Here is a 71,619-nt window from a genome sequence, read left to right on the forward strand (position 1 = left end):
AAGAGCAGTGCTCCAATACTTTGGCCACCTAATGTGAAGAGTTGACTCACTGGAAAAGACTGGGAAAGATTGAGGGCAGAAGGAGAAGAGGCCAGCAGAGGATGAGCTAGTTGGATGGCATCACCAACTCGACAGACATGAGTCTGAGCAAACTCCAGGAGATGGTGAAAGACAGGCAAGGCTAGCGTGCTGCAGTCCACAGGGTCGAAAAGAGTCAGACATGACTTAGCGACTGAACAACAACAAGAGAAGAGCATATCATTTATTAGCACACCTATACGGAGTCTAGGAAAATGGTATAGATTAACTTATTTGCAAAGCAGAAATAGAGACACAGACATGGAAAGCAAACGCTGGTTCTCAAGGGGGTAGGACCTACCCTGGTGACTCAGTGGTAAAGAATCTGCTTGCAATGCAGGAGATGAGGGCTCGAGATGAGGGTTTGATCCCTGGGTCTGGAAGATCCCCTGGAGAAGGAAAGGGTAACCCACTCCAGTATTCTTGCCTAGGAAATCCCATGGGCAGAGAAGCCTTGGAGGCTACAGTCCATGGGGTCGCAAGAGTTGGACACGACTTAGCAACTAACCCACCACCACCAACGCGGGGACAGGTGGAGGGAGGGATTGGGAGGTCCAGATTGGCATGTATACCCTATGTATAAAACAGATAACTAATGAGAACCGACTGTAGAGCTCAGGGGACTCCACTCAATGCTCTGTGGTGACCTGAATGGGAAGGAAATGCAAAAAAAGAAAGGATATATGTATACATACAACTGAGTCACTTTGCTGTACAGAAGAAGCTAAAACAACATTGGAAAGCAACTATACTAAAAAAGAGAGAGAGAGAGAGAACAGAGCAGGGGAATAACATAACCAGACCAACAGGTTAGGAAGCACAGCATGTTGGGCTGCCTGGTGTAGTACTGACTGAGAGGAAGGTGTCAGAAGGAGAGCACCTGACTGGAAATGATCTGGCTGATGCTATGGTGCTCATCCCTGTTAGATCAGTAAGAATCAGAAAAAGAGACTGAGCGTTAGGGAAATTTCAGAGCTAGAATCCACAGTTTCAGTTCCAGATGGATCTGGAGAGAGCAAGAGACAGAAGATGTTGAGGAATATCCCTGAGCAGCTGGAAAATAGCCTGGGGGAGGGACATATCTCAGGAATGGATTTATTGACAGTTAAGCCTAAGTCCCAACATCACTGAGCCATCAAAACCACCTTGGACCATCTTCCCTGAGGGTTTTGCCAGGGGAGAGTACATTGCTATCTCATTTTAACTCCTGTATTTGTTGTATCATGTTTCTGACATATTTAAGTGTCCTCTTATGTGAAAGAGGAGAGTGAAAAAGCTGGCTTAAAACTCAACATTCAAAAAACTTAAGATCATGGCATCTGGTCCCATCATTTCACAGCAAATAGATGGGGAAACAATGGAAACACTGAGAGACTTTATTTTGAGGGGGGCTCCAAAATCACTGCAGATGGTGATTGCAGCCATAAAATTAAAAGACACTTGCTCCCTGGAAGGAAAGCTATGGCAAACCTAGAAAGCATAATAAACAGCAGAGACATTACTTTTCTGACAAAGGTTCATATGGTCAAAGCTATGGCTTTTGCAGTAGTCATGTATGGATGTGAGAGTTGGACCATAAGAAAGGACTGAGCTCTGAAGAATTGATGTTTTCGAACTGTGGTGTTGGAGAAGACTCTTGAGAGTCCCTTCGACAGCAAGGAGATCAAACCAGTCAATCCTAAAGCAAGTCAGTTCTGAATATTCACTGGAAGGACTGATGCTGAAACCGAAGCTCCAATACTTCTGCAACCTGATGTGAAGAGCCGACACATTTGAAAAGACCCTGATGCTGGGAAAGGTTGAAGACAGGAGGAGAAGGGGACGACAGAGGATGAGATGGTTGGATGGCATCATTGACTCAATGATGAGCAAACTCTGGTGGATTCTTTACCACTGAACCACTAGAATTTCTTAAAAGCAGGTTACCTTGGTGGGAACTGATGGGCTTACTCAGTTCAGTTCAGTCGCTCGGTAGTGTCCTACTCTGCAACCCTATGGACTGCAGCACTCCAGGCCTCCCTGTCCATCACCAACTCCCAGAGTCCACCCAAACCCATGTCCATTGAGTCGATGATGCCATCCAACCATCTCATCCTCTGTTGTCCCCTTCTCCTCCCGCCTTCAATCTTTCCGAGCATGAGGGTCTTTTCAAATGCGTCAGTTCTTTACATCAGCTGGCCAAAGTACTGGAGTTTCAGCTTCAACATCAGTCCTTCCAATGAATATTCAGGACTTATTTCCTTTAGGATGGACTGGTTGGATCTCTTTGCAGTCCAAGGGACTCTCAAGAGTCTTCTCCAACACCACAGTTCAAAAGCATCAATTCTTCAGTGCTAGAAAGCTTTCTTTATAGTCCAACTCTCACATCCATACATGACTACTGGAAAAACCATAGCCTCGACTAGATGGACCTTTGTTGGCAAAGTAATGTCTCTGCTTTTGAATATGCTTTCTAGGTTGGTCATAACTTTCCTGCCAAGGAGTAAGTGTCTTTTAATTTCATGGCTGCAGTCACCATCTGCAGTGATTTGGAGCCCCCCAAAAAATAACGTCTGCCACTTTTCCACTGTTTCCCCATCTATTTCCCATGAAGTGATGGGGCCGGATGCCATGATCTTAGTTTTCTGAATGTTGAGCTTTAAGCCAACTTTTTCACTCTCCTCTTTCACTTTCATCAAGAAGCTCGTTAGTTCTTCTTCACTTTCTGTCATAAGGGTGGGGGTCGTCTAAATATCTGAGGTTATTGGTATTTCTCCCAGAAATCTTGATTCCAGCTTGCTGGAAAAGCAGAAAAGGCAAGTGTGACAGATGTTATTTGTTCTTCAGTGGGATATTTCATCCAATGTCTTAGATTTTCCAGGGCAGTTATACAAAAAGAGTTAATCATCCCTAAGTTATTGTCACCCAGAGGGAGAGTCCTAGTGACATACCGACTGAGTCTTAGTCACTATTTGCTCAAGAACTTCCTTATCAAGGTAATAGGTGACTCAAAGTTGTTAGTAATGGAAGATACTTTGGATAGGAAGGCTTGGGAGTCATAAAGTTCTGAGAGACAGGAATGGTGCCCTGAATTCAGCCAGATTCAGTCACTGATTCACACACTGATTTATTCATTCATTCACTGAAGGCATATTCATCGACACGTAGAACACATCAGAGGTTGTCAAAGGTGCTGGGACACAGCAACGGACCAAATGGACAAGGGTTCTGCTCTCCCTCAGCTTATGTTTAGTTTATAGGAGAAGCTCTGTCCTGGAGACCAGAGGTGAAGGGAGGAGGGTCTGGTGCACAGGAGGACAGGGACCAAGGATTTCTCAGGACCCAGCAGTGACCCTAGCCAATCTCCACTGGACCATGGGGCTCCCTCTTGGTGTATCTTTAGCTCCTGTCCAGAAGTCTGAGGGGCCAGAGCAGTTCTCTTCCTGACTCAGGAACAGGGACTGGATCAGATTCCGAAGCTGAGGGGCTCAGAGACCCCAACAAGGAGAAACCAGGAACAGGAGAACTAGAAAACCTTCTCGTTTTCTTCTAATCTTCAGGCCGTTGATCCCTTCACACCATTATCAACTTGTAATTGATCTGAATTCTAAGCTCTTATTCTTTTTATTTTAATGATTTTTTTTTTCACATAAATAGGAGATGGTGACTCACCTCTAAGACTGTTCTTAAGATTTCAACATGTAGTTATCACCATAAATACACATTGGCCCCACTGGCTGGAGTGTTCAAGAAAGCAGTTTCATAAACCTCCTTTTCTCGTCTTCTTGTAGAGAAGGTCAGAGATCCAAGTAACTGCCTAATTCAACTTTTTTACCCTTTATCCTATGTTTTCAACGTACTCAGAACTTTCTTACTCCTACTAAGGCCCTTCACTTTCTTAGAAAGCTTCCCATCCCTTAACTTCATCCCTGGTGGCTTCTTTCTCTCCTTTCAGTATCTTGTCTCAGGAAAAAAGGTTGCATGAGTTTCCTATGGCTTCTGTAACACAAACTCAGTGGCTTGAAAAAGTAGACATTAATTCTCTGACAGGTCTGGTGGTCAGAAGTCCAAGATCAAGGTGTCAGCAACTTCTGTGACTTGGAGCAAGTCATTTAAACTGGAAATAGTACTGCTATCCAAAATAAGTAATTTCATAGAAGGTAAGCCCAGGAAAATCATAAAGTACCATGTAAACACAAGGTCTGCCACAATTCTGGTTTTCATTGTTTCAGCAATGTGCTATAAATGACCACTGAACAGCTAAAATTTGAGCCAACATATGACCCAACATTCAGAAAACGAAGATCACGGCATCCGGGCCCATCACTTTATGGGAAATAGATGGGGAAACAGTGGAAACAGTGTCAGACTTTATTTTTTGGGGCTCCAAAGTTACTGCAGATGGTGACTGCAGCCATGAAATTAAAAGACGCTTACTCCTTGGAAGAAAAGTTATAACCAACCTAGATAGCATATTCAAAAGCAGAGACATTACTTTGCCGACTAAGGCCCGTCTAGTCAAGGCTATGGTTTTTCCTGTGGTCATGTATGGATGTGAGAGTTGGACTGTGAAGAAGGCTGAGCACTGCAGAATTGATGCTTTTGAACTGTGGTGTTGGAGAAGACTCTTGAGAGTTCCTTGGACTGCAAGGAGATCCAACCAGTCCATTCTGAAGGAGATCCACCCTGGGATTTCTTTGGAAGGAATGATGCTAAAGCTGAAGCTCCAGTACTTTTTTGGCCACCTCATGCGAAGAGTTGACTCATTGGAAAAGACTCTGATGCTGGGAGGGATTGGGGGCAGGAGGAGAAGTGGACGACCGAGGATGAGATGGCTGGATGGCATCACTGACTCGATGGACGTGAGTCTGAGTGAACTCCGGGAGTTGGTGATGGATAGGGAGGCCTGGCGTGCTGCGATTCATGGGGTCGCAAAGAGTCGGACACGACTGAGCGACTGAACTGAACTGAATGACCCAACAATCCTGCTCCCAGGCATATACTGGACAAAATTCGAATTCAAAAAATACTTGCACCCTAATGTTCTTTGCAGCACTATTTACAATAGCCAAGACAAGGAAGCAGCCTAAATGTCTATCAGTTCAGGAATGGTTAAAGAAGAGTGGTATATACATACAATGGAATACTACTCAGTCATAAAGAAGAATAAAATAATGCCATTTGCGGCAACATGGATGAACCTAGAGATTACCATACGAAATGAAGTCAGAGAAAGAAATCTATTCACTTTCTATGTGAGATCTTACAAATGATATAAGTGAACTTATTTACATAACAGAAACAGACTTGCAGACTTCGAAAAGAAACTTAGGGTTACCAACATAGGAAAGATGAGGCATGGGAAGGATAAATTAGAAGTTTGGGATTAATGCCTACACGCTACTGCATTTACAACAGATAGCCAACAACAGCCCACTGTATAGCACAGGGAACTCTACTCAATAATCTGTAATGATGTAAATGCTAAAAAAAATTGAAAAAGAACAGACACATGTATATGTATTAATATCAATATAAATGAATCACTTTGCTGTTACACCTGAAACCAGCTCAACACTGTAAATCAACTAAACTCCAATATAAAATAAAATTTTAAAAAATGAGACTTCACATAATGTATTTATCTCTTTTTATTGGTAAAACTTGTAACAAACGCATCCATACGTACAAACTAACATTATACTTGTTCCTCAGAAAGGTGACAAAAATTCCCTGGAATTCATGAGTGTTGTTTACCCAACAAATATTTATTGAGTGCCATGTTAGGAATTGCTCTGCAGAAAAGTAGTGCCTGAAATGGATACAACCCCACCCTGCTGGAATAGAATTCATGCAGGGGAGAAGAAGAGTTGTTCTATCGCTCAGTTGTGCCCCCACAACTGAGCGACCCCATGGACTGTAGCACGCCAGGCCTCCCTGTCCATCACCAACTCTTGGAGTTCACTCAGACTCATGTCCTTCGAGTCGGTGATGCCATCCAACCATCTCATCCTCTGTTGTCCCCTTCTCCTCCTGCCCTCAATCTTTCCCAGCATCAGGGTTTTTTCTAATGAGTCGGCTCTTTGCATCAGGTGGCCAAAGTATTGGAGCTTCAGCTTCAGCATCAGTCCTTCCAGTGAATATTCAGGGAGAGTGAACAGGGTAAAAAAGGAAAATGTCAAAGGAAAATTACATAATGACAAGGGCTTTAGGGAAAAAAAAAAGTCAGGCTGTGTTAGATGAAAAATGGATTAAATTTTAGACGTGGGAAGAGGTTTCCCAGGAGAGAGAGGATCCTGTCTGGTGTTTGGGGGAGGCCAGCTGGTGCCCTGAGGACCAGCAGGACTGGGGCAAGAGGAGAGATCTGAGAGATGGAGGCCTCAGAGTGGGGAGGGGAAACTCAGGGGCCTCGAGCTCTTCCTCTGAGTCACCCTGGGCCACTGGAGGGCTTCAGCTGAGGAGAGAGGGTCTGACAGATGTTTTAACAGGATCCCTCTGGATGCTGTTTTGAGACCAAATACAGTGTTTAGAAGCCTTTAGAAATAAGTATTCAAATGTGCAAGTCACACTGACAAATCATTTTTAAAATGTCAAATTATATTTGCAGCCAATTAAGCCAACTAGGCTCCATTCCCCATGGGGGCTTGGTGTGCAGTGACTGCCAATGTCAGGTGGTATATGCAGCCTGTTGCCTGTGTGGGTTGCCCTAAGGGACCTTGGAAACAGCCCTTTCCAGGGGACATTCATAACTGGCCCGCTGCCCTCAGTCTAGGCTGAAGACTGGTATGTGCAGTGCCTTTGGAAAGGCCTAGGGCACAGTGGCCAGGGTCCACACTGGTCAAGTCATAAAGTCCATCCACACCAAGCTGCAGAACAAGGAGCATCCGACCGAGGCCCTCTGCAAGACCAAGTTCAAGTTCCCTGGCTGACAGAAGGTCCACATCTCCAAGAAACGGGGATTTGCTTAGTTTAACGTGGATGAATCTGAAACATGGTGGCTGAAAAGCGGCTTATCCCGGATGGCTGAGGGGCCAAAGTGAAAAGTGACGTCACTCAGTCGTGTCCGACTCTTTGCGACCCCATGGACTGTAGCATGCCAGGCTCCTCCGTCCATGGGGTTTTCTAGGCAAGAGTACAGGAGTGGGTTGCCATTTCCTTCTGCAGGGGATCTTCCCAAACCAGGGATTGAACCCAAGTCTATGCCCATTATAGGCAGATGCTTTACATCTGAGCCACCGGGGAAGATACGAGGGGTCAAATACATCCCTAATTATGGCCCCCTGGACCAATGGTGGGCCTGCACTCATGACAGCCTTGGTACTTTTCCCTGCTCACTCTCGCTTACCACTAAATCCTACTTCCCTGTCCAAATAAAATGTCAAATTATGCCAATTGTACCTCAATAAAACTGAAACAAATGAAGGAAGGAATGAGTGAGTGAATGAATGAGTAAAATGTCAACTTTTTTTCTAATTAAACCAGATCAGGTGGTTCTTTCAGGGAAATAGTCCACTCGTTTTTCTATATAAACACCAAAGTTAAGGGTGAAAATAAAGGAACAAGAGACAACCAGCTAGTTTCCTCAAGTATTCTTCTCCCTTGTTATTGAGTGCGTTCAAGCTCAGAGAGGGAAGGGCTTCCTTGATCTCCTCCCCTCTTCCCAACGAGGGAGACCCAGCTGTTCCGAGGGTGGCCCACCTCCGGGACAGCCACCGTGGGAGAACAAAGGAGGCCTGAATGCAGCCCTGTGACGGACCGTCTGGCACAGCCCGGGGCACCTCCTACACAACTGGCTTGGCGTCTTCCTCTGCTGCCCAGGCTGGTCCAGGAAAAGAGCATCACTGGTCAGCCCTCTCTAGGCGTTAAAGATGCTATAAGCCTCGATCACGGGCCAGACGTTTCACAGATAGCTGCCAACAGAAACCAAACAATTGGATATAATAAAATATATATTGGCCATAAAGAAAAACGAAATGCTGACACAGGTTACAACCTGGATGATCCTTGAGAAGAGTAGGCTGAGTGAATGAAGCCAGTCACAAAAGACGCTTGCTCCTTGGAAGGAAAGCTATTATGACAAACCCAGACAGTGTATTAAAAAGCAGACGTCATCGCTTTGCTGACAAAGGTCCGTCTAGTCAAAGTTATGGTTTTTCCAGTTGTCATGGACGGATGCGAGAGTTGGACCATAAAGAAAGTGGAGTGGTGAAGAACTGATGCTTTCAAACTGTGGTGTTGGGGAAGCCTCTTGAGAGTCCCTTGGACTGCAAGGAGATCAAACTAGTCAATCCTAAAGGAAATCAACCCTGAATATTCATTGGAAGGACTGATGCTGAAGCTGAAGCTCCAATACTTTGGCCACCTGATGGGAAGAGCTGACTCATTAGTAAAGACCCTGATGCTGGGAAAGATTGAGGGCAGGAGGAGAAGGGGACAATAGAGGATGAGATGGTTGGATGGCATCACTGACTCAATGGACGTGAGTTTTGAACAAGCTCTGGGAGATAGCTAAGGACAGAGAAGCTTTGTGTGCTGCAGTCCATGGGGGTCAGAAAGAGTGACGGAACGACTGATCAACGAAGCAAAAACGGTGCACTGTTGTTCATGGGAAAGCACAGAGCAGGCAGGCAGAAGGCAGATCCGCGATTACACAGGGCTAGCAGGGGAGAGAAGGGCTGACGGGGTGGCGGCTAATGGGAACAGAGCTTCTTTCTGAGGTGATAGAAATGTCCTAAACGTGACTGGGGTGATGGCTGCACAGATTTGTGGATATTCCTAAAACCACTGAACCATATACTTCACATGGGTCAATTGTGCAGTATGTGGATTATATCGCAATACAGGTGTTTAGGTGAGTTTCTGTAGTATATAGCTTGAAAAGACCAAGTCAGACTGATACAGAGGCTCTGACCTGTTGCCTTGGGAGCAGGGGGCTGATGGCCACCTGCCTGCTGGGTGTTCTGTATGATAGAAGTGCCCTCTGGCTCCCTGCACGTGGGGAAAGTCATGGGAGAAATGTCTCACCAGGGACTGACTACATAATTTGCAGAGCTTTCTGCAAAATGGAGGGAGAAGGCAATGGCAGCCCACTCCAGTACTCTTGCCTGGAAAATCCCATGGACGGAGGAGCTTGGTAGGCTGCAGTCCATGGGGTCGCTGAGGGTCGGACACGACTGAGCGACTTCATTTTCACTTTTCACTTTCATGCATTGGAGAAGGAAACGGCAACCCACTCCAGTGTTCTTGCCTGGAGAATCCCAGGGATGGGGGAGCCTGGTGGGCTGCCATCTGTGGGATCGCACAGAGTTGGACATGACTGAAGCAAGTTAGCAGCAGCAGCTACAAAATGGGAAAGAGACTCTTATATATATATATATAAAATTGTTATTAAGGGAATTCCCTGGAAGTCCAGTGGTTAGGACTTTGCACTTTCACATATGAGACCACGGTTCAATCCCTGGTGGGAGAACTAAGATCCCACAATTCTCGGGTCATGACCAAAAAAATAATAAATAAATAAATGAAAATGTAATTTTTTAAAAAATGTAAAACTTTTAAAGTATTAAGAATTTCATGATGGCAACTGGGACCTGGTCCCCTCATTGTCCCTTTTTCCAGGTGTGGAGGTGGGGAAGGGGTGTGTCCCTGTGAGTCATCTCTGCTTTGTTTTAATAAGGGGGCAAATACAAGACTGTTTCTTTGCTCAGAGAGCTGGGGCACCTCCTGTAGAGTTCTGTGAGAACCTTCCAGAAGATGAGTCCTGGGGTTCTTCCCCTTGACAGCTGAGAGTGGTGGGTGGTCTCTCCTCTTCACCCTCAACCAGAATAAAGAGGCAAGTTTGAGGTGACAACTCTGGCATTTAGAGGTAAAGCCAGCATTAGCTGTAATGAGAAGAGGTGATTTACATAATGACTGTAAACCAGAGACACTAACAACTCCTTGAGTCTGAAATAGACATAGACGCTGGAATTCATAAGAGTAAAGAAACAAGGGAAAATGTCTTGCAGCAATTGGAAAGCCATTCCTCAAAAGAACGTGAAACAAGAGGGAGGCAGGACACAACCTTTGAAAGAATGAGATACCAGTTGAGGATATGACATAAACTGGTTAGAATCATCTAGGTCCAAGATGGCAGAAGACTCAACTTCCAGTGGACCCTGAGCCTTAGTATACGCTCATTGCAATACACAGCTGCTGTTTAGTCACCAAGTCGTGTCTGACACTTTGCGACCCCATGGACTGTAGACCACCTGGCTCCTCTGTCCATGGGATTTGCCAAGAAAGAATACTGGAGTGGGTTGCCATTTCCTTCTCCAGGGGATCTTCCCAACCCAGGGATTGAACCCAACTCTCCTGCATTATAGGAGATTCCTTACCATCTGAGCCGCCAGGGACGATAATACATTACCATAAGCTAAATGACACACCCACAGGTGCCCTGACAGTTCCAAGGCTGATCATAAAAGGCCAAAAAGTGGGCGGTGGCCCAATTCCTGGAAATCTCCATTCCTTCTCTAAAGTAGTTGGAACAATCCTCCCGCTCATTAGCCTATGAAATTTCCCAGCCCATAAAACTAACCACCCCATATCTCAGAGCCTCTGGCCTTCTGAGATGGCCCACACTCTGCCTGTGGAATGTGTTTCTCCGGGGGCTATTTTTGCCTTTTAGATGGACCGAATTTTGTCTATGAAATGTGTATCTCTCTCAATAAATTCACTTCTTATCTATCACTTTGGCTTTCACGGAATTCCTTCTGTGCATAAAGAACCTGAAGAACATAAAGAACATAAAAAGAACCTGAGCCTCATTAAGTCCTGGGACCAGGGGTGTGATCTCAACTGAAGGGGTTCAAATCCTAATCTGGGTTTTGACTGGGTTCGAGTCCCAGCCTGAGGGGAGCAGTTTCAAATGGACATAACATACATACCCGGTTTTAATGATTATTCATGTGTTGCTTTTGTCACATTCCTGGGCTTTACAATGTTAATCCAGGTTTTATGTTGTCACCAAAAGTGGCAACGTAAATTAGCCTTCCTTAATCACTGGCTGGACTGGCGGGTGTAGCAGTGACTAACTCTTCGTTTGTGTGAAGACTAGCAGCTCAGTGTCCAGTTTGCAAGACAAATAGTCAGGCTGGTGCTCAAAGCATCATTCAGTCCAGTGTGTACTGTGGGAATCATTTTGTGATTCAGAACACACACACACCTCTGAAATCCTATATCTCCTCAGATCTGACTCACACTGCAGACACATTTATTTAGGGATTATCAATTCTTCAGAATACAACGGGTCCCTCTTACTATTTTTGTTGTTCAGACTTGCCTAAAGCCTGTCATCATGCAGCTTAATATCACAGTGGATTTTGAAGGCGGCTCATATACTCTGAGAGCACTGCCTTATAAGGAAATATGACTGCGTCAGGGAGTCATGGGGGCAGCTGGCCTGGAACGGGGCCCCAGGCCCACCAGTAAATAGTCTTATGACCAACAGCAAGAACTGATGCTCCGTAGGCTTTAGATTCCTTATAAAAACAGAAGTTAGTCTCACTTATTACCTCTCTTTTTTTTTTCCAATTTTAAAATTCAGTGTTTATTCCTTGATATCCTGCCACCAAAGGCCAGAGAATTACAGTGAAATCATGCGCGCCTATGGACGGCATTGGTCTTGATCTTATTCCTTGCTATGAGTCAAGATCCTGCTTAGAGTGTAGAACTGGGTGGTCATTAGAGGTGGCTGAAGGGGATGGTGGGATCAACCCTTGCAGGGTCAAGGGAGCTCTGGCTTATTTGTCACAACCTTGTACATGCCAGGCATTGTTCTAAGAGTTTAAGAAACTTTAACTCACTTAATCATCCAGCGGCCCTAGGAGAAAAGCACAGCTATTATGCAAATGATGGAGAAGGAAACTGAGGCCCAGACAGTTTATGTAGCTTACCAAGGCTGCAGCTGGACAGCTAATGAAAGGCTGAGCTGGGATTGCTCCCCAGGGAGACTGGCCCATCAAAGGATAAGATCACAGGCTTGCTCTATCTAGTTGCCCTGCCTTCCTGCCCACAAGGATCAATCACAAGGGACCAATTTTTGGGCCCCAAAATCACTGCAGATGGTGACTGCAGCCATGATGCTTACTCCTTGGAAGGAAAGTTGTGACCAACCTAGACAGCATATGAAAAAGCAGAGACATTACTTTGGCAACAAAGGTCCATCTAGTCAAGGCTATGGTTTTTCCAGGAGTCATGTATGGATGTGAGAGTTGGACTATAAAGAAAGCTGAGCACTGAAGAATTGATGCTTTTGAACTGTGGTGTTGGAGAAGACTCTTGAGAGTCCCTTCGACTGCAAGGAGATCCAACCAGCCCATCCTAAAGGAGATCAGTCCTGGGTGTTCATTGGAAGGACTGATGTTGAAGCTAAAACTCCAATACTTTGGCCACCTGATGAAAACAGCTGACTCATTTGAAAAGACCCTGATGCTGGGAAAGATTGAGGGCAGGAGGAGAAGGGGACAACAGAGGATGAGATGGCTGGACAGCTTCACTGACTCGATGGACATGAGTTTGAGTAAACTCTGGGAGTTGGCAACGGACAGGGAGGCCTGGTCTGCTGCAGTCCATGAGGTCACAAAGAGTCGAACACAACTGAGCGACTGAGCTGAACTGAATGAGGCTGCCAGAAGCAGATGAAATTAACACAGGACATTAGGGGCAGTTTTTGACCTTCCATAGTCACATGTTGGCTGTTTTGAGGAATCTTAAAGAGAATAGAAGCAAACTACCTGCTCTTGAGTAGTGTGGGACCAGCCTGGGGGGGGTCCAGTGGTGCTGCTAGGGTGCTGAATCACCCCAGGTTGGCCTGGATTCTGGGAACCTCTGCCAGCAGACAGGCATGAGTAGAGGGCAACTGCATGGTGTACACATCGTGTGCCTAACTGCTGTGTGAGGTGAAGGGAGATGGGGGTGCTTTAAAATTTAATTTCATTTGTTCCTTTTTAAAATTATCTTCCATTTATTTTTGGCTGTGCTGAGTCTTCGGTGCTCTTCGCAGGCTTTTTCTCGTTGCAGAGAGCAGGGGCTACCCTAGCTTCAGTTCAGGGACTTCTCATTGCAGTGGCTTCTGTTGCAGAGTGCATGCTCAGTAGTTGAGGTGCATGGGCTTAGTTGCTCCACAGGATATGGAATCTTCCGAGACCAGTGATGGAACCCATGCCCACTCCGTTGGCAGGTGGACTCTTAACCACTGGAACACCAGGAAGTCCTCACCTGTTCCTTGACCCTAACATGTATCAGTAGAATAACTCCTGCCAGACATGACCCAGCGACTGCAAGGTGAATGGTCAGTAAAGGAAACACAGGTGGAAGAATATGAATGAATTTTTTTCAGTCACTCAGTCGTGTCTGACTCTTTGCGACCCCATGGACTATAGCACACCAGGCCTCCCTGTCCTTCACAATCCCCCAGAGTTTGCTCAAACTCATGCCCATTGAGTCAGTGATGCCATCCAACCATCTAATCCTGTGTCATTCCCTTCTCCTCCTGCCCTCAATCTTTCCCAGCATCAGGGTCTTTTCAAATGAGTTGGCTCTTCATATTAGGTGGCCAAAGTATTGGAGCTTCAGCTTCAGTATCAGTCCTTCCAATGAATATTCAGGGTCAATTTCCTTTAGGATGGACCTGGATCTCATTGCAGTCCAAGGGACTCTCAAGAGTTTTCTTCCACACCACAGTTTGAAAGCATCAATTCTTTGATGCTCAGCCTTCTTTATGATCCAACTCTCACATAACTACTGAAAAAACACAGCTTTGACTAGACAGACCTTTATCCACAAGGTGAATGAATGAATTAAATTATATCTAAGTGCATTTCCTCCTCCACTGCCTACCCCCTTCTAGGATTTCCAAAGTCTCACATTTGTGTATGGCATTTGCAGAACTGCAGACTTTATTTTTACTTCTCCAAGAGCAGGGCCTAAGCCTTTACTCATCTGTCTTCTCAGCAGCTGACACTGTTTGCTGAATGAATAAATGATATTCCTCAGACCATATGACGTCTGCTGCAGCTGGAAACTGCTTCAAACTGTATATTGCCTATTGATTAAGATTTCAAGGTAAATACAGACATGTTTCGAAGGAGCCATTTTTGTTGTGGTGGTTTTTACAGGATGACTAGGTAAGCTAATCGTTTTTAATAATTACATCTGGATTCTACAGAACTCTACGTGGATTTTACTCTCTAGAAATTTAGTACTTATAATGCACTCATTCTGCTATAATTCCTCTTTCTTCCTCTCTTCGATGAGCTTCCTTCTTTCTTAAAGGAAGAGTTAAGGCTACTCCTACACTCAGCTTGACATGGTTTATCTGGTCATTTCAGCCCATGCACGTCCCAACTTTTAATTTCCTTCTAACACCTTCGACTTTTGATCTTGAAGCACAAGGGTCATACTTTTATTGGGTTTAATTCACTGGAAAACCCGATGTTCCTTGTGAATCAAGCCATAATAGTCAATGAATAATCACAGGCTGCAGCCATGCCGGGTTTTAGTTCTGCTGAGTAACTAGGAAACCGACTAATAACAGGAAGGTAAAAAATGTTAGGAACCCCGGTACAGCCCCAAAACTAGGATAAGCCGTTTGATTATGGGCCAGTGACCCAGCCAAACATAGAGGGGGTTAGTTACTGAGTAGGACCCAGGGTAAGGGGGCTGCTTGGCTGAGCCCAGGGCTCCTGGGAAGAGGAACAGGGAGTGCCAGAAGTCTGGGTGGGAGTCAAGAGTCCAAGCTGTGGGTAACCTGAGCTTCTTCTCTCTCTCTCAGCTGCTGTACTTTTTCCAGCTCTGCACTTATGCTCCTGGCTAGATTATTTTCTATAAGTTTTCATGCATTTATATCTGAGAGGGTAGGAATGATTTTTTTCATATATTAATGTATATATTTTAAAGGATTTTTCATAAAATGCTCCCAGAGGGGAGCTTGGAAAAATACATGTAATAGCTATATCATTTTGAACCTCTCTCTACCAGGTGATGGACAAATTTGCAAATCTGGCTCTGTGCTGAGCTCCCATCACAGCCTAATGACATGGTGGCATAATCACCCCTTGCTTCTATACAGCTGAGAACCGCCCCAAGGTTTAGCAAGTCAGAGCACAGGGAAAGCTCGTTGTCACCAGTGGACTGTCTTCAAAATCCTGTGACCCTTCTTTTGATGATGTCTTTCTGCTCAGATGTGCTGGAAACGCCCCTCCTCTCTGAGCTCTTCAAGGAAGAAAGATGTCTTCCCAAAGATCACTGGGTCTCAGGGGCCCCCTAGCCCTGATACCCATGGATACGGGAGCAGCTGCTATGAACAAGGCAGCCCCACTCAGGGCAACTGAACTTGACCTAATGGCTGTCTTTTCCAAGTTTCTCAGATGCTTTCAGTAGCCTAGGGGGAAAGTCCCTCTGTTAGCTGAAACTGCAGCCCGAATGAGTCAGTATTTTCCGGTACAGTTAAAAAAAAATAAAAAGGTAGCATACTCTTCATGTCTCCATGGTAACTTACTATGGATCTGTATCCCACTTATGAAATTCCTTCCTGATCTATCTATCTATGATTTCTGATCCAGGCCTGAATGTACACAGAGAAGCCATTAAAATCCGTTCAATCTGCTGGAACTATCAACCGTTTCTGCTCCTGGTGATTTGAGCTGTATAGACCCAGCCTCTGACCTATGCAATGGTGAGTCCTGGAGACCCTCAGGTACCTGAAAACATTAAGGTGCAATACTATCTCAGTTATCTGAACAACTCCTGGGTTCAGGGTTGCCATGGAAACCGGGAACGTTGGCAAGAGAGAAATGAAGGCTGTCTCCCTCTCCCTTCACAGCACTGCGGTTTCTGAGATGCACCAACTTCCAGTCCCTGGCCTTGCCTAAGCTGAGCTATTTCATTCTACACCCACCTTTGGGAAACTAAATCTTCCACCAAAATACTGAGAATCTGATCTGAATCTGAATAGGAAATGTGCACATTTCTAGCCAGAGACTCAAGTATTTCCTGCTAAAAATGGAAACGGGAGGTACCGGTCACAGTTTTGACCATAGTTGGAAGTCAGATAAACTGGAGTTTCAACCCTGAATCTCCCATTTGTATGTCTTCTGACTGGGCAAGTTATTTGCCCTAAGGGTCAGTTCTCTCATATATAAAGCGAGGACAATGAGGCCTTGGAGAATTATCACGGAGGACTAGCCCAGGCGCTAGAGGTAAAGAACCCGCTTGCCAATGCAAGAGATGAAAGAGATGCGGGTTCAATCCCTGGGTTCAAAGATCCCCTGGAGGAGGAAATGGCTATGCTCTCCAGCGTTCTTGCCTGGAGTATTCCATGGACAGAGGAGCCTGGCGGGCTACAGTCCAGGGAGTCGCAAAGAGTCTGCACGACTGAAGCCACTTGGCACAACCCAGGGAAGCCCAGCCAAGGCTGGTTATCACCAAGGCACCGCTCAACTCTAGGGGCGCCTCTCACACGGAGGCTGCAGGATCGGGGCGAGGGGGGTGCTTCCCGGGGCAGGGGGACTTCGTGACCGACCGAGGGTCCACTTCGTACCTTTGTCATCTCAGCGTGTTTCCCGACAGAACGCTCGGAATAAAAACTATCGGAAATCATAAGTCTATAAGCATGTCCAAGAATGGGGCCACAGTGAGTCCTCCAGTGGACCAAACCCCGCGGCCACTCGGTGGCACCAGCGCTAGCTAGCTACTCCGGTCCTGCCAAGGCACCTTTGGGGGTTAAAGCGGCGGACCCGGGAGAGAAAGAAAGAAAGATTCGTCCTGAGCTCCCGGGACACACACGGCCCGGGGCGCCAGACTTTCGGAGGCCCAGGCCCGCAGCGGCCCTGGGTGAGCGGCCGCCGAGCGACAGCAGGCGCCGGGCGAGGTCCGACTGGGCAGGTCCGGCTCCGCCTCCGGCTCCGCCTCCGGCTCCGTGCTCCTCCCCTCCCCTCGGCCCCTCCTCTCCGCACGCAGGCTCCCCGCCTGGCCCCTCCGCCGCCCCTCCTCCTCTCTCCCCTCCCCCTCCGCCCCGCCTCCTTGTCCCTAAGTCCCCTCCCTCCTCCCTCCTCCCTCCTCCCCCCGATACCCCGGCTCCAGAAGAGCGCGCGGCAGAGGGAACCGGCCAGTTACTTCCTCCGGCGGCGGCGCGGAGCGCGGTGCAGCCACAGCCCGGATCGCCCCGATCGCCCCGAGCCGGCCCGCCGAGGCCTCCCGGATCTCCCGGAGCCCGCCCGCCGTCCCCGGTCCGCCCCGGCCTCCCCGAGCGCCCCGAGCCCGTCCGCCGCCGCCGGCCTCCCCGAGCACCCTACTCGCGCGCCCGCGCCCGCGCCCGCGCTCTCGCCGGCGCGCACCGAGGAAGCCCGGGCTTCGAGCCCCGGGCGGCCCTGCCCGAAGCGGCGCGGTAAGAGCGGGGTCGGGCCGGGTGGGGTGGCCAGGGTCCGGCGGGGGTCGGCGGGCGGGGAGCGCCCTGCGGCGCGCGCTTCTCTCCCGGGGAACCCAGGAACCGAGTTCGGACGCGGGTGGCGCCCCAGATCCCCGGGGCGCAGCTGGTGTCCAGGCAGGGTGGCGACTATTCGTGGGATTCTGGGGTCGCGCGTCCAGGATCGGTCCGCTTGGGGCTCTTGTTCCCTGGGTGGCCGAGTGGCTTTGGGGGTAGGTGGGTGGGCGGCGAGCAGGGTTCGAGGTGGGCCCGGCCGTGACGCGCGGACCCGGCTCCGAACTTGGGCCGCGGGGCCTGGGGTCGCCGAGGCGGCTGGGGCGGGCAGGGCGCGCCGGCTCGTTTCACTTGCTTTTGTTTTAAAAGGAAACGCAGGCGTGAAGGCGCGGGTGGCTCCTGCCGGTGGGCGCCCGGCGAACCTGGTTTCGCCTGGGGGCTTGGGGGACGCGCGAGAAGGTGTCTGAGGGGCCCTGGCGCGCCCCGGTTTGCCGGTGACTTACCGGAGGGCGCCGGGCCCGGCAAGATCCGGGGCGCCTGAAACACCTGAGGAACTGCGGCTCCCACCCCCGCTCCCGGTCACCTGCGCTGTCGCGTCCGGGGCCCGGCCAGGGCGGCAGGCGACGGGGGCCCGGGGAGGGTCCGGCGGCTCTACCGAGACCCCCGCGGGCTCCCCAAGACCTCTGCATTCGGGCCCCTTGATGCCGGGAGGTGAACGTGGGGACAGTGTCGGAAATGGGGTTATGGGTGCGCAAGGCTGCCTCCAATTTCGGGATCTTACAGCATTTTGGACGAAGGGGTAACAGCGTTTGTGCGTATATGGCCTTTTTTTTTTTTTTTTTTAAAGCACTCGAGACTTTTATATTGGCCTGTATTCAATTGTAGGGTATCCTAAAATAGTATTTGACCTGCAGTTTATTTAGGGAATAAAGAAATGAGCAGCCCCCTTTGGAGATAGGGGTAATTAATTTTAATTTACCGGTAAGAGATTCATCTTGTTCCGTGCAGTGGAAGCGCCTGTGTGCTGTCTGCCATCTCACACCGCCACCAATCAGGGAGATAAATCTCTAAGTTAAGGTTTATTAAAATTCTGAATAATATCACAGTACAGTAAACTAGAGCACTGTGTGTCCTGCAGGGAAATAGTCTAACGCTCATTTCTGGGATTAGTCTTTCCTCTCCCTAAATTGATAGCTTTCAAAGGAAAAAGAAAACCAATCTTCCAAAGTGCGCTTAAGGTTTGATTTTTTTTTTTTCCTTTTTCAATTTGCCTAAATGCAAACCTGTGCTGTAATCTCGCAGAAGCAATCACTTGTTCCCATAAGGGTCCTGTTGTTGAGCAAGTTCTACTTGTTTTAAAATTGAACATGTCTGCCATTTACCCAATTTTTTTTCTGTTGCTGCTCAAGAGCAGCGAGCAGCGATCAATAGGGCAATGGCAAAAAGACCTGAATGTGAAATTGATTTATGTGGACTGAGTTGGCCTGTCTGCTATCTTCACAAGCCATGTTGAGTAGAACTGTTGTTTAGACGCTGTCACGTCTCACTCTCTGCAACCCCATGAACCCCGCCAGGCTCCTCTGTCCATGGGATTCTCCAAGCAAGAATACTGGAGTAGGTTGCTGTTCGCTTCTCCAGGGGATCTTCCCAACCCAGGGGCTGAATCTGTGTCTCCTGCGTTGGCAAACAGATTCTTTACCACTGAGCCATCTGTGAACCTGTTGAGTAAAACGGGAACTTAAATTTGATTAGCTGCGTGTTTGCCAGCAACGATTGGTAGAGCACTCTGATTCTACATGGTTTTTACAAAACAAATTAAAAGCCGGACAACAAAAGAATTCTATTCCACAGCTGGTAATTAGAGCTCTTTACATGGGAGTGGTAGACTGCCTTTCCTCGCAGAATTTGTACACAAAAACCAGGCGAGGCTGCTCCATGGCCTTCCACGTCTATTCTCGGTCCATCTCCGTGGAGCTCAAGAATGTGGAATAAAGTCTGCACATCCGGAGAAAGAGATGGGTAACTGATGACACCCCAGATGTCCTTTCATTTTGGTCTCCTGTTTTGAGGCTTGCTGGTGTCATCAACAGGTGACAGGGCTTCTTTCATGCAGATCGGTGGCATAAAGCTCTCCATTAAGGAGCATTTTGCATCTGTGCAAAGTCTGCAAGCAGGAGTCTAGTCTTGTGGTATCTGTGTGTGATCTCTGCTCTTTACTGCTGGGAGGAGGGTCCAGGCCTCACCAGTCAGGGGATCCTGGCTCAAGGCGGAGCTCATTTCGCACCATACCCCCAATGGGATTTGGTCTGCTCTGTGCTCCTGAGGGTCCCCCCGCCCCCAGCAGTAGCCCTGTGATCCTGGGCAAAGTCCTGGGACAGGGGGGGTCTCTGTAGACTCTCAGTCAGATGGCATAACATCTACCTCTCAGGGATGTCAGACTGTTGAGTAAGGTGGCAAGGTGTGGTCCCTCAGCTCAGGCTTAGGTCTTTGAAAGGAGGAACCTACTAGGGCAGTGATCATCCATAGTGTATAGTGATATTTGATTGGCCACCCTGATGATGACCTGCCCTCAGAGGTTTTTAACAACTCCCCCACCCCCCAGGTGGCTCGGTGGTAAAGCATCTGCCTGCCAGTGCAGGAGACACAGGTTCCATCCCTGGGTCAGGAAGATCCCCTGGAGGAGGAAATGGCAACCCACTCCAGGATTCTTGCCTGGAAAATTCCATGGACAGAGGAGCCTGGCGGGCTCCACTGCATGGGGTCATGGAGTCTGACACGACTGAGCGTGCACACCACCCCCACCCACCCCCACCCACAGACACCCAGTGCCTCTGGCCTCCCCTGTGGCAGGGACTCTCCTCCCACACTGCCTTTCTAGCCAAGGAGGTGTGTCTGTGTCTGTATGCTGAGTCCTTAGGAGGTCTGGTTTAGCCATAATGTTGACCAAAAAGGGAAAACAAGAAAGGACAAACTCGAATTAAGTAGTTACAGGAAAATATGCTGTTTGCCTCTGCTAGTCAGCCTTATCCATTGCACAATATTTTAATTACTCAAAGTTTTGGTTGAAACAGGTAGCAGCACCCAGTGGAGACCTCAGAATGGGCAGTGAGAGATACCCATGAAGTTTCCTGTTCTAGACCTCCAGTTCCTGGTCCTGAAGCCAGGAGGGTGGGTTGCTGTCGTGGGGGCTTTCCCAGGGTACTTGAAAATCAGCTTCAGTTGCTCTGTTTTTTTTCATCTAATGCTCTGGCAGGATTATCTAAGTACTTTTCTCATGTACTAATATTTAACTTACCCTGGCAAACAGTAACGTTTTAGGGCCCCAGATAAGTTTTCAGTTGATTACAGCAAATCACAGGTCACTTAGGGAACTGTTCAATTGCAGGTCATACATGTAGCTCTTAAGTTTTCTAAGGGCCGCAGTTAAATACAGTGAAGTAGATGAAATTAATTTCAGTTAACCTAACACATTCAGAATATTACATAAACACGCAGTAAACAAAGAGTCAATACAGAGATAGTTGACTTTTCGCTGCGAAATCTTTGAAATCGAGGGCAAGCACATCTGAGTCCGCCCTCGTCCAGGACCAAGTGCTCAGGAGTCACACGTGGTTACCACACGGGTCAGCGCAGATCCAGGGTAAAAGCCCAGGGCATCCGAGCAAGTCAGGCAGGTCTGCAGTCGGAGTTACTTCCTCTTAAAGAAACGAACAACTGAGCAGCCCGCAAAGACAGGATTTTGAGCTTGTGTGCTCAACGCTGGAGAATCTGAGATAATGCAGGAGGGTTTGATCTCAAGCCGCGGTTCTTCCTTACTCTATGCTTCCTGAGCTTGGAGAGGAAAGGGCGCCTCCTAGGCAGGTCTTCCAGTGGGCTTTCCAGGATTTGGATCTGCCCAGGAGTGGCGGTGGCGGCTGGCTCTGGAGCTCCCAGATTGAGCTGACTGCCCCTTGCATGCAGGAGGTGGTCCACGGCCGCGCAGCCCACCCGCCCACAGCCCCCAACAGCTCCTACACCCTGAGCTGACCTTGAAATTGACGATGAAAAACAGGTCTTCTCCACTCCAGTCCTGTGCTATCCCAGCCAGCCGGAAGGCAGCTTTATCTGAGCAGCTCAGATCCTGAGGGAATTCTGCAGGTGGCATTATTATTTAATTCCTTGAGTAGCATCACCTTTGTGAGAAGAATTCCTGGCATTCAGTTCTGAACGACCTGTTAGGGCTGGAGCACTTTAACTGAGGTGTGGATGCGGGTTTAACAATCACCTTGTTTGTTGCCTCTTTCAGCTCTTAATTTTTCTTTCTTCTTTGTTAAAGATGAATGATTTTGGAATCAAGAACATGGACCAGGTGGCCCCTGTGGCCAGCAGTTACAGAGGGACACTCAAGGTGAGTGAACGAGTCTTAATAAAAACTTACAAAAATTGGAAAGCTCAGTTTCTTGAAGTGAAAAAACAACTGGCTCCCAGGAGACTGGTTCTAGCTGTGAGACTGGTTGTGTGACTCTGGACTGTTTGCTTAATCTCTGGGTCTCAGCGTTTTCATCTGTTAAATGGTTTTCCTGGTGTTTGTTTGACTTATCCTCCAAGATATGAAGGAAACCATTCAATTTGTAGAAGGTGAGGCCTTGGTAGTTGATTTCTGAGGCTCCTACCAGGTGGAACGTTCTATAAATTCTCAAGAGAACAGAACTGCAGGAGCTATCTGTTCTATCCACCCAGGAAGTTTCCTCAACTGATGGCAAAGAGCTGAAAGAGCTTAGAGGAGGCAGGCAGGCCCAATTATTGGCTGCTGGTCCTACTCTGATCAGAGGGGTCAGTGCCCATGGGGTTCAGGCAGTCTGTCCTTCCTGGGACAACTGCGGCTGTTTAAAAACAAAGAAAAACAGATTAAACAGACTCCTCCCTTGTAATAAACATTTCATGTAGCTTCTATCTCACTCCCTTTTGGGAACATTCTTTAGCAACATAAGTTGATAATTTCCCATTTGCCTTCTCCAAGTGTGACAGCGAGATTTGATTTTTTTTTTTTTTACTGTTCTGTGGTAAACATGTCTCAGAGGCAGTGGTTTTAGATCGGTAGTGTTTTGTATAATATTGTGTCTCTAGCATGTTCTGCTTTTCTCTATCGGTACGAGGCGGTTTGTGTGATCAAACCCCAGGAGGCAAAAACTGACACAGGTCCTTCCAGAGGATCATGAAACTGATCAGATTTCAAGCCAGTGAGGTTTTTGTTTGTTTTTCAGTCTGGTCAGACGTTTTCACTGTGGCCTGGCAGAAACCATACAAGAAATTACAGTAATATTAAGTTTGAAACGACACCTCTAGAGAGAAAATTTCTCCTACAAACTCAAAGAGCTTAGGCCTGTGTGATTTCTGGGCTTGGAGAAGAAATCGTTTTTGCTGAAACTGATGTGTTGAAATACACAGTGGGAATTTATCTTGTCTTTTGGCTTCTTGGTTTTAAAAACAGAATAGAAGCACAGTCAGGAAAAGAAAGGCATTTCTTAGTCACCTGGGCCGCACTTTGTTGTTCGGTTGCTTAGTCCTGTACGACTCTTTGCAACCCCTTGGACTGCAGCATGCCAGGCTTCCATGCCAGGAATTTTAAAAATCTATCTGATATGTCACCAAAATTATCATTGCTATAAGCCATTTTATAAGTTGAGATGAGCATTTCACATATGCATGACTGGCCTCTCCCCATCCCCCACTCCCCCCGACCCCGTGAGTCTTGGGCAGTTGGTAACCCTGCTTTGGGTTTTTTGGGGGGCTGGGCGCCAACATCATTGGGCAAAGCTCCAACTTCTGCCTACTCTCTTACGCCATGCATCATTCACTGTTCTGTATTTCTAAACAGAAAGCACACCAACCATTGGACCTGTGAATGTGTTACACACTTTTTAATTGATGACTCAATGAATGGGTCACTGTATTACACATGACATGGGATTTCCAGCTTATGTTGGAAAAATATAGCCGTTCTTCACGTTTTTCTTCCACAAGTTAGGCAATGATGAATCAGGCCTTTGTCTGTTACTTACAAATGAGTCTTACAGTACAGGCTCTTCCATTTGTATTTGAAATTCTCACAGCTCCAAGCTTATCTTTCTGTGTGTGTCTCTTCCCCTAAATTGTAGGTAGTTTAACTTTAAATCTGTTTTCTTTGGAAATCTTTCCCCTTCATAGATGATGGGAGGCAGTGACGGAGTGACCTTTTCAATACACTACATTTTCACAAAATTAAATCTTAAGGAATGTTCTCATAAGTATTTTGTTTGATTTTTGTCATTTGATTTTTTTCTTTCCCTGCCTTTCATCTTAATTGCAGTGAGCTGAAGCTGTTTTGCCAAGGATCTTTTTTTTTGTTTCTTCCCTCCCCCCCTTATTTATTTTCCTTATATATTGAAGTATAAATATAGTAGGGCTTCCTAGGGGGTACGGTGGAAAAGAATCTGCCTGCTAAGGCATGAGAGGCAGGAAACACAGGTTTGATCCCTGGTTCTGGAAGACCCTTTGAAGGGGGAAATGGCAACCCACTCCAGTATTCTTGCTTGGAAAATTCCATGGACAGAGGTGCCTGGAGGGCTACAGTCCATAGGGTTGCAAAAAGTCAGACACAATTACCTGTACACACACATAGTTGATTTACGTTGTTGTTAATTCCTGTCATATAGCAAAGTGATTTGGTTATACATATATATATTTACACGTATGTACATAGATGTACATTTTAAAAATATTATTTTCCATTATGATTTCCCATAGGATTTTTTCTTTTTAATTAGGGGATAATGTTACATTGTTGCTTTCCTTGTGCACACGGCCTGCCTGTCTCACCCATTTAGCTGAGAAGGGCCAGGTGTTTCGATTGAGGTGGTTTCTGAGTCCCTCCAGGCACTGTTCTAAGACTCTTGGTTTTAGGTTTGTTTGCTTAACCTATACATTTAACTTGATTAGGCCATTAAAAGTAAATTCCCAGTCATTCTGATTCTGTGGTTGATGACAGGCAGACCTTGATAGACTGCACTTTGCTATACTGAGGTGTTTTTTTTGTTTTGTTTTGTTTTTTTACAAATTGAAGGCTTGTGCTAACGCTGCAGTCTAGCATTGATTGGCACCATTTTTCCAACAGCATTTGATCACTTCGTGTCTCTGTGTCACATTTTGGTAATCCTCGACATATTTTAAACCCTCTGCTACCAAAAAGATTACAAAGTAAGGCTCAGATGATGGTTAGCATTTTTTAGCAATAAAGTATTTTTTAATTAAGGTATGTGCACAGTTAATTTTTTAAGTGTATGTGCACACTTAATTTTTTAATTAAGGTATGTGCACAGTTTTTAGACAGCATGCTGTTGCATACTTAATAGTGTAAGAGTAACTTTTATATGTATTGGGAAGCCAAGAAATTTCTGTGACTCGCTTTACTGTGATAGTTACTGTATTTTGGTGGTCTGGAACCAAGCCTGCAGCGTCTCCAAGGTGTGCCTGTAAGTGACCCAGAGTAAAGAGATCCTTTGGGTCACTTGGATCTTCTCAGAAGTCTGCTCAGAGTACCAACTGGTCGATTCCATGCGTGGCTTTATAACTGGCAAATTGAATTTTAGGGTGTCTTGGTGAGGCTGCCCATGGACCACTTTTAAAACAGGTCATTAACTAAGTGTAAATGCCAACGTTTGCGTTTTCTTTCCCTCTTGCCTTTGCAGCGCCAGGCCGCCTTTGACACCTTTGATGGGTCCCTGCTTGCGGTTTTCCCCTCCCTAAATGAAGAGCAAACACTCCAGGAAGTGCCCACTGGCTTGGATTCGATTTCTCATGGTAATTGGTTACTCAGACCTGATGAATTGAGCGTGATGTCCCTAAGGATCTCAGTTCATAGATGACTGTTCGTAAGGGATGCACGTTGATGTCTTGAATCTGTATGAAAAGTCAGACAGAGGCTGGGATCTGGGAGAAAACAGTTCTTTTTATGCAGCTGGTGACTGTGAAGTCCTTACCCGCCAGACGCACCCCAGGGAGAGGAGGTGCCCTGCGGGGGGCAAACCGCAGGGGGCCCTGAGCGGCTCCTTAGGCTGCTCCAACTCTGCAGCCAGCCCAGGCCCCAGCTCCCAGTCCCCTCTGTGACGCAGACCAGTGGACCTCACAGTGCACCCCACCTTTGCATCCTGGGTTCACATCCTTAGCTTAGATTTTCCCCCCACTACCGCCGGTTTTGGGGCAGCAAAGTATTTCTGCTCATCTTTAACTATCTGCCTTTGTGCCTATAGCTCTTCACATCAGTGTTCATTCTTTTGAAAGGAATAGCCCATCAGGTGATGCCTCTGTGATTACTATGATAGAGTTATTAGGGGGAGACATTCCAGAGGTGACTTTGTCACATGAAGTCAGTGCTAAAAAATACAGCCCAGAAAATTAATTAAAACGCATATGCTTGCGTAAGTGCGCTGTCACGTGACAGCCATTCATCATTCTTGAAATTGCTGAGGGAATGCAGAGAACGTTGTTTTCCAAAAAACTGACGTCACAGGTGGTAAGTACTATGTGTTCCTGTGACATCTGCTGTCCCTTTGCCTGCAGCTTAGTTTAATGGATGGAAGTCGCTTTCAAATTAGTCATTTACAACCCCTTAAGGCTTTTGGTGAGAAACCACGCAACTTCCTCCGTTGTCAAAAACGTAAGACTGGCTGGCCTGCAAGAGAAACCTTACCTAGGCGTCGATCGCTGCTTTCTGAAGTTTGGCAAAAATTCAACTCGAGTGTTGCTTTACATTTTTTTTTCCAAATAAGGGTAGTTATTAAATTGTAAGAAGTATAGTTACATAATGATTAAAATAATACGTGTTTTATTAAATTATAACGTATTTTCTCAGTTTCGTTCAGAAACCGTTTTGGTTCATATTAATATTTACGCTCCTCTGGGGAATGATGCTGAAGACTGAGGATGCTCATTGTTCTTCCATAGGAGCTAAGACTCCTTCCCTCCTCCCCTATCCGCTCGCCCTGTGTTGTGGCCAGCTGGAACTCTTTAACGTCCCCGTGGGGTTTGTTTTCCAGACTCAGCCAACTGTGAGTTGCCTCTGCTGACCCCATGCAGCAAGGCTGTGATGAGTCAAGCCTTAAAAGCCACCTTCAGTGGCTTCAAAAAGGAGCAGCGCCGGCTGGGGATCCCGAAGAGTAAGTGCTGCTTCTTGGCACTGCGTTGTGCCCTGCGCCGCGCCAGACCAGGGAGGGAGTCGGGCCGCCGTAGCTTGAGATGGCGTCATTTCAAGCATGTACCTAGGGTGTCTTGCAAAGAGAGACAGAAATCTCATGAAGCTGAGCCAGTTTTTATTTCAAAACCCACCCCTCTGAACACTTCTTCCAGCACTGCTGTTAGCACCTCAGCATCTTCCTGGGTATCTGCTGGCTCATCACCCTGAGCCCTGGTGCCCATCGGGGCTCTGCAGGTAAATCAGGAGTGCGTCTGGCCTCACCGCCTTTTCTCCCCTCCCTGCTAGGTCCATGGCTGTGGACTGAGCAGCAGGTGTGCCAGTGGCTTCTCTGGGCCACCAACGAGTTCAGTCTCGTGGATGTGAACCTGCAGAGGTTTGGCATGACAGGGCAGGTGCTGTGTAACCTCGGCAAAGAGCGCTTTTTGGAGCTGGCGCCCGACTTTGTGGGCGATATTCTCTGGGAGCATCTGGAGCAGATGATCAAAGGTACCTGTGAGCAACGGGGCGATTGTGGTGGGAAAGAGTGAAGAGGGGAGTTGTGCATGCTAACTGTAGGGTCGGTGATTCAGTGAAAATGGCATTGCCACGAGTCAGCTCTGTGGTGGTGATTATAGATTTCAGTTCCACTTAAGTACGTGTGTGGGGAGCATTAGCCACAAGGTGGGAGCCTTAGTCACCAAGGTGTTCAGTGTCGCCAGACCTCATGAGTCGGAGGCATACATGTGGCTCTGATGTCAAGGCAACTGGGATGCCTGTGTTTGGGGGCTCACTTTACAGAGCCTTAAGAAATCATTTGGTCCCAACAAAAGCATGCCTTTGATAAACTGGGAATTTTATAGTTATTTTCCCTAAGACCAGATGGGATCCCACAAAGACTTTTTGTTTTATGTTTATAAACAAATGTAGAAGTAATTGAAGTATATTTTGTACACTGAAATATTGTACAGAAACTGCCCTTCAAGCAAAAGAACTCTCATGTAGAAAATGTTGATTTAGACCTAAAAAGAGCATTGAGACTAGTGTTAAAAATACATTGAGCCTTACTGGCAGTGACACCCTCCCCATGAGCACGTGCCTCTCGCAAAGTATCTCCTTCATCCCTCTCCAGAAGAGAAGAGGAAGCAGGAACAAGCGCCTTGTGCAGAGCCCCAGTTCCTGTTTCATGGGTGTGAAATGCCCAGGATGCTAGAGAATCACCCTGTCTTTACCCGTGCACAGGCAGTAGTTATGTGTGTTCACTGCTGTGCTGTCCTTGGCCAGCCTTCAGGAGGAAGAGCAAGGCTTACAGAAGGCTGCTTCTTCAGACCGAAGCAGTGCTCGACGTACCCTGTATCAAGATGAATGGGAAACCTTCCCAATACACATTTTGGATAAAAGAAAAAAAAAAAACACTGAGTTAAAAAAGCAAAACATAGGAATCCTTCAAGTTAAAAATATAAGAAAATAAGCTCGTTGGTAGAGGTCAGAGAAATATTTCTCATTCAATTGATTTTAAACTCTGAGTTTCAACATCTATTACAGACTCAGCATCTTAAAAACATCTCAGGGCCCCCCACCAGCTCTTTGTATTTATGACTTCTGATAGCCAGGGAAACCTAAAGACCCTTAAATTTTCCCTGAACCTGGACAAGTCTGATCTGACAAGTTTCTGTTTGAATCTGTTTGTTGGCATGTTGGACCCATTTTGCGATTTCTCAGTGTGTGTGTCTGGATTATATGTGTGTGTGTGTGTGTGTGTGTGTGTGTGTGTGTGTGTGTGTGTGTGGTTGTGTGTTTGTAGAAATAAGTTCACACAGAAAATGCCAACCTTTTCCTTTTTAAAGTTCCTGGACACATGTGTCCCATTTGGACACCCATGGCACTCTTTTGACCTCTCTGTAGCTCTTCCCACCCGTGGACACACCTTAGGGTTTGAGGTGATGGATCTGAAGTATCACCAGGGCAGAGAACCTGCCCAGGTCCCTAATTTGCTGTGTTCCCAGCCCCTGGTGGAGGGGGTACTTCATAAGCATTTAACCCTTTGTGGACTGCATGGGTGAATTCAATATATCATCTAGATCGCTTAAATTATACAATAGAAAATTTAACTTTGCCAGTGGCAGCACTAATTTTAGAAGTCTTTTTCTAGTTATTAGGAAAATACATTGCTGTCTCTAGTACTTTTAAAAGACATAATGGCGCAGAACACCATCGGATTAAGTATGCAGCTGAAATGCATTTCTTTATGCTGGAATAACCGTAGAACAGTAATTCAGAAAGGAACTTTTCTTCCTTGTGTCATTTAAAACCTCTCAATTTGTAATTTTCTATCTCCTCTGTCAATTTTTCAGAAAACCAAGAAAAGAACGAAGATCAGTATGAAGAAAATTCGCACCTCAACTCAGTTCCTCATTGGATTAATAGCAATTCGTTAGGTCAGTGCAATGAATTCTGCCCTTAAGAGCTTGGTTCTAAGACTTCCTGTGAGATTCGCGAAGGGTTCGAAGCCAGGGTCTAGACCGGCACTGTCCCACACAATGGGCACACTCACGAATCCAGGCCACTGGGCACTTGAAGTGTTGCTGGTCCACACTGAGATGTGCAGTGAGATAACACTCATGCCCACCAATCTGAAAGTCTTAATATAAATGTCTCCTTAATAATTTTTATAATTATGATTACATGTTGAAATGGTAGTGGATTTCTTGCATACATTCTAATCAGCTGTATCTCTCTGTGACGCTATAGACTGTAGCTCACTAGACTTGGAGAAGGCAATGGCACCCCACTCTAGTACTCTTGCCTGGAAAATCCCATGGGCAGAGGAGCCTGGTGGGCTGCAGTCCATGAGGTCACACAGAGTCAGACACAACTGAGCGACTTCACTTTCACTTTTCACTTTCATGCATTGGAGAAGGAAATGGCAACCCACTCCAGTGTTCTTGCCTGGAGAATCCCATGGACGGAGGAGCCTGGTAGGCTGCAGTCCATGGGGTCGCACAGAGTCGGACACAACTGAAGTGACTTAGCAGCAGCAGCAGCACCAGACTCCTCTGTCCATGGGATTCTCCAGGCAAGAATACTGGAGTGGGTTGCCATTTCCTCCTCCAGGGGATCTTTCCAACCCAGGGGTAGAACCCACGTCTCTTGCATCTCCTGCATTGGCAGGTGGGTTCTTAACCGTCTCCTGGGTCAAGTAAAATGTTCAAACTTGTTTTGCGAGCGTCTTCTTAGTTTTCCAGTGGGGCTGTTAGAAAATCTAACATTGCATTCTGGTGGCTTGTGTTACCCTTCGCATTGGCCAGCGTTGGTTGAGGCAATTTATAACGCAAGGGGCAGAATGGAGTGATCCGATCGCTGGGGTCAGATCAGGGTAATAGATAAAGGTAGCAGGCGCAGGAGGTGTGTGAACAGCAGTACCCCATTTGCTCTGAACTTGGGATGTTACGGAATTCGGGTCGGTGTTTCTGGTGGTTGACGCTGGTGAGCGCAGCTTATGGTGGTCCCCTTAGGCGTGGGCAGGGTGACTGGACAGGCTCACTTACGGGTCACAGGGTGGATGGCAGATCGCTTAGTTGGTCTGGACCTCAGTTTCCTCAGGAGGCGAAAGAGCCAGTGACCCTATCATCCTGAGGCTCCCGTGGAAGCATTAGGAATATCCACCTGCAGCATTGCCCCCAGGGTCCGGAGGCCGTGAGCCTTTTGGGAAAGGGCCCTGGACTAAGAAGATGGACAGTTAGGTCAGAGGAGGACTCGGTGGAAAAGCTGCCCGTCAAGCCTCAGCATGTCCACTGAGGTCTTGCAGAGGGAGGGCTGGAGTGGGTGGGTCTGCTCTCATTCCCTCTGTTTGGAGGCGTGTAGGGCCTCTGGTCCTCACGCTGATGTTGCCTGACAGCTGTGTGGTCTGCGGTCCTGTGTTGTAGGTTTTGGCGTGGAGCAGGCACCGTACGGCGTGCAGACACAGAACTACTCTAAAGGCGGCCTCCTGGACAGCCTGTGTCCAGCGTCCTCAGCGCCCAGCACTCTTGGGCCAGAGCAGGACTTCCAGATGTTTCCCAAGGCCCGACTCAGCACCGTCAGCGTCAACTACTGCTCGGTCAGCCAGGACTTCCCAGCCGGCAGCTTGAACCTGCTCTCCAGCACTTCTGGTGAGGCCCAGGCTCCCGAGTGCGCCTCTCGGTGGGACTGCGGGTGTAATTTCCCGTGGCCACCGTCAGACCGTGACCTGAGTTTCTTAATCAGTCGGCCCGTGCTCTGCTCCTGGAGGAGCTCAAGGACTGGGCTGCCGGGACACGGCCACAGCAGCGATGCTCAGCGAGCTTGTTCCTCACGTGCCTCCAGCTCTGGTCCGGGGCCCGGGAGGGTTTCGAAGAACCAGCAGAGTTCCTGCTCCCGTAGCCGGAATCCTCCACCCACCCAGTGGGCTGTTGGAGGAGGCAGTGTAGGCAGGTGATGGGATGACTTTGTGGAGATGAAAATGCATATTTCCAGGTGTCATAAAGAACCCGCCTGCAGTGCAGAGACATAGGTTCGATCCTTGGGGTGGGAAGATCCCCTGGAGGAGGGCATGGCAACCCACTCCAGTATTCTTGCCTGGAGACTCCCATGGACCGAGGAGCCTGGCGAGCTATGGTCCACGGGGTTGCAAAGAGACACGACTGAGAGACTGAACACACTCGCAAGTGTGCAGTAGACAAAACTCAGGTTGGATTTTTTTTTCATATGCCCCTGGGTGACCACCATGCAGATTGAGATGGAGAGGGTGCCAGCATCCCACACGGCTCCCTCATACCCTCTCCCACTCAGTAGCACTCCCCCTGCCCCCAAAAGATGCTGTTGTCCTGACTTTGCTCATCACCGTCTTTCGCGTTCTTGAACTGGATACAAAGTGTTCTCGTGTTGGGCTTTTGCTCACGTTGTGTCTGAGATCCATCCGCGTGGCTGCTCCTTCTGGTGCAGTGTAGCCCTCCGCTCGGAGCTACACAGTCTCTGTCCTGCCTTTGATGGAAGAGGCGCTTGAGTAGCGTGTTTATTCATAAGAAACAGACGCCTCAGTGAGAAACCTGAGTTGCTGTGCTCCGGTGGGGCGAACGCCTGGAGGGGCTGGTGGTCGTCCCTGACCTTGCGTCGTCCTGGAGGGGTCAGAGCCTGTGCTTGTCTCTCCCAGGGAAGCCCAGGGACCACGACTCGCCGGAGACGGGCGGCGACAGCTTCGAGAGCTCGGAGTCGCTGCTGCAGTCCTGGAACAGCCAGTCGTCTCTGCTGGACGTGCAGCGGGTGCCCTCCTTTGAGAGCTTTGAGGACGACTGCAGCCAGTCCCTGGTCCTCAGCAAGCCGACCATGTCCTTCAAGGACTACATCCAGGACCGGAGCGACCCGGTGGAACAGGGCAAACCAGTTATACCCGCGGCCGTGCTGGCCGGCTTCACAGGTGCGTGCAGCCACCTTGTTTATCAAGGGCGTTTCTCGCTGGATGCCTCGCGTTGGCGCTCCAGGTTTTATGCGTGCGGTGTCATCCTTAAGCCGGTGTCATCCTTAAGCCGAGCGAGCTGTCTCCCTGCATCCAAAGAGGCCACATGGACAGGGATGTTCATGGTCGCTGAGCTCAGCACAGTGGGTGAGAATCCCCAGGCTGCTCCCTCACCTGGTCAGTCCTGGCTGGTCCCCAAAAGGAGAGAACAGTGAGGGACACGGACCCTGGAGGAGGCTGAAGCTCTGACTCAGCCACGCCCGGAATTTCAGAAACTGTAGCCTGGTGGGGGAAGGGGCACAGAGCGGCCTCCAATAACAAAGGGACTGTTTACCTTCTTCTGCTTCTCAAACCCATCTTATTTTGAAGGTTTGGGTAACAGCTGTTCTAGGCAGGGACAAATATTAAAGCTGTTTTTAGAACCAGTTATTTCCAGTTTTTGTTTTTTGGATTGCTTTCTGTGTCCTTAAATGTGCTTTTTTTTTTCTTTTATGCCCCCCACCTCCATAGTTTGACCATATGGAGCCACTGGGGATTTAAAAAATACCTGCTTTAAAAATCCAATAGGTTAAAATAAAAATACGCAGGCATCCCATTTCTTTTCTGTCCTGTAAAACAAACAGCTGTGAAAATTACTTGGAGAGCGAAAATAGCTATCGTTTTCATACATGGGCGTTAGGGCCTGATCAGAAGGGAAACAGCCACAGTGTGGGTGGTTTTTCATTTTAACATTAGTGACCATCCGTTGCCTTGCCAGCTCTGTGGTTGACTAGGACAGTACTGGGACCCTAGGGCAGCCTAGCATGGCTGGTATTAACCCATTTCACAGACGGGGAAGTGGGCTTGGAGGGTGCTAGCTGTGGTCACTCAGGTCACAGCTGTATCCACAATGTGCTCACTGTGCTTTGGGGAACAGCTCTTGGATGAGCTTGTGATCCAGGGCAAGCCACCTGGCCGCTGGGCCCATCTTATCCTTCATCTTTGAAATATCGATACTTTCAAGGTGGTGGCGGTTCCAAATATTAATCGAGAAAAGATATACGGAGAGCACTTTGCAAAGCTGATACCTCACCGAACACATGTTGAAGCCCTGGCTACTCCCCTAGGTGCCCCAGTGACCACTCAGTAAACCAAGTCTTGGATCAAGCAATTTAGCCACTGTCATCTGGTTAGAAAGCTACGGGTGGGGTTCCGAGAATGACATGCCTCACTCTGCTGAAAGGCCCCTTCTAACGCCCCCACCCCTGTCCCACGAGGTGTTTCTAGAAATAAACCTTGAAAGTTATTACATAAGGAACAGTTAAACAGAGGGAAGGATTTTGATGCCAGGAGATGGTGGCCCAGAATTTGTTTTTGCTTTTTTCCTTTTCTCCAAAAGACCAAGCCCAGAGATCAAGGGCCCAGTGATCTCTTTCCCAAGAGCAGGAGGTGTGGGGGAAGAAGCCCTCACCTTGGGGTCTGGCCTCCTGCCATTAACACATCCAAGGCTGGCACCAGCACCCAGTGCCACGCCTTCCCCTTGATACCCACTTGACCACTTGATCTCACAGTTCTTGTCTCAGGAGGGTGACTCTAAAGCCTTGCTGTGTTTAAAAACGTCTAACCCACCCCCTTCTCCCCTGCAGGAAGCGGGCCTATCCAGCTGTGGCAGTTTCTTCTAGAATTGCTCTCCGACAAGTCCTGCCAATCATTCATCAGCTGGACAGGGGACGGGTGGGAGTTTAAGCTTGCTGACCCCGACGAGGTACGTCCAGACTCAAGCCTCCAGGTTCTCAAACCCGATTCCATCACATGGGCTTTGCATAACCAATTCCCCACGTGCAAGAAACGGGTCCCAAGTATATACAAATGAGAGCACTTCTGCAGGAGACATTTCTGGCCCTTTAAGAGTCTTATTGTGGTGATACACAGTTTAATACACTGTACTCAGCGGCCCAGTCGTGTCCGACTCTCTGCAACCCCATGCCCTGTAGCCTACCAGGCTCCTCTGTCCATGGGGTTCTTGAGGCAAGAACGCCGGCGTGGATTGTGCAGGCGGCACTGTCGGGCTTCCCCATCTTGCTCTCATCGAGCCGAAAGGCGCAGGCTGTAAACTGAGGCTCTTGCCTGACCATCAGAACATGTCGTAGGAAATTTGCCTTTTTCCCTTGTTGGGGGGCGGGGGGGAAGTGGATACTGAGCCCCACTCCTCAGTTGAGGTGGACGGAGCTGTGCCAGCCTGTCTGGATGAGAAAGCTGAGGACGGGTCCCATACCAGCCCTTCAAGGACAGCACAAGGGGCGCCCCTGGTCTCTGGCACCTGTGGGGTGTGGCGCGTCACCTCCCCAATAAGCCAGGGCAGCAGAGGCCCTGAGGAATGCAGACGTCCACATGACCTCGGGCCCACTGCAGCAGCTGCGGACGTGGGGGCCTTGGAGTGTAAACCCAGGAGATGGGGGCACATAGCATTTCCTTTGTCTCAGGACCGACCCCGTGATTCTGAACCCTTGGCTCCCGAAGGTGTTACTGAGGGAGAAGCCTCAGCAGACGAAGCTGTGGGTCGGGGGACCCGTCTCCCTCATCTGCCTGTCCCTCCATCCCCAGATAAATAGCCAGGGATTCAGAGCAGGAAAGCAGACGGCATCTCTCCGCCCCTTTGTGGTGGTCCAATAAGCATGCATCCAAATTGTCATCAGGGCAAAAGCGGTGCTTTTTCTTTCTTTCTTTTTAAAAAATTAATTTATTTTGATGGGAGGATAGTTTTCTTTACAGTATTGTGAGGGTTTTTGCCAGGACGAGGGAGACACGGGTGCTTTTTTCAGTCGCGGAATTCAATGACACCCTTTCCCGTCCCCGCCACAGGTGGCGCGCCGGTGGGGAAAGAGGAAAAACAAGCCCAAGATGAACTACGAGAAGCTCAGCCGCGGTTTGCGCTATTACTACGACAAGAATATCATCCACAAGACGTCAGGGAAGCGCTACGTGTACCGCTTCGTGTGCGACCTGCAGAACTTGCTGGGCTTCACGCCCGAGGAACTGCACGCCATCCTGGGCGTCCAGCCGGACACGGAGGACTGAGCCCGCCCGGGCCGGGAGCGGGGCTGTCAAAGCGACCCGTCCCAGGACCCTGAAAGGCCGGACCGGCGCATCCAGCACGCCTCTCGGAAGCAGTGGCCTTAACTCCATCGGACACCGCCGGAAGCAGCTCGGTTTCTCGCTTCTGAAAGCCTGCTGCCGGAACCGCTGCTTAACGATGCTATTCCATTCGATCGGCCCAGGAAGAAGCTTGGGGCCCCCCCGCCTAGCCCTGGGCGGGCTGTGTGGTGACAGGATCGATCAGGCAGTTGGGTCTTCTCAAAGGAGCGAACGTGTCACGGACGCACACTTCTTGGATTTTTCTTTTGCCTTTTTGCAGCCAGGAATCCCACAAGAGCTCTCTTTGGTTCTGAGGGGGAGGAGGGGGCAAAGACACATGCTGTTTCTGAAGTTAGTTTGTATATATGACTGTAACCTTGTAATTGTTATTAGAGTCCCCTAACAGACCTATTTAACAGAAATTGTATATTGTAATTTAAAATAATTATATAACTATGTGAAAATAGGAATGCAGATGGCATTTTGCAATGTTCGCTGGTTTTCAAGAGCACTGGCGTCCTTTTGCAAACATTTAATCTGCCGGTGCAGTTGAGAGAAGTTGTAAAGTGTATATTATTTACATTTAATATGCCTACAGGAATAAGGTCTAAGAAGGTTCATTCCTGTTTTGTTTTGTTTTGCCTGGGTTATTATCTATGGCAAGGACTTTGTACATTTGGGAATTTTTATAAGAAACTTAATGTTATTATCTGGGGGCCTCTCCTGGCCTCTCTGCTTCTCCTTTAATTGTAATGTAAAAGCTATAAAGCAGTATTTTTCTTGACAGATGGCATATGTTTTCCATTTCTATGCATGCCTTGAAATAAGTTTATATACAAAATTTACTTTATTTTTTAGTTCAACTGTGTTTTCCCCAGCGACTCACCTCCCCTGACCAGGCATTTCCTTCCCCAGCCCCATCCCCACACCCCAAATTATGCTGTATGATTAAAATAGGAATACTATTTTTGGAACTATGCGACTCCTTTTCAGAGATCAGGAGGGATTTATGTAGCAGCTATTTTTACTGCAAAAGTAATTCACTGGAAAAAAATGTAATTTGTAAGAAAGTTTTACTTTTACTGCAGCGCTGTGGAAAGTGAACCAACCGTACAGAGCTGAAGGTGCAGGGCCAGGGGAGGTTTAATTAATAAACCTCTCGAGCATGAGTGGAGCCTGATTTTGTCCCGTCTTGCTTGCCTGTGGAGTCTCAGGCGTTCCGGACACCAAGCTGCTCCTTTCTGTTGAGTGTCCACAGTTTTTATTTTCTTGCACACAGAATGATGCCCAGAGGCAAATAGAGGGTCAGCAAGATGGGAAAGAGAAGGCATTGGGGTCGTTCATGTGAAGAAGACGTCTTCATCGTGATGGAGACTTTCATAGTCCTTTCGAAGGAACCCCTGGTTCAGCCTGTGTTCCTGGCTTTTGTAAACGGATTGAGTTGGTTTCCAAGTCAGACTTCACTAGCGTCGTAGGGGGACCAGTGGTGACGTCTCTGAAGACAGATCCTCCATGTGATGAGATGGGGGAATTGGTTGGTAGGGTGAGCAGAGGAGAGCCGGAAGGGGGACCACTGAGTCTAGTACCCAGACAAGACTGTTTGGACTATGGCTAAGCACAGGATGTTCTTCTCAAGCAAGACCTGTTTATCTGCTGGACAGCTGTTTATAACATCAACAGACATGCGGCTGGGAACACCTTGCTGCTGAAAGAAATCGGCCATCCGCTCGCTCGTTTTATTTGGGCTTTGACCGCATGAATTTGCCAGTATTTGTCTGTTTTTATCTACAGAGTTGGCAATTTTATATGGCTCGACCCAAGAGTCATGGAAAATCAAATCCATGGTAAACCTTTGGCATGATAATAAACAGGACTTACATATCACAGTTTTGTAATCTGGCCTTTTCTTTCTCAAATAATAAAGTATTTTGTTTACATCAATTCCTCCTTGTAAGAGTCTTCATGCTTCAACCCTATGCCTACCTCCCCCAGCGTGGAGGCAGTGGATCCAGAATGCTGGGCCAGCCCCTCGGTGGCTGTCACTCCAGGTCACAGCCCCTTTGAACTGACTTTACACACCTCTCCCCCAGCAAATCAGGACCAAGCTGGAACCAACTGTGAACCTTCCTGAAGCAATTCCTAAAAAGTGTTCCTTAAAGAGAAGGTTTTTCAAGGAGAGATTAGAAAGAATTGGGCATCTTGTCTTCACCTGGGCTTTGGCAGAGATCACAGAAGAGACTTCAGGATATTTTTGTTAAGAATACGAGGGTAGCAACATCCGTGGTGGTCCAGTGATTAAGTCTCTGCTTCCATGCAGTGGGTGCAGGTTTGATCCCTAGTCAGGGAACTAACATCCCACATACTGTGTGGAATGACCAAAAACCTAAATAGGTTTTTAAAGATCCAATTAAAGAAAGAACCTAGGGTTGGAAGCTCAAAGACTTGTAATTGAGGCCTCGACTCCCCTGGAGTGCTGACGTAACCGAGACGAGGGTGGTGGTCCTAGGATGCCTGAGTGCAAACTCATTCTTGGACCTCTTTTCCACTCTCCAGAATTAGTGAGGATTCCAGAACCTTCAGTTCAGTTCAGTCACTCAGTCGTGTCCGACTCTTTGCGACCCCATGAACCGCAGCACACCAGGCCTCCCTGTCCATCACCATCTCCCGGAGTTCACTCAGATTCACGCCCATCAAGTCAGTGTTGCCATCCAGCCATCTCATCCTCGGTCATCCCCTTCTCCTGCCCCCAATCCCTCCCAGCATCAGAGTCTTTTCCAATGAGTCAACGCTTCGCATGAGGTGGCCAAAGTACTGGAGCTTCAGCTTTAGCATCATTCCTTCCAAAGAAATCCCAGGGCTGATCTTCAGAATGGACTTGTTGGATCTCCTTGCAGTCCAAGAAACTCTCAAGAGTCTTCTCGAACACCACAGTTCAAAAGAATCAATTCTTCGGCACTCAGCCTTCTTCACAGTCCAACTCTCACATCCATACATGACCACAGGAAAAACCATAGCCTTGACTAGACGGACCTTAGTTGGGAAAGTAATGTCTCTGCTTTTGAATATACTATCTAGGTTGGTCATAACGTTTCTTCCAAGGAGTAAGAGTCTTAATTTCATGGCTGCAGTCACCATCTGCAGTGATTTTGGAGCCCAAAAAGATAAAGTCTGACACTGTTTCCACTGTTTCCCCATTTATTTCCCATGAAGTGATGGGACCAGATGCCATGATCTTCGTTTTCTGAATGTTGAGCTTTAAGCCAACTTTTTCACTCTCCTCTTTCACTTTCATCAAGAGGCTTTTTAGCTCCTCTTCACTTTCGGCCATAAGGGTGGTGTCATCTGCATATCTGAGGTTATTGAGATTTCTCTTGGCAATCTTGATTCCAGCTTGTGTTTCTTCCAGTCCAGTGTTTCTCATGATGTACTCTGCATAGAAGTTAAATAAGCGAGGTGACAATATACAGCCTTGACGTACTCCTTTTCCTATTTGGAACCAGTCTGTTGTTCCATGTCCAGTTCTAATTGTTGCTTCCTGACCTGCATACAGATTTCTCAAGAGGCAGGTTAGGTGGTCTGGTATTCCCATCTCTTTCAGAATTTTCCACAGTTTCTTGTGATCCACACAGTCAAAGGCTTTGGCATAGTCAATAAAGCAGAAATACATGTTTTTCTGGAACTCTCTTGCTTTTTCCATGATCCAGCGGATGTTGGCAATTTGATCTCTGGTTCCTCTGCCTTTTCTAAAACCAGTTTGAACATCAGGGAGTTCACGGTTCATGTATTGCTGAAGCCTGGCTTGGAGAATTTTGAGCATTACTTTACTAGCATGTGAGGTGAGTTCAATTGTGTGGTAGTTTGAGCATTTTTTGGTATTGCCTTTCTTTGGAATTGGAATGAACACTGAGCTTTTCCAGTCCTGTGGCCACTGCTGAGTTTTCCAAATTTGCTGGCATATTGAGTGCAGCACTTTCACAGCATCATCTTTCAGGATTTGAAACAGCTCAGCTGGAATTCCATCACCTCCACTAGCTTTGTTCGCAGTGATGCTTTCTAAGGCCCACTTGACTTCAGATTCCAAGATGTCTCGCTCTAGATTAGTGATCACACCATCATGATTATCTGGGTCATGAAGATCTTTTTTGTACAGTTCTTCCTTGTATTCTTGCCACCTCTTCTTAATATCTTCTGCTTCTGTTAGGTCCATACCATTTCTGTCCTTTATCAAGCCCATCTTTGCATGAACTGTTCCCTCGGTATCTCTAATTTTCTTGAAGAGATCTCTAGTCATTCCCATTCTGTTGTTTTCCTCTATTTCTTTGCATTGATCACTGAAGAAGGCTTTATTATCTCTTCTTGCTATTCTTTGGAACTCTGCATTCAGATGCTTATATCTTTCCTTTTCTCCTTTGCTTTTTGCCTCTCTTCTTTTCACAGCTATTTGTAAGGCCTCCCCAGACAGCCATTTTGATTTTTTGCATTTCTTTTCCATGGGGATGGTCTTGATCCCTGTCTCCTGTACAATGTCACGAACCAATCTACTTCTAACTTCCACTGTATAATCTCGTTTCCAAGGCAAACCATTCAATATCATAGTAATCCAAGTCTATGCCCCAACCAGTAACACTGAAGAAGCTGAAGTTGAATGGTTCTATGAAGACCTACAAGACCTTTTAGAACTAACACCCAAAAAAGATGTCCTTTTCATTATAAGGGAATGGAATGCAAAAGTAGGAAGTCAAGAAACACTTGGGTAACAGGCAAATTTGGCCTTGGAATGCGGAATGAAGCAGGGAGAAGACTAATAGAGTTTTGCCAAGAAAATGCACTGGTCATAGCAAACACCCTCTTCCAACAACACAAGAGAAGACGCTACACATGGACATCACCAGATGGTCAACACTGAAATCAGACTGATTATATTCTTTGCAGCCAAAGATAGAGAAGCTCTATACAGTCAACAAAAACAAGACCAGGAGCTGACTGTGGCTCAGATCATGAACTGCTTATAACCAAATTCAGCTACAGTCCATGGGGTTGCAGAGTCAGACACGACTGAGCGACTTCTCTCTCTTCCTTTCAGATAACTGGATATTGTTATATTCTACACCTAAGCTGACACATGGTAGTTTCTTAAACATTAATTGCAGTTGGAAGATGAAGCTATATCAATAAACTTGTCAATAGTGAAATTCCGTGGGTCCATCTTGCACTTTGAATGAATCTTTTTACCCAAGTGTGATTTTGTAACATGCATTAGTCATTGGAAAATACTGCCTCAAAATGTTGACTCATTTCAACATACACTGTAAAATGATCACATTAGTTACTCTCCCCACGAATTTCACCAGAAAAGTCCTAAGAAGCTATCAAGCGCCCAGTGGCAGACACAAATTTTCAAACTTTCAGATTTTTCACCTGCAGGCTCAAATTTTATCATCAGCAACAAACAATCTGTTGTTCTTTTGGCACTGGCTGACAGGCTCACTTAATTTTCCTTTGGGGAAATGCTTGTCAAACACGCAAATCTGAATAAACATTGTTTGCCAGTTGTTCTTTCAAACAGCTGATGGTGCTTGTGTATCAAGTGGTTAGTTTAGCTTGCAACTCAAGTGCACTCCTCAACTGCATTTCCCAGGACAATGAAACTACCTCAGTAGCCCCAGATCTTCAGTATATTCCCCATGTTGTTAGCCAGGAACTAAAAAGATGTATCTTTACTTATTAAGAAAATTAATTTTTACTGCTTATTCAAGAACATTTTTAAAGGAAACTGGTGCTTTTTCCCTGTAAGTGCATGATGAAAACCTCTGGTATGGTTTAGTGCCAAGGCTTCAAGGGTTTTAAGGCTTTAAGGGTTTAAGTCATGGTGCAAGTGTCAACACAGTAAAAAAAAAAAAAAAAGAAAGAAAGAAAGAAAAATGAATGTCTTAATGTTATTATAAATATCATTTTGATCCTGAGGATCCCCCGAGAGGGTGTTGTCTGCAGACCTCACTTTGAGAACTATTCCAGAAAGTGGAGAAGCTCACCCAGAACAAAAGAGCTGGAACTGGGGCAGTGAGGATGTACAGGGAGGAAATATTTTTCTTTTGTCTCTGTGTCCATGCTTACAATCTTACCCTTCCATAGCCAGTTTAGATGAAGCATATTCCATTTAAAGCAAAAAGAATAGTCTTATATCTCCATGACAAGGAAAAAGTTCATTCATGCAGGCTGAACTGGATCTTTTCAAAGTCTTCCTATCAGCAGCACTCTTCTTTTCCTTGTTCCACTCAAATCCCAAACCTTTTTTAAAATGTTTATTTTATCATGATTAAAAAAAAAATATATTCCTTTTCCCTAACATGGTCAGACCTGAGATCATAAAGAGATGAGTTGTGTGTGGTCCATATTCCAGCTTTCCCACAAGGTGGAGAAGAAGCAGAACGAGGAGCTGCCCTTAGGGCCCCCACTCCCTGAGTCCTGGCTGCTCCTCGTATGAGGGGCCAGAGAGCCCCACGTGGTGAGTGCTCAGGGGCTGGGGACAGGAGCTTGGTGGCTGTGGGAGGCACAGGATGTGGTGCCAGAGGAGGTGGGCAGGGCCCAAATGTGGGGCAGGGTGGGCTGTTTTATCACCTCTTTGGAAATATCGAGCAAGCTGGCCATAGGCTTTCTGTGCTTAGGAGCTACACCTCTAGTTACCACTCTCGTCCAGCTTTTGGGGCACTGGTATGTGATCCTGGCCGCCTGACTTACTCCACGTCTCAGTTTCCCCTCCGTAAAGTGGGGAGCAGGTGGATGATCCGCCATTGGTTTAGGGCTGAGGGAAGTCAGTGGCCTGGATGTTCCACTGAAGTCATGGCCAAAGCCTTCCAGCAGGAGTTCTGCAAAGAACAGATGGCTTCTTACAGCCACGCTCTGTTTCCAGAAGCAGCGTAGGTTCAGAGTTCAGTGATAAAGCTGACACTGAGCAGAACCGGGACTCAAACCCAAGTCTTCTCTTTCCTGACGCTGCTCCCTTGCCAAGATAACCAGACCGAGTTTTGTTGATGTCGTTGAAACTGCTACCCAGGACTCCCCCAGGCTTCTGTGACTGCCCTTGGCTTTGAATTTTAAATGACCTAGGAGCCTCCAACCAGAGCATACAGAGTCCTCGGACACACAGCAGCTGGCAGCAGCTCAGTCCTCTGAGCGGATGAGAGAGTCCCATAGCCTGGGCCAGATGTTAATATGTCTTTTCTGTAAGAACGCAACAGAAGGGTGAGACTCAAGCAGGGAAGGAGGAAACCGAGGAAACCCCTTATTGTGTAAACCCTTTTGCAATTCCTGGGCAAGGTTAGAACATGTGATGATGCTTGAAATCTAACTTTAGGGGAGAGAACATTTTTGGTCATAGCTGATGTGTTGACACCTTTGCAACTGGAAATGGCATGGCCTTTGTCCACGTGCTATGAGTAACTGACCCCTCCTGCTTGCCAAATTCGTGTTCAGATGGCAAAACAGCCTGAGATTGCCACATTGGATCCCTACTGGTTGTTTCTGTGCCTATGGCTTTCTATGCTATGTACATATAAACATGGCTTAGCATGCCACCTGTGTGTTTGCCTGGCAGCAAGCCAGTTAGGCTGATTCAAGGTGGACCCAATGGCCTTGGCAGGCTGGAAGGACAGAGACAGTAATGGAGGGAAAAGGGTGAATAGAAAATGGACAAAAATATTGTGTATCAGCCATGATTCATCTCCATGTAAAGCCCTTCAGAAACAATTTTATCATTTGCTGGTAAACTCCACCAAATAAAGTCTGGAAGAGGTCATTCATCATCACAATGCAAATAGGACTGGGTCCCACCACTTTGCATGGAGTTGCTCTTGTGCTCTGACCCCCTAGGTCTGCTGTAGGGCAGGTGCGCCTAGAGGGCCCAGCTCCCAAGCTGAGATCAGCTGTTTCCACCTCCCTCAGGGCCTGTGGAGGGGATTAGCTCACTCACCATCTCAGAGCACTTAGGGAGAACTATTTCCTAGAACCTGGCTGGCCTCCCCTCCCCCAGCCTAGCTGATCAGCCCTGATTGTCAGGCACCTGTTTACCTTGGAGACGAACAGTTCGCAGGGCTCTGAGCGGTCAGTTGAGGCCCCCGGGACACTGGCTCTCAGAGACAGAGCAGTGGGGCCCTGGCAGACATGGGGGGCCTGCTGCCTGCCCTAGGATCCACCTTCCAGCTGATGCTGGGGCATTTAGGGGGCACTCTGCTGGTGGTTTGTGAGAGCTGAACACACGACTCAGGTCTCCCTGAATTTCCCTGGGAGATCCTGATATGTGCTATGCTGCTGGTTCTCACGGTAAAGAGATGGCACAATTTAAGAACTGTGAAGTCGCTAAGGAAAAAGTCTTCTGCCCATGAGGAAATCTGCGGAAAATGTAGTGAGAATGTTGGACCACGGGCTCAGGCTGATGCAGCCCTCAAGCCGCCTCGGGTGGACGCCAGTCCTCCCACGTTACTAACCTTGTGCTTGTCGGCCATGAACGCAAACCTGAGCGGGTCTTTGCTTCAGGACATGGTAGACTTCCTGGAGAATGCATGGAACGGCCAGTCTTCTTCCCTTTCCCAAGTTACTGATGCAAAACACACCTTCAAAACATCAGAGGATGGTGGAGAACGACCTCAGAAGAAAGAAATGAGTGATTTGAACAGCAATGTTGATTTTCCAGAAAGTCCAGAACCATCTGACCAAGAAATCGAGAGAGAAAAGCAGCGAGTCCAGGAAAAGGAGGGGCTGGGAGGCGGTCCGGAGCCGTCCATGGCCTGCAAGGAGCCGGTCCTGGAAGACAGGGTCAACCGACGAAGATCCAGAGAAAACCTGTGGACCATCTTCCCCTTCCCTGAGCTCCTCGGAGACTGGGGGGATGAAGGGAACCCAGACGTCCAGGAGCCCAAGAAGGAAGCAGCAAACGGCCATCCCCCGGTCCAGGGCTTGGAGGGTGACCTGAAGGGCACCCCTGACGATGCTGACTGCAGTGTTTCCTTGGCACGAACCGAAGAGGAGCAGCAAGCGACAGCCACACACCCGAGGGGAGATCAGCAGAGGAGGGAAGAGCTCCCAAGACGAATCACAAGTCTCCACACTGAGGAAGCGTCCCTGCGGTGTGAAAATTCACAGCTCGACAGTGAGATCCAGCTGCAGAGGCGGAAACGCCAAAGCCTGCCTGATCTCCATGACAGCCACGTGATGCAAATTCACAGAAGACTGTTGAAGAAGGAAGCGCGCTGCTTGGAGTCCAAGAAGAAGCTGCTCAGCGGAGAATCTGCGGAGAGCTGAACTCCGTGTGTCAGATCCGCAACCTCTCCAAGAAGAGAGCTGGAGACGTGAGCAAAGAATTGGAGACAACCGCTGCCTGCCATCGCCAGGAGGTGCGCCTGTGCGAGGAAAGAGCTCAGGAAGCTGGGTGGCGGCCCTGCGGATGGAGAGAGCGCTCAGCGAGCTGACCCGAGAGAACGCCGCCTCAGGCAGCTGCTGGCCCAGGTCGAGTTCAACTCCCAGCTCTCCCCGAGGGGCCTTCATGTTCCTGCTGCTCCACCCACAGCCCACAGGGGCCCGCAGGGGTCAGGGGAGCCCCTGGGTCACGAGGCCCCCCCGGCGAGGGGGAGGGTCCAGCCCTGAGGACTCAGGGGCCCGCGGTCTGCAGGCGCGACTCAGCTCAGTGCAGCCGGGTCCCCACTCTCATGACCAGGACACAACGTCAGCCTGTGTTTTCCCTGTTTAAAGTAATTTTGCTGTTTTATCTTTTTAGTTTAGCTTCTGTTACATAATTGATTTTTATTCATATAGATGGTTTATTATAATTTGTAAGATTTTTTTCTGAACAAAGTTTTATTTAATATATTTCTGAGGAATAACTTATTTGTATGTCTTGCACCCTCTAGAATAAGTTAGTATAAATTCTAGAATAAGGTAGTTTAAATAATGTATTTTAATTTAAATCAAAATATGATTCCTTAAGCCGTCACTGAAGTTTAACATAGAGATGTTTGAAATAATAAAGACCATGTCTGTATGCTATGAACGGTTATTAGAAATGGATACAGTTAATCTGAAATTTGTCCCCAATAAACTGAATTGGTTTTAAAACACAACGCAAAAAAAAAAAAAAAACACGAAAACACTATCCCTGAAACTTCATAATTTTTATCAAATAGTCTAAATTCATTAAATAATTTAGAGGAGTTGACATTTTACACTCATTTTCGGTAGGTTTTATTGTATTTCCAGGCTTCCCCCAGTGGTTCAGCAGTAAAGCATCTACCTACAATGTAGGAGACACAGGAGATATGGGTTTGATCCCTGGGTTGGGAAGATCCCCTGGAGAAGGAAAAGGCAACCCACTCCAGTACTGAAGAATCCCACGGTCAGAGAAGACTGGCAGGCTACACAGTCCATGGGGTCGCAAAAGAGATACCGCTGAAGTGGCTGAGCACGCACACATGAACTTCTTGCTGTTTAGACATTTTTCTACTTTATGAAGTGAAAAGTTTCTATACACACATGTACACACACATACACAGATATACACACACACACCGAGACTACAATGCAGGTTTAAGACAATTTTGTTATTCTAATACCTAGGGGAAAGTGTACGTGAAAAGGAAAAAATTTAGTTATACAAGGAAAAATTAAAATCACACTTTCTTGTGAACCTAGCTCAAGGATGCATCAGCTTTGGGTCTGACACCTGCCACCTCACTGGGCCAGAGCGTGATCGTCACCTCTGAGCCAACGCGCCAAGGCAGGCTCCCCACCAGACTTTCTAAATTTGAGTTCCAACTCTGCCACTTACTGGCTTTGGGTCCTGGGGAAACTTATCCACTTGGTGAACCTCAATCTTTTCATCTGTAAATGGGGGGGGAGGGGCTTCTTCATACCTACCTCACAGAGTAGCTGTGGGGAGTCTCTTAACTCTTGTGGAACTCACCGTGCAGGGCTGGCACTTAGGACACGCTGTGACTCCCAGGGGCTGGTGGAGATCAGGGGCCCCCTCTCAGAATCCTGTGTTTAGACAGACGAAATTCAGAGGATGACAAATGAAACCAACGGCTGTACCCTGGATTACAGCTGTGGAAAAGTGATCTACACTTCTTTCTTAGCATTTTGTAGAATAAGATCAGTGTCGGGTCTCATAACTATTACAATTTCGAAGCAGTATTTCAAGATTTCGCAACCGCGTCCGTGTGGGATGAAATATGTGTTGTTTAGATTGATAAACCCATCAGAGGTGCGGCTAATCCTGCTGTAATGTGTGGCCTCCATTCAATTAATGAAGGAAATGCTGCATTTTATGGAATTCTCCAGGCCAGAATACTGGAGTGGGTAGCCATTCCCTTCTCCCAGGGACCTTCCCAACCCAGGATTCAAACCCAGGTCTCCTGCATTGCAGGCAGATTCTTTACCAGCTGAGCTACAAGGGAAGCCCAGTTGGAAGCCAGTGAACATTAAAAATTTTGTGAGTTTTTTTTTCTTAATGTTCACTGGCTTCCAACTAAAATGCAGCATTTCCTTCATTAATTGAATTCAAGTTCAAGTTCATCCAACTTCAACTTCATTCAAGTTCATTAATGAACCCTGAAAACTCAAATCTCTGGGTTCTCTGTGGCTCCATCCCAGGATCCCAGACTGTCAAGGGAGAAGCAGAGGTTGCTGGCCACCCACAGAGGTGGGTGTGTGCAGGGTGGGTGGACTGTGGGTGATCTATGAGGAAGGGGACCCCCGGGAACTAGGGGGACCATGGTAGGTGTGAGACAGTTACCATGGCAACCTTCTCACCAGCCCGTGTCCTCCCCTCCTATGCTCACCAGACACTTCTTCCAGAACCCGTGTCCTGAGATGCCCTTCCCTCAGGACGTGGTCACAGGCTGGTTTTCCTGCCTGTCCACAGAGTGACAAAATTGATAGAGACACTCGGTGCTCCTGCTAAGTTGAAGAGCATCTCCCCAAATTCATGTCCACCTGGAACCTCAGGAGACCTTATTGGAAATGGGATCTTTGGAGATGTCATTAGTCAAGATGAGGCGGCACTGAGTTAGGGCTGGTGCCTCATCCTGGGTAACCGAGGTTCGTAAAGAAGGGCAAACAGACAGACTCGTGGGGAAGAAGCCACATGAAGACAGAAGCAGAGCTTGGGAGGGTGTGGCCACCAGGGGCTGGGAGAGAGGCCTGGAAGGACCTTTGCTCAGGACTTCAGAAGGAACCAGCCTGGCCGGACACCTTGATTTAGACTTCCGGTCTCCTGAATTTGGGGGAGAATACATTTCTGTCCTTTTCAGCCTTTCAGTTTGTGGCAGCAACCACTGTAAACCGATACAGTGTGGCTGGATACTTCAAAATACATAGCTTGCAAAAACTTGAAGCTGGGATTCAGCTAGCCGGAACCTGCGGTAATATTAAAAATGTATGTATGTCTGATATCCATACCTCATACTTTTAACAGAAAAATAACATACACATACATCCTTAAATATTTCAAAAATAACCTTCCAGGCAATGTGCTGGGATTGACACTGATTCATCATGAATTCCGCCAGGGACCTTGAGTTCACAGTTCGCACCTACATGTAATCCTGCAAAGGCTCCATGAAAACAAACTCCATTCTGTTTTCTGTGCCGGCTCCTGGGGGTGGGGGTGGGGGGCGTCTCTGTGGCAAGAATGGCGGGAATGAAAGGTGCCGAGAGACAGGCCCGCCACACCTGCGACCCCCATCATGTGGTCATGTTTTCACAAAGGATGCCTTGTCGACTGGGGCTCACAGTCTGTCCCACTGAGTTTCCTGCGTGGCCCTTCACCTCCCTCGGGGGTGAACGCAGAGGCGGTGCTAAGTCAAACCCCCAGGAGTAGGCGTTCAGGGGCCCACCGAGCCTCGCACCCCGTTACCTGAGCGGCTGCGAGGTGCTCCACCTGTGCAGTGATGGGGGAGGTCCCTGGGCGGGCCCCGGGTGAGTCCACCCCTCTGCCCTCCTCAACCCATGAAACCTGGGGAAATTTCCGAGCCTTTCCTGGGGACTGTCAGAGAGCAGCACAAGTCCCAGCCGCTAACGGGAGATGTTCACCTGCTTGGAGACCCAAAGTAGCTGCCTTAGCTTTCCCTCCTTCTCATGTCCTGCGTCTGCCCACCTCCTGTGCACCACGCGGGCAAGGACACTTTATTTGGCTGAAATATGACGGGGATCCCGTGTTTGTGCCTTAAGGTGGGGCTTGGCTTCACCTAGAAAGACCGCTGGGACCCCGATGGGACCAGCTCACCCTGGGGAGGCATCTCTGCCTTCTGGTGAACAGGATGGGTCTCCATCACCACCAGTGCAGACCTGGCATCAGCCCGCATCCCCGGTCTCCGCAGGAGGACTCACACACACACACACACACACACACACACACATCCCCAATGGGTGTCACCTTAAAACACACCTACATCAGGGATTAGGCTGGGCCAGGTGAGCCCACACTTAGTGTCCTGGGCTTTGGTGAGTGTCCTGGGCTTTGGTGAGAGGGGATGAGGAGAAAAATGAGTTTCTGGGAAGGACTTCAGTACATTCTGGAATGTTAACCCTCTTCAGGGCCAAGTTTAGAAGGTGTTATGGTTTCACCTCACTGGGCAGCGGACTGCTGCTGGCGTTAAGGTTCAAGTCCAAAGGCTTCCCAGTCTTTCTTCTTTCTATTATTCTTTTTTTATTGAAATATAACACTTCCAATGCAGGTGCTTGAATCTTTGGGGTCCCATTCAGAGACCTTCAACATACATCTCCAGCATGTGACACCTTCCCCAGCAACATGCAGAACATTCTAGGTCCCAGCGGGCCCTCGTGGTCAACAACCAACCCCCTTCAATAATCCCCAACCTGGAGATGACTGCTGTATGAAGCCCCCAACCCATATGTTGCTAAACTCCCTGAGGGTGGGTTCACACAGTGCACACCCTGGCACCTGCCTTCTTGAATCTGCACTGCATCTGTGATGCGTCCTTGCCTTTGTGATAGTTTTTTATTGCCATGCACCATCCATCCCATTACGTGAATAAACTACATTGATTCACCTCGGGCCCACAGCTGATGACCATTTGGCTGGTTCCTGTTTAGGGCTATGGTACCTAAAGGTATCATGAGCATTCTCACAAGTGTCTCTTGGTGCCCTGAGTCTTCATCTCTCTTGAGTCGCAGGAATCACTGGTCATGGAGCCACGTGTGTTTATCTGTATTGGATGCAGTACAACCGTTTCCAAGATGGTGCCAGTCTGCACTTCAGCCATGAGTGCTAAAACCAGGAGCCCCAGTTACCCCATCATTGTCACAATGGTCAGGCTCTGGGGCTTTTGCCATTCTAATGGGTGCATAAGGGTGTCTTACTGTGGGTTTGGTTTAACATGTTCCTCTTGGCTAATAACATTGGGCACCTTTTCATATGCTTATAGGACTCAGAGTTCTTGCATCAGTCCCCAACCTTTTGGCACCAGGGACTGGTTTTGTGGAAGATGGTTTTCCCCCAGACTAGGGTGAGGGTTGGTGGTTTGGGGGTGATTCAAGGGCATTGCATTATTGTGCGTTTATTTCTATTGTCATTACATCAGCTCCACCTCAGGTCATCAGGCATTCAATCCCGGAGATTGGGGATCCCTATATTACAGGATCTTCAGATTTTTCTGAAAGGGGCTTATATGTTCCTAGCAGCACTATCTACAATAGCCAGGACATGGAAACAACCGAGATGACCGTCAACAGATGAATGGATAAAGAAGTGGTGCAGATATACAATGGAATATTACTCAGCCATAAAAAAGAATGGATTTGAGTCAGTGCTAGTTAGGTAGGATGGCTCAGATGGTGAAGCATCTGCCTGCAATGAGGGAGACCTGGGTTGGATCTCTAGGTTGGGAAGATCTCCTGGAGAAGGAAATGGCAACCCACTCCAGTACCCTTACCTGGAAAATCCCGTGGACAGTGGAGCCTGGTGGGCTATATAGTCCATGGGGTCACAAAGAGTCGGACACGACTGAGTGACTTCACTTTCACTGTTAGTTAGGTAGATGAACCCAGAGCCTGTGATACAGAGTGAAGTTAGCCAGAAAGAGAAAAACGAATATCATATATTAATGCATATACATACAACCTAGAAAAATGGTATTGATGAACCCATTTTTAAAGAAGGAACAGAGATGAAGATGTAGAGAATTGTGGACACAGTGTGGGAAGGGGAAGGTGGGATGGATGGAGAAAGTGGCATCGACATATATGCACTGTCATATGTAAGACAGATAGCCTGTTCAGTTCAGTCACTCAGCCATATCCGACTTTTGTGATCCCATGAACCGCAGCATGCCAGGCCTCCCTGTCCATCACCAACTCTTAGAATTTACCCAGACCCATGTCCATTGAGTCGGTGATGCATCTCATCCTCTGTCGTCCCCTTCTCCTCCTGCCCCCAATCTTTCCCAGCATCAGGGTCTTTTCCAATGAATGAGTCAGCTCTTCGCATGAGATGGCCAAAGTATTGGAGTTTCAGCTTCAGCATCAGTCCTTCCAATGAACACACAGGACTGATCTCCTTTAGGATGGACTGGTTGGATCTCCTTGCAGTCCAAGGGGCTCTCAAGAGTCTTTTCCAACACCACTGTTCAAAAGCATCAGTTCTTCTGCACTCTGCTTTCTTTATAGTCCAACTCTCACATCCATACATGACCACTGGAAAAACCATGGCCTTGACTAGACAGACCTTTGTTGGCAAAGTAATATCTCTGCTTTTTAATATGCTGTCTAGGTTGGTCATAGCTTTTCTTCTAAGGAGCAAACATCTTTTAAATTCATGGCTGCAGTCACCATCTGCAGTGATTTTGAAGCCCCCAAAAATAAAGTCTGCCACTGTTTCCACTGTTTCCCCATCTATTTGCCATGAAGTGATTGGACCAGATGCCATGATCTTAGTTTTCTGAATGCTGAGCTTAAAGCCAACTTTTCCACTCTCCTCTTTCACTTTGAAGTTGCTATGTAGCACAAGGAACCCAGTCTGGTGCTCTGTGATGATCCAGAGGGGTAGTATAGGGGGACGGGAGGGAAGGTCAAGAGGGGAGGGGATATTTGTATAATTATGGCTGACTTGCCTTGTTTTATGGCAGAAAACAACACAACATTTTAAAGCAGTTTCCCTCCAATTTAAAAATAAATAAAAACTAAAGTAAAATAAAATAAAGTAGAGAAAGTAAAAAAAAGGAGTTGAGGGGGCACTGAGAGTAAAATCTTTGGTTTACAGGCCACATAGTCTCTGCTCCAACGATGTCAGCCTCACCGCCGGAGAGAAAAGCACCGCTTACTTACCATGTGGGAGTGAAGTGGGTGCGGGGGAGGGGGCCTTCTTCCAATAAAGCTATTAATAAACCAGGCTGGGGAGGGGTGGGATTTGGCCTGTGGGGCCTTCCTTTGCGGACCTCTGCTCTATGAGAAAGCACTTGCTCAGGACTTGGACGCAATTTTTAATTGGTTCATTTGTCTTTCTCTTAGCAGTTTGTGCAGGTTCTCTGTGGGCTCTGGATCCCAGTCTTGTGTTGTTAATTATCTACCATGGTCTGGAAATTGGAAGCAATGATGGTATTATAATGGAACGCTGCTCCAGCCTTGCTTTGGAAGTTTCTACCCCAACGCCCCTGAGGGATAGACATGGGTGGTCACAGGGAGCTGCCCCCCAACACATGGACCCGGGAGGGCTGTCCCCCGCTACATGCACTATGAGGGGCACGCCTGCACACAGCAGCTAGAGCCCGAGTCCCTCTGCTCCTCTTATTGCGTGTCTTGGAGCCAGGATAGGCCACGTGATAGATGTCCCTGACTTGTTCCGCTGCTGCTGCTAAGTCGCTTCAGTCGTGTCCGACTCTGCGATCCCATAGACGGCAGCCCAGCAGACTCTGCTGTCCCTGGGATTCTCCAGGCAAGAACACTGGAGTGGGTTGCCATTTCCTTCTCCAATGCATGAAAGTGAAAACTGAAAGTGAAGTCGCTCAGTCGTGTCTGACTCCTAGCAACCCCATGGACTGCAGCCCACCAGGCTCCTCTGTTCATGGGATTTTCCAGGCAAGAGTACTGGAGTGGGGTGCCATTGTCTTCTCCACCTGACTTGTTCAGATGGACCCATTTCCCGAAAGGAATGTCAGCTCCGTGTGGATTTGCAGCTCTTCCCACTACGGACGATCAGAAGGAGGCAGGGAAGTGGGACGCCTTCTCCGTTGTGAGCCACACCTTTTAGGCTGGGCCTTGGCTGAGAGGGCGTTCGGAGGAAATTGCCCACTTTCCTGGTTGCTTCACAAGCGAAACGATTACCGTCTTTGCACTGCAAAACTTTTTCCACAGTTAAGCGCCCCCGGGGTAGCCACAGTCAGGTCAGTAGTGGAGTGGCCGTTTTGCTTGCGGGGTCTCATTTGAGCAAGTGTGATCATCTCATTTTACAGCAAGAAAACGGAGGCTTAGAGAGAAGCTAAATGACTTGATCAAGATCAGAGATTCAATACTGAGCAACCCAAATACTTTACCTCAAAACCCGGGCCCTTCCCCACTGGACTGTACTTAGATATCCCCTTACAAAGATTGGACCGGAAGGACTGTAACTGGAAATCTGGTGAAGTTTTCACACCCAGTGTATGAGACCTCTAGGTCTGGGGTGGGGGTGGGGGGTGTCAAAAGACTCATTACTCAGGGCCCCCTAAAAGCTAGCTGCAAAGCTGAGATAAGAACCCAGATTTTCTGGGTCCAAAGCTTTCCTCACAGCTTTTTTTCCTATTTAAAAACTTTGATTGTATGATATCAACCAGGATGTAAGCTGCTTAAAACAGGAATTCATTCTATCTTTGTCTTGTACCTAGTGGTGTCTATAGGGCATTCATGATGGAGCCGCTCCATTTCTTGAACAAATGGATCATAAAAAAATAAGTAGTATGCTGTAAGTGAATTTCGACTTCCCTGTAGCTCAATCAGTAAAGAATCTGCCTGCTGTGTAGCAGACCTAGGTTCAATCCTGGGTTGGGAAGATCCTCTGGAGAAGGGAATGGCAGTCCACTCCAGGACTCTTGCCTAGAGAATCCTGTGGACAGAGGAGCCTGGCGGGCTACAGTTCGTGGGGTTGCAAAGAGTTGGACGTGACTGAGCAACTAACCCCTTGTGTAAGTGGATTGATTTCATCCTGCAAGAACGTTTTCTTCTAATATTTTGGGGGAGCGGTTCTGAGTCTTTGTTGCTGCACATGGGCTTTCTCTAGTTTTGGAGAACAGGAGCTACTGGAGTGGGTAACCTTTCCCTTCTCCAAGGGATCTTCACAACCCAGGGATCAAACCCAGGTCTCCTGAATTGCAGGTGGATTCTTTACTGTCTGAGCACCAGGGAAGCCCAAGAATACTAGAGTGGGTAGCCATCCCTCCTCCAGGGGATCTTCCTGACCCAGGAATCGACTGTTGCAGTTCTGGGGTTTCTCATTGTGGTGGCTTCTCTCATTGCAGAACAGGGGCTCTAGGGAAGAGAGAGTGGGCTTCAGTAGTCAGGGGGCATGGGCTTGGGCTTCCCTGGTAGCTCACTGGGAAAGGATCTATCTCCAGTGCAGGAGACTTGGGTTTGATTCCTGGGTTGGGAAGATTCCCTGGAGGAGGGCATGGCAACCCACTCCAGTATTCTTGCCTGGAGAATCCCCATAGACAGAGGAGCCTGGTGGGCTGCAGTCCATGGGGTCGCAGAGAGTCGGACCCGACTGAGTGACTAAGCACAGCACAGCACGTGGGCTTACTTGCCCCACAGCATGTGGGATCTCCCTGGACCAGGGATCGAACTCATGCCCCCTGCATTGGCAGGCGGATTTTAACCTCTAGACCACTAGGGAAGTCCCACCATCCTGCAAGACAGTTTTGATGCTGTTCCTCTCTCTGGCTCCCTCGCAGGTCTCCACTCAGAGAGGGTGGCTGGATGCCCAGACGTCAGCCAGGACCAAAGGCCAAAAGGAAAGTCATGTTACCAGGCCTCTTTTCCTTATAGCTTACTAAAATCATAAGCACGAAATAGTTTGTCTCCTTGACAGAGCCTCTCATCACAAAGAGATATATAGAAATATGGGAAATTCTGCTTGTCTCATCCCAAGTGGCTTTAGATGGTCAACTGTTTTTTGTTTGCAATTCTACCCATTTAGAACACTCAGCTCCTCAGGAATGAAGGAAAGCTGTTCTCAGTCCCTGCATGTGGGGTTTATCAACTCAGTGTGTTGCTTATTCCTGTGTGATTAGCAACATGATTTCTGTAAAGAAAAAAAAAAAAAAGGACTTTCAAGACTGAAAACCCTATCTGTGTCATTTTCCTAGCAGCTATTATGTGTCTTTCTGCCTGCTCTCATTTCATACCAAACTTGGTTTACGGGAAGTTTGGGTAAACAAAGCTCTTATGAGTAATTAGTATTTAATTAGGCTGAGTTTCATGTCTGTGTGAGTCAAGGCCTCTTTTTCCAACCTCTGGGAAGAATTAAGTATGTCAGGGCTCTGTTTACAGAGCAAGGCCCAAAGCAGACTGCCCTGGGCATTTTACAAGTTGTTTAGTGCCTGGACCCCTGGATTAAGCTACTCGGTATTTTTGTTGGCTTTTGCTGCTGGTGAAAGGCTGAAGACTAGTCACCCAGTAATCTAGGTCCTTCTTTTCTGTGTTTGTCTTATAGGAGGTTCCACAACCCACCAGCGTCTCCACCAAGAAGCTTCACCCTGACACAGAGGGAAAGTCACAACACTGCCTTCTGGGCAAAAAGGTTCATGACCCTGCCTTTCCCACCATCAGCTTATTTCAAAATGAGAATTTGGAATGAGAGCTTCTTGGCTGACAAGCATTTGTGCCTGATCAATTTTTCCCAACTTTGAATTATGAACACATTCAAAGATACAGAAAGGCTAAAGGAGGAAACACAGCGGGACTTCCCGGGAGGTCCAGTGGTTAAGACTTGGCTTCCAAAGCAGGGAGCTGGAGCAGGATGGCAGTTCCATCCCTGGCCATAGAGCTCAGTTCCCACATGCCTCGCAGCCAAAACACCAAGACATAAAAAAGAGAAGCAATATCATAACAAATTCAATAAAGACTTTTAAAATGGTCCACATCAGAAAAATCTGGAAAAAAAAAGGAAAGAAATACACTCACCAATTAGAGTCAAAATTTCAGCCCACCAATTGTCAAAATTGTCCCAAACTGTTTGAAAGTGAGCTGTGCTTCACATATTTCTGCCTGTATATCCTAAAAATAAGGATAATCTTTAATACACTAAGTAATACCATGAAAAAAATTATCATTTCATTTACATTATTGAAGTAATTGGTATAATATTGCTCATAGTTTCTATTATCCTTTTAAATCTTTTAGTATGCAGATGCTTTTATTTCGTTCCTGAAGTGGTCATTTGTGTTTTCTTTCTTTTTGCCTGAACAAGTCTAGTTAAAGGTATCAGTTTCATCGTGTATTTTTTTTCAAAGATACAACTGTGGGTTTCATCCATATTGTTATTTTCTTGTTTTTCATTTTGTTGGTTTCTACTTTTATGTTCATTATTTCCTTTTTCCTATTTTTGAATTTAATTTGCACTTTCTCTTTACTAGAATTTTAAGGTGGAAGTTCAACTCATTTTTAAAAACTGTACCTCACAAATTTTGCTTGCATTTTTATTCTTAGTCAGCTCAAAATATTCTTAATCTCCCTTGTGGTTTCTCGTTTGGGCCATGGGTTATTTAGAAGTATGCTGTTTAATTTCCAAATATTTGAAGATTTTCCAGATACTCTTCTGTCGCTGATTTCTTATTAAATTCTGCTATTATGCAAAGCATAAACTTTGTATGATTTCAGTCCATTTAGAGTTTGTTGAGGCTTGTTCTGTGACACAGCACATAGCCTGTCTTGTTGTATGTTCCATTAGCACTTGAAAAGAATGCTTTATTCTGCTGGTGTGGGGAGACTTTTTTTGTCAATTACGTCAAGTTATGAATAATATCCTTACTGAGTTTCTGTTTGCTTCTTCTATAAATTGTGAAGAAAGGAATGCTAAAACTTCCAACTAAAGTGGTTGGTTTGCCTAGTCTATCAGGCCTGTTCGCTTTTGCTTTATTTACTGTCTGTATACACACATTTAGGATTGTTATGTTTTTGTGGTAAATTGACCTCTGTCAGTATGAAATATTTTTCTTTATCCATGTTCATAATTCTTTTTCCAAAATCTATTTGCTTTTATGTTAATGAAGTGAAGTGAAATGAAGTGGAAGCTGCTCAGTCGTGTCCGACTCTTTGAGACCCCATGGACTATACAGTCTATGGAATTCTCCAGGCCAGAATACTGGAATAGGCAGCCTTTCCCTTGTCCAGGGAATCTTCCCAAGCCAGGGATCGAACCCAGGTCTCCTGCATTGCAAGCGGATTCTCTATCAGCTGAGCCTCAAGGGAAACCCAAGAATACTATAGTGGGTAGCCTATCCCTTCTCCAGGGGATCTTCTGGACCCAGGAATGGAACCGGGGTCTCCTGCATTGCAGGCAGATTCTTTATCAACTGAGCTATAATAAAGCTGCTCAATTTATTTTGTTTACTATTTTCGTTATCTATCTATTTCCATTTTTTTACTTGTACATATCTTTGTCATCACATTTAAAGTAGGTTTCTTGACTATCATAATTTTGTCTTTCTTTTTTTATCTTAGAAGCTCTATCTTTGGAGTGTAGACTATTACATTGTTGAATTTAAATTTATTATCTTATTTATATTTATTTTAATCTTATTATCTGTTGCATTTTCTGTTTGTCCCATCCCTTCTATATTTCTTTATTCTCTTTCCTTTCTTTCTTTTGGATTATGTGTATCTTTTTTGCTATTCTATTTACATGCATTATTGCCAATAAGCTAGTCTTTTCATGTTTTATTATTTTTAAAGTGATTACTCTCAAAGTTTATAATATTCAGCTTTAATATATCACAATCCACATAGAAATAATATTGTGCCACTTCATGTATAATGTACAATTATTAAAACATTATACTTCTATTTTTCCCCTGCTATTTGTTATTGTCACATTTTATGTTTCATATATTAAATACACAATACATTTTAACATTTTTTAAAAATATTCAATTATCTTTCAAAAGAATTTTTAAATGAGGCAAAAAATATATATTAACCACATATTTGCCAATTTTTTTAACTCTCCATTTCTTTATCTAGATCCAAGCTCTCGTGTGATTCCAAGTTTCATATTCCTTTGAAACAAAGAACTTGGCTTTAATTTATTGAAAAGCAGATATCCTGGAAGTGAGCTATTGCAGCGTATGTTTGTCTGAAAAAGATTTTATTTTACTTCCATTTTCAAAAAGATTTTATTGTACTTCGACTTTCAAATTCCTGAGTATAGAATTATAGGTTGACAAGGTTTACCATCTATTTTTCTACCATCACTTTATCTCTTTTCCTTTAATGTATCGTTCCTTTGACTGCAGCCATCTTACCTTTGCTCCTTTGAATGTATGCCCATCTTTTCCCTCTACTTTTAGAGTTTTTCTATCACTGGTTTTCAGCTATTTTATTGGGGTGTTTTCTGGTGTAGAGTCTGTAGGTGTTGGTTTTTTTTTTTAATTGGAGGTCAATTGCTGTACAATATTGTGTTGGTTTCTGCCGTACATCAGCATGAATCAGCCACAAGGGTATGTATGTCCCCTCTTTCCCGAACCCCCCTCCCACCTCCCTCCCCATCCACCCCTGCGTGTGCCTTTGTGCTTTTATCCTGCTCTGGATTCATTGAGCTTCTCTGACTGTACAATTTTCATCAAATTTGGAGGCATTATTTCTGCAAATACTTTTCTGCTTTCTTCTCTTTCAGAGATTTCAACTACCATCATGTTCAGTTCAGCTCAGTTGCTCAGTCATGTCTGACTCTTTGCGACCCCATAAACCGCAGCACGCCAGGCCTCCCTGTCCATCACCAACTCCCGGAGTCTACCCAAAGCCATGTCCATTGAGTCGGTGATGCCATCCAGCCATCTCATCCTCTGTCATCCCCTTCTCCTCCTGCCTTCAATCTTTCCCAGCATCAGGGTCTTTTCCAATGAGTCAGCTCTTCACATCAGGTGGCCAAAGTATTGGTGTTTCAGGTTCAACATCAGTCCTTCGAATGAATAGTCAGGACTGATTTCCTTTAGGATGGACTGGAACTAAATTTCCATTTAGTTCTTTTAAATGTATCTCATGTCTCTCCTCATTATGTTTTCCTTTAAATATTAAAATCGATGTGTAATTCCTGATTGAATGTCCTCATCTACTAATTCCATCATCTGTACCTTCTGCTTTGCTTCTAAAGATTGGAATTTCTCCTAGCCACAGGAATTTATTTTGTAATTTTTTTCAGGCTGCTGTAAATGTTGTGTTTTAATGTCTAGATTTTCTTGTTTTCCGTATAGAGTGATGGACTTTGTTTCGGAAGGAGAAAAGTTACTTGAAGGTCAGATTGATCCTCGTGAGCCTTGGTTTGCTAGGGAAGGGCTAGGATAAGTTGACTCCACAGAAAGTTCAGTCCCACCGGTACGGTGTGGCTGCTCTGGGCTCTTCAATGAGTGCCCCAGGTTGTAACTGAGGACTCTCCACACTGACTGGTCAGAATTAACATTACACTTCCTTCCCTGTGTGACTCCGGTACTCGGTCAGTCTTTGCCTGTATCCACAGTATCCAGAAGCAACCCAGGACTTAGCAAACACCCAAGGAGCCTCGATGCTCATTCCTGCAGCTTTTTTTCTGAGCAGCTCTCTCCTGTTTGGGAACCTGCCCTATGACGTCATCTAGCCCCCAGTCTCCCTGAATTTTGACCTCTGTCTCTTCAAGTGACTGGGCTCTGTCTTGGTTGCCTCTCTGTCATCTATGGTCAGAAAAATGTCTGGAGTTAGAAAGCTGGAGCGATCGACAGGCTTATCTCTTTTGTTTCTCTGTGAGTAGGGAGGATGCGAATGTGAAGTCGCTTCAGTTGAGTCTGACTCTTCTTCTGTCGAGTGCGACCCTACAGACTGTAGCCCGCCAGGCTCCTCTGTCTGTGGGATTCTTCGGGCAAGAATACTGGAGTGGGTTGTCATGCCCTCCTCCAGGGGCTCTCCCTGACCCCTGGGAGGGAACCCGCATCTCTTGCACCTCCTGCATTGGCTGGCAAGTTCTTTACCACTAGCGCCACTGGAGAAGCCCACTAGGGGCTGTAGATCTGTGCTATCTATTGCCTAATGTCCAGAAACAGTTGTCTAATCAATTTTGTCCAGTTTTCAAATTGTTTACAGTGAGAGGGTAAACAGAGCTTTGTCTCCTCTAGTGGCCAGAGGTGGCTCTCATTACATTTTAGCTTCCTCTGCTTTGTTCCTTACTTCCTTTGCCATCTATGTGATCATAGTTGTGTCTCTCCCACTTTTCCTAAGCAAAGTTGTCTAAGTTCTTCGTTGTGTTTTTTTTCCCATGAACTACATTTGAATTTATTATGTATGCTATGGTTTTAAAATTTCTATCTGATTACTTATTGCTTTTATCTTTTTTATTTTCTTTCTTCTGCTCGCTTTTGGCTTGCTTTCAAACACTTCTTTAATTGGGAAGTTCAATTTCTTATTTTCTTTTTTAGTTAATTCTTTTAGCTGGAGCTAAGACTGTACTTCATGCCATGAACTTGAAATTCAAATCTCATACATTACTTTTTAAATAAAATTTTGTTGAGATATAACTCACATCCCCCCAAATTCATCTTTCAATAATGTATAATTCAGTGGCTTTTCATGTACAGTTGACCCTTGAACAATCCAATGATTAGGGGAGTTGACCTACTGCATCTGAAAATACTTGTATAACTTCATAGTCAGCCCTCTGTGCCTGCCGTTCGGCATCTGTGGATTCAGTCAACCACGGATCATGTAGTTCTATACCACTAAAAAAAAAATCCATGTATAAGTAGACCCACACAATTCAATCCTGTTTTATTCTAGGGTCAACTGTACTTACAAATGTGCGTGACCAACACTGTTATTTTGAAACATTTCCAGCACCCCCAACATTAACACTGTACTCACTACCAGTCTCTCTTTTCTCCCCTCTTTCAAGCCTTTGGTGACCACTAATCTGCCCTCTGTCTCAACGAATTTGCCTCATACGAACTTCTAGTACCAGTAGTACCACGCAGTATCTGGTATTCTGTGACGAGTCCCTTTCACACAGCCTAATGCTTTCGAGTCACCCATATTCGTCAAGTGGCAGTACTTCATCCCTTTTTTATCGTTGCTGAGTAATATTCCAACCAGTAATTGTTTATCTATTCACCAGTTAGTGGATATTTGGGCTTTTCTAGTCCTTAACTAGCACAGAGAATGATTATATAAGTATTAGTGTATAGATTTTTGTGTAGATATATGTTTTAAATATGAAATAGGTCCTTGAATTGCTGGGTCATATGGTAACTTTATGTTTAAATTTTTGAAAACTGCCAAACTGTTTTCCAAAGTCACTGCCACTGCACTATTTTAAAATGCTAACAACTAAATCATACTTTAATTAAAAACAAAAGACAATCAATAAATGCAATTCACTATTTAAAAAATAAAATAGTACCATGTATGAATGAGAGGTCTAATTTCTCCAAATGCTTGCCAAATTTTGTCTTTAAAAAATTTTAATCTTCCTACTGGGTGTTCAGTTCAGTTCAGTTCAGTTGCTCAGTCATGTCCAACTCTGCAACCCCATGGACTGCAGCACACCAGGATTCCCTGTCCATCACCAACTCTTGGAGCTTGCTCAAATTCATGTACATTGAGTCAGTGATACCATCCAACCATCTCATCTTCTGTTGTCCCCTTCTCTTCCTGCCCTCAATCTTTCCCAGCATCAGGTTCTTTTCCAGTAAGTCAGTTCTTCACATCAGGTGGCCAAAGTATTGGAGTTTCAGCTTCAGCATCAGTCCTTCCAATGAATATTCAGGACTGATTTCCTTTGGGATTGACTGGCAGTCCAGGGAACTCTCAAGAGTCTTCTCCAACACAGTTCAAAAGCATCAGTTCTTTGGCACTCAGCTTACTTTATAGTCAAGCTCTCATATCCATACATGACTACTGGAAAAACCATAGCTTTGACTAGACAGAGCTTGGTTGGCAAGTAAGTCTCTGCTTTTTAATATGCTATCTAGGTTGGTCATAGCTTTTCTTTCAAGGATCAAGTGTCTTTTAATTTCATGGCTGCAGTCACCATCTGCAGTGATTTTGGAGCCCCCCAAATTAAAGTGTCACTATTTACATTGTTTCCCCATCTATTTGTCATGAAGTGATGGGACCAAATGCCATGATCTTAGTTTCCTGAATATTGAGTATTAAGCCAACTTTTTCACTCTCCTCTTTCACTTATATCAAGAGGCTCTTTAGTTCTTCTTCACTTTCTGCCATAAGGGTGGTGCCATCTGCATATTTGAGGTTATTGATATTTCTCCCGGCAATCTTGATTCCAGCTTGTGCTTCATCTAGCCCAGCATTTCTCATGATGTACTCTGCATATAAGTTAAATAAGAAGGGTGACAATATACAACCTTGACATACTCCTTTTCCTATTTGGAACCAGTCTGTTGTTCCATGTCCAGTTTTAACTGTTGCTTCCTGAACTGCACATAGATTTCTCAGGAGGCAATTCAGGTGGTCTGGTATTCCCATCTCTTGAAGAATGTTCCACAGTTTATTGTGATCCACACAGTCAAAGACTTTGGCATAGTCAATAAAGCAGAAGTAGATGTTTTTCTGGAATTGTCTCATTTTTTTCAATGATCCAATGGATGTTGGCAATTTGATCTCTGGTTCCTCTGCCTTTTATAAAACCAGCTTGAACAACTGGAAGTTCACATTTCATGTACTGTTGAAGCCTGGCTTGGAGAATTTTGACCATTACTTTGCTAGCATGTGAGAAGAGTGCAATTATGCAGTCGTTTGAATATTCTTCAGCATCGCCTTTCTTTGGGACTGGAATGAAACTGAGCTTTTCCAGTCCTGTGGCCACTGCTGAGTTTTCCAAATTTGCTGGCATGTTGAGTGTAGCGTTTTCACAACATCATCTTTTAGGATTTGAAATAGCTCAACTGGAATGCCATCACCTCCACTAGCTTTGTTTGTAGTGATGCTTCCTAAAGCCCACTTGACTTCACATTCCAGGGTGTCTGGCTCTAGGTGAGTGGTCACACCATCGGGATTATCCGGGTGTGAAATGTATCAAATTTTCATTTAGATTCACATCTCTTAACTGATGATATTAATCATCTTTTGGCCTTTTGTATATTTTCTTTGCAGAAATGTCTATTTAAATGCTTTGCTCATTTTAAAATCGGATTATTTGTCTTTCTGTCGTTAAGTTGCTAGTGTCCTGTATGTATCCCTAGATATGTGTATTATCAGATATGTGATTGACAAATATCTTCTCTCAGTCTGTGTATTTTGTGCTTTGAAGCACATTTTTAAAAAATTTTGTTTGATGAAGCCCAATTTAGATATGTATTCTTTTGTCATTTGTGTTTTTGGTATTGTAGCTAAAAATTATTGCCGATTCAAAGTAACAAAGATTTATTCCTGTGTTTTCTTTTTAAAAGTTTTGTAGTGTTAGCTCTTACATCTGAGTCTGTGGTCCATTTTGAGTTCATTTGTGTGTGTGTTGTGAGATAGGGTTTCAGTTTTATTCTTTTGCATGTAAATATTCAGTTGTTCTAGCATCATTTTTGAAAAGTCTTGAATCATTTTTGTCAAGAAAGAAAAAGCACTCTTCTAATATGTAAATGAATGACTTTCAAGTTTCATAAAGTCATAGGACATTGTCTCTAGTAACATGCTAAGAGGTAACTTGGCCCGAGTGTCTTCAAACAAGTCAATTGATTTACTCAAGGCCCTCCTTGTCCTCATCCTATTTCCCACTGATGCATCCAGGATCTGCACCAAGCCCGGAATGGTGCAGCTGGTCGACTACTCTGTTACCATCAGAACTGGTTTCTCCTTTTTATCCCCACATATTTATATTTCCACCCAGAAACTGAAAGTCTCAAAACACTAGTGGGTGTAGAGGTTTGTGGCATGGAGGGTTGGGGACAGATTGCTTGTAAGACATTTCATTACAGAAAATAAAGTTCAGAACAAGCAGATTCAAGCAGAAGAAGCCTTAGAGTTAGTGTGAGAAGGAACTGTGGTTTGCTTTTTTAAAAACACCCTTCTTTGGTAGAGAGTTCCAGAAAATCACTATGTTGTAAAGACCAGTACTTAAGCAGCAAAGTCACCAGTGATGAAGACCTCTTGGATCTGGGATTGTGGACAGACATGTTCCATCTATCACTGAACTTTCTGGGGCAGTAAACTTTTCATAGGCTCACTCAGATGACATTGCTACTGCCTTTTAGTGAGGTAGATAAGTTTAGTTGCCAAGTCATGTCTGGCTCTTGCGATCCCATGGACTGTAGCCACTCCACCTCCCCCCCGCCAGGCTCCTCTGTCCATGGGATTTTCCAGGCAATAATACTGGAACAGATTGCCATTTCCTTCTCCAGAGAGTCCTCCCAGGCCAAAGATCTAACCTGGGTCTCCTGCATTGCAGGCAGACTCTTTACCAACTAAACCGCCAGGGAAGTTCAACCTCTAGTGAGTCTCCAGAATAACAGATGCTGGGAAACCAAACCTTTACTTAGGAAGAGCCAGGATGGTGTGTGTGACTTAATTTCTTGCAAGTCAATACCTGCATGACACTAGAAGGATGCAACTAATACGAGGCAGTGGCCGAGCACCGAGAAACTGGAGGTCTTTGCAAGCAAGGCGACACACTGGTTCCCCTGGGGCAGCTCTGGCAGAGTTTCTGAAGTCTGGTTCTTAATAACTTAGGTACTGAGCAGTGAGTGATGAGACTGAGGCCGTGAGCATCGAGTGAGGTTTCCTCTAGAAAATTTCCATACGCTGTTGGGCATTTCCCTTGGTTCCCATTGCTTCTGGTTGTATAGCAATCGAAACGCATGTCCTGGGTCTCACTGAGATTCTGTCAGGTTCATAATACCATCTGAGAAACCACTTTCTTTTTTTTCTACCTTTAATTTTTTAATTGAAGGATGATTGCTTTACAATGTTGTGTTGGATTCTGCTGGACAACAATATGAATCAATCATAATTATATATATGGTGGCTACAGTCCATGGGGTTGCAAAGAGTTGGACACGACTAAGTGACTAAGCACAACACAACAACATATATATATACATACATATACATAGATACACATATACATACATACATACATATATATGTATACATATGTATAAAACTCCCTGCTGGCTCAGACAGTAGAGAATCTGCCTGCAATGCAGGAGGCCCAGGTTCCATCCTTGAGTCAGGAAGATCCCCTGGAGAAGGAAATGACAACTCACTCAGTATTCTTGCCTGGAGAATTCTGTGTACAAAGGAGCCTGGTGGGCTACAGTCTATGGAATCAAAAAGAGTTGGACACAACTGAACAACTAACACTTTCATATATGTATATATACACTTTCATATATATATATATATTTTTTTTTCCTGTTATCTACCACTATGAGCCTTGACCAATATAATCAGCAATCTCATTAACAATAAAAGGACAGTGAATACGTCTAGATAAATGTCTCTTCTTGGAAGAGTACTTCATTTCTAAAAGGAAAAAATAGATATGTTACCAATTTGAATACAAAATTCAAAAAAGTTGAAAGGTGCCACAATCCTGAAGACTCAGAGGAGGATGAAAAAACTTCTGAAAAGAAAAAAAAATGTTATTTTGGAGATAGGTTTTCATCCTTGATAGAATACAAGACGGTGATACCTCCACAAAACAAGATCAGAAAATAGCAATCTAGGAACTGACTGTGGTGAAAGAGGGAGAACAGTGAGCGTTAAAAACAGAAAGGTGGAAGGTGGTACCTTGTGTGAGGGACAGGTCTGTCACCAGCTCCCGAGGCTCTTGGGCCCAGTGAGTTGGGGGAACAGTAATTGCGTGAGAACCTCAGGAAGGAGCGCATCGTGTGACCACCGGCCCAGAGTGCGCGCTGCTCCGTGCGTCCATGTGGTAGGCCCTGGCCTGGGGTGTTCTGCACGCACATGGCACCGCCTCCCTGGAGTCTGAGTGGGAGTTCAGATCCAATCTCTCCTTGTATAGAGATCACAGAGAGATGGAAACAGAGCAGAGGCGTGGGCGGTCTGGCTTCACTCAAGGTCCCAGGATGGTCTGAAGGCTCCTGGTTACCCTCGGGCCTGTCCAGCTGCTGAAGAGTGGCAAGCCCACTCTGCCTCTGGAGACAGGGCTGCAGGCCCACTGCCCAGGCATCGAGTGGGTAGAGGTCAGCGCATAACAGTCTTCACTGCTCTTCCACAGATGATGGAAATAAGCCTGATGAAAAACAAACACTGCAGGACTTCCCTGGTGGTCTAGTGGTTTGGTTGAGATTCTGCCCTTCCATTGCAGGGGGCGTGGGTTCGATCCCCAGTTAGGGAACAAGGATCCCACATGCAGTGTGGCCAGTGTTACTGTCAAGTACTACTAAACATCGTCAGTTTCACTGTAATTTTAAAAATTAAAAAATAATAAACCTCGCTTTCTTTAAAAAAAAGAAAAGTAAGATGAGCCAAGAGTATAAGATGAGGAAAACAGGCTTGGTGAGATGAGGAAGCAGTCTAAGGAGACTAAAATTGCAATACCGTAAATACATTTTGCAGGGGCCAAAGACTACAGCATCAGAGCTGATATAATGAAATGCGTACTTGATTTGCCTTTCTCACCATTCAAACTTTTTACTTTTTATTGAAGTATAGCCAGTTAACAATGTTGTGATAGTTTCAGGAGGACACCAAAGGGCTTCACCCGTACATATACATGTATCCACTCTCTCTCAAACTCCTATCCCATCCAGGCTGCCACAAACATTGAACAGCATTCCACGGGTTATACAGTAGGTTCTTGGTTATCCATTTAAAATATAGCAATGTTATGCATTTGATTCTTTAAAATATATATATATATATAATAAATAAACTCTAGACAAATATAATCAAGAAAATAGGGGGAAAGGAGCAAATATAGAAATGAGAAAAAATAACTAAATTTCAAGCAAATATAACCAAGAAAAGGCAAATAAGAAATTATATGTAAGAAAATTCAAGGCAAAGAGTGTTGGAGGGAGAAATATATACTCAAAAAAAAAAAATGTAGGAAACTTAACCAATCATAAAGTATGGACTCAAATCATAAACATGTGGAAGATAATTGGGGAAAGGTGAACAATAAATGGATATTTGATGGTAGTAAGAAATTATTGTTACTGTTTCAGGTGAACAGTAATATTCTCTTTAGCTTTAGAGTCTTTATGTTTTAGAGATAAAAGCTGAAAGAGCTATAGATAAAATTATGATGATGGCATTTGTTCAAAATAATGGAGGAGAGGGGACAATGAGTGAGCCTGTGAATGAGGCTCACTGAGATGATCATTATTGAAATCAGAGGATGGGACATATTATAAATCAACCATACCTCAATACAATTTCAGTAAACAGCTCAGATTAAAAAAAAAAAACAAACCACCAACGATGTCAGTAGCACCCATTTCTTAATAGTGGCTTAAAGGGAATCAAATTACACCTAAAATAAATTCACAAATTAAAAAAAAATCCTCAGGGAAAACTAGAACAAAAAGATTCTTCTTTCATACCATAATAATCATACAAACATATGGCCAGCATCTTACTAACCAGTGAATCACCAAAGGCATTCCTATTAACTTCAGAAGCAGGGCAGGCACGGCTGCTTCAAGCATGAGTGTTTCACGTTGCTTAAGAGCTGACTCATGTAATAAGATCTGAAAGAGAAATGAGAACTGTAGCTGTTGGAAGGGAAGAGATAAAATATTTATTATATACAACCTTAAGGTTAGGCGACCTCAACATCTAAGAGAATCAACTCTGTAACACTTGGAATTTAAAGGAAAGCTTAGCAAAAGAGCCAGACTTTAAAATAAATGCGCAACAGTCAACAAGTTCTACATGGAACAACATCAAGCAAGCAGAAAATATACTCTCATGGATAGCAAAGATTTCTTATTAACAGCGTGAAAAGAAGAATAAAGCTTGACGGAGATGCGGGACAAATGCAATGACGAAAAGCACATTAAAAATGGACAAACACAGCCCTTAAATACCTGCAGTGATGTGTGAAAAACATTCTGGAAAAAAACAAAATTGAATAAACAAAACCTAGAATCCATAAGAGTATATTCACTGCGACTCCTTTTTGTGGGCTAGAGATGATATAAATCCCAGGAAAAGAAAAATTAAAAAGATTTCAGGTAAACCTAAGAGATTTTAATAATTTTATATTTTTTATTTTAAAATTATTTATAATTTTAATAATTATTTTATGAAGATACACTTTCAGATCATTTTCATTTTCTCTGTATTTTTATGCAGTATTATCTGGAACAAGCAAATATAACTTTTAAGGCAGTCCAAAAATTTTTGACTTGTTGAATCGACTTGAGTTTAAAACCAAACAAGTGAAATATAATAAATTTGTTGGCTACTTATAATTTTCAAAAGTCAAGATTATGCTCCTTTGAATCAATCTGAAGAGCTTTTCTAAAACATGGGGTAATACTCAAGAGCAAAGAGTCAGACGAAATTCAAATGGATGAGTGGAAATACTTCTCTGGCTGTCCCGAGCTGGCCAGTCTGCCTAGAAACTAATTTAGGAATTTGAAATGACATCACTGCAGGTGTTCTTTCAAAGTAGTACTTTCATTTATAATGCTCTGGTTGACAAACCTGGCAGGTAAACAAGAGTTTAAAAGCCTCAAATATTCTCTTTGTTGATGCTCACCATCTTTACCTTCAAATAAAAGTATTTCTGCTTTTTTCCTCTGCCCCTTAGGCTCTGGTTCTTGGTTAAGAAGTGTCTCATAAACTTCAGAAGAGGAGAAAAACATAAGATGATAGTCATAATCTTCTATTTTTTAAGACTATAAATATTTTAACTTCTAGAAGAGACCACCTATCATGAATACTTCAGATATTCCTAAGTCTTATAAAGATTAACTATAAAGTTTATTATAGTTTCCAAACTCAAGTAGTATATGCCAGACTGGCTTAAAACATTTGGAAATAAATATACTGAATGTTTGCCAAAGGTCAAGTACTGGGAAAGATAAATGTCAAATTCAAAAGCTGAAAAGTAAAAGATGCTATCAAAAAATTAAATATATAAACTTTACTGAATAATTTTAAAAAAAATCAACACGTTATACCACTAAGCAGGCAGAGCCTAGCACTTGCTCACAGTCCAATAAATATTAAGTGCCTGGTATTGACAAAGAATGGTGGTGAGCACTGTAGTGAGAGGTAATGAAATATCTCAAGGAATTTGCAGAGTAACCAGGGGGAAAGACAGGCACAAAGATAAATAACAGAACTCCTACAAATTAACGTGAAACACCAAAAAACCATTTTAAAAACCGTCAAAAGACTTGAGCAGACATTTCACGAAAGAAGATATATGAAAGGTCAGTACGCATATGAAAAGTTCCTCAGCAGTATTAGTCATCAGAGAAATGAAAATTAAAACTACAGCTAGATGCCATTACACACCCACTGGAATAGCTAAAATAAGAAAAAGACAGACAACGCCAAATGTTGGCTGCAATGAAGAGCAACTGGAACGCTCTCACATTGCTAGGAGGGAATGAAATGGTCCAACTGTGTTAGCAATCTCTTTGGCAGTTCCTTTAAAGTTCAACAGTCGTCTGTCTTATGACCCAGCAATTCCATTTCCAGGTACTTACCCCAGAGAAATGAAAGCATGTCTACAGAAAGACACACGCAAGATTTATTTACAATAACTAAAAAAATAAAAATGCCCATCAACAGGAAGAGAGATAAACAAATTGTGGTATATTCATACAGTGGAACACTACTCAACAATAAAAATCATGGATAGGTGCAATTACGTGAAAGCATCTCAAAAACGTTGAGTGAGAGTCATGCACACAAGTAACGCATTCTGGAAGAGTCCATTTGATCGAAACTCTAGAACAGGCAAAGCTCATCTGTGATGACGGAAGTCATACAGTGGTTGCCTTCAAGGTCATCAGAGTGGGCCGATAGCTAACTGGAAAGGAACAAAAGGGGACATTCTGGGTTGATGGATGAGCTCTACATTTTGATAAAGGTGATGTGGACGACAGTCCAAACTTCTCAAACAGGGAATTGGCTTCCCTGGTAGCTCAGCTGGTAAAGAAGCAGCCTCCAATGCAGGAGACCCCAGTTTGATTCCTAGGTCGGGAAGATCCCCTTGAGAAAGGATAGGCTACCCACTCCAATATTCTTGGGCTTCCCTGGTGGCTCGGCTGGTAAAGAATCTGCCTGCAGTGCGGGAGACCTGGGTTCGATCCCTGGGTTGTGAAAATCCCCTGCAGAAGGGAAAAGCTACCCACTCCAGTGTTCTTGCCTGGAGAATCCTTATGGACAGAGGAACCTGGCAGACTTCAGTCCATGGGGTCACAAAGAGTCAGACACAACTGAGTGACTAAGCACTTTGAACTAAACACGTAAAAGCTGTGCATTTTATTATGCTTCAATCATAAGTCAAATGTTAAAAAAATGGTCAGAAAGTGTAAAAATAGAAATAGTAAACATTTGCGAGCTTGCATAGCAGGGACTACTCATCCTTGCTACCTTAACTCAGGCTGCTGTGACAAAACATCATGGCCCGAGAAGCTTAGACAGCATGTATTTCCCGCAGTTCTGGAGGCTGGGAGCACTGTGGAACATAGCCGAGGAGGAACAGCAGAGGCTTACAGAACAGGACTGTGGTATACACCGCTGCCCAAATCCTACATCGACCTCAGCGGGACTGTGAGGGCAAAGTGCCGATAGATTCCATTCTTGGTGAGGGTCCTCTTCCTGCCTTCGTGCCATGCGCTCACAGGAAGAGAGATTAAGTTCTGGTGCCACATTCTCCCCTTTACAAGGACACTAATCCCATCATGGGGACCCCACCCTCAGAAACTTAGCCGACCCTAGTCACCTCCCCAAGGTCCCACCTCCTTATACCATCACATTGGGGGTTACAGTGCAAGCATGTCAGTTTAAGGGGAATGCAAGCATCCAGGACACAGCGCTTATTAATATCACGATGGAATACAGCTCCGCTGATAAAATGTCCCTCCATCACATGAGCGGTCAAGAGGCACACTGGATGATGAAGCCACAGTGAGGCCAGGAGTTGAGGGGGAGCAGGAAGCACCTCTGAGGACCGTCTCTGCAGGGGGCTGAGTCTCAGAAGGAAAATATAACTCCCCATACCTCCTGAACCTCTACAGTAACTAGTCACTGGAGCATCTGGGGAAGAGGGTTCAGGCAGATGGAGCAGCCATTGCAAAAGTCCTGAGACGGGAGCATCAGACACATTCAAGGAATAAGGAGAAGATGGGACTTCCTGGTGGTCCAGTGGTGAAGGATCCACCTTGGCATGCATCTGAGCTAGCAAATACTCAAAAGGAGAAATTTACATCCAAAAATGTATTCACTGTGCAAAACAGACTATTAGAAACATCATATGAAGCCACAGAGAATGTCTTCAACGCGGTTTAAGAGAACAGAGAAATTTCGCACCCCAGGGAACAAAACCACATTAACCAAGATATTCACCCATCATACAGTCACCGCCCCTCAGAAGCTAGCTCCATCTGAAAGCGAAGAAGTTTACATTGGTTCTGTGATTCGAAATGAACTCATGGAAAACTACTGGAATCCTTACTTGCTTCACTAAGATACACCCCTTCAGAGTCTTTAAAAAATTGTACCACATTAGTGTCAGGACACTTTTGCTGGGACATAGATGATACAAATGAAGAGTTGCCTTAGAAGAGAGTTTGCCGGTAGCAGACAAGAAAGGTTAGTTAATTTCAACGTGTTTACATCGTTGGTCCTCAGCACTTTCCCTGCCCTCACGTGTGCAAGGGGCAAGACACGTCGCTGCCCTTCAGCACTGACGCCTCCTTAAGACAGTGTGTTCTTCTAAAGAAGGCAGCTGTGCAAAAAGAGATTCTGAGGGTCGGGGGAGCTATGCTATACCGCTCCCCTCCCCCACTAGGAGAGTCACTGATTCCATCAGGGATTAAAGGAATCCAGCAGCATTTGCCTTTTTTTTTTCTTTTAACTCAGACCCATCCTTCATTCTCTGTATCCCCAACACCCCACGTGATCTGACTCCATTCCCTTCTTCTCCAGCATCGTGTACCCTCCCTTCTC

General features: G+C 45.9%; 1 protein-coding gene and 1 pseudogene across 1 annotated transcript; both read left to right on the plus strand.

Annotated features, from left to right (window-relative positions):
* Positions 1 to 6,658: 6,658 nt before the first annotated feature.
* On the plus strand, positions 6,659 to 6,785 carry LOC138093809 (small nucleolar RNA SNORA70; annotated as a pseudogene).
* Positions 6,786 to 17,459: 10,674 nt separating this feature from the next.
* ETS2 (ETS proto-oncogene 2, transcription factor) lies at positions 17,460 to 37,178 on the plus strand. The gene is made up of 10 exons (XM_068992701.1): positions 17,460 to 17,485; positions 21,834 to 21,905; positions 25,225 to 25,336; positions 26,572 to 26,691; positions 27,015 to 27,215; positions 29,060 to 29,143; positions 30,632 to 30,856; positions 31,876 to 32,139; positions 33,804 to 33,922; positions 35,020 to 37,178. The coding sequence occupies exons 2-10, from the start codon at positions 21,834 to 21,836 to the stop codon at positions 35,233 to 35,235; spliced, it is 1,413 nt and encodes a 470-aa protein (XP_068848802.1). The 5' UTR covers positions 17,460 to 17,485; the 3' UTR covers positions 35,236 to 37,178.
* The last annotated feature ends 34,441 nt before the right edge of the window (positions 37,179 to 71,619 follow it).

Source organism: Capricornis sumatraensis, chromosome 1 (assembly GCF_032405125.1).
Source record: "Capricornis sumatraensis isolate serow.1 chromosome 1, serow.2, whole genome shotgun sequence".
Taxonomy (NCBI): domain Eukaryota; kingdom Metazoa; phylum Chordata; class Mammalia; order Artiodactyla; family Bovidae; genus Capricornis; species Capricornis sumatraensis.

What these genes read in the sequence shown, in the direction of transcription:
- ETS2 (XM_068992701.1), top strand. Translation starts at nt 21,834, where the DNA reads ATGAATGATTTTGGAATCAAGAACATGGACCAGGTGGCCCCTGTGGCC. An exon ending in GATTAATAGCAATTCGTTAG is followed by an intron (nt 29,144 to 30,631) that starts GTCAGTGCAATG and finishes CCTGTGTTGTAG; the next exon opens with GTTTTGGCGTGGAGCAGGCA. An exon ending in CGTGCTGGCCGGCTTCACAG is followed by an intron (nt 32,140 to 33,803) that starts GTGCGTGCAGCC and finishes TCTCCCCTGCAG; the next exon opens with GAAGCGGGCCTATCCAGCTG.